This window comes from Caretta caretta, chromosome 1, assembly GCF_965140235.1.
Source record: "Caretta caretta isolate rCarCar2 chromosome 1, rCarCar1.hap1, whole genome shotgun sequence".
Classification (NCBI taxonomy): Eukaryota; Metazoa; Chordata; order Testudines; family Cheloniidae; genus Caretta; species Caretta caretta.
Genome location: NC_134206.1, coordinates 4347539 through 4419627, shown reverse-complemented (window position 1 = coordinate 4419627; position 72089 = coordinate 4347539). Strand labels below are relative to the sequence as shown.

At 44.5% G+C, this 72089-nt stretch overlaps 4 protein-coding genes and 1 pseudogene across 4 annotated transcripts; all 5 read left to right on the top strand.

The window, feature by feature from the left end:
* The first annotated feature begins 11023 nt into the window (after positions 1-11023).
* On the top strand, positions 11024-12011 carry LOC142072783 (olfactory receptor 52B2-like). The gene has a single exon (XM_075130843.1). The coding sequence runs from the start codon at positions 11024-11026 to the stop codon at positions 11960-11962; it is 939 nt and encodes a 312-aa protein (XP_074986944.1). The 3' UTR covers positions 11963-12011.
* A 13069-nt stretch (positions 12012-25080) lies between these two features.
* Positions 25081-25839, top strand: LOC125634664 (olfactory receptor 52E2-like). Its single transcript, XM_048846126.2, has one exon. It carries the CDS (start codon positions 25081-25083, stop codon positions 25837-25839), a length of 759 nt encoding a protein of 252 aa, XP_048702083.2.
* Positions 25840-34066: 8227 nt separating this feature from the next.
* Positions 34067-35005, top strand: LOC125635306 (olfactory receptor 52N2-like). Its single transcript, XM_048847238.1, has one exon. It carries the CDS (start codon positions 34067-34069, stop codon positions 35003-35005), a length of 939 nt encoding a protein of 312 aa, XP_048703195.1.
* Positions 35006-41411: 6406 nt separating this feature from the next.
* LOC125635841 (olfactory receptor 52H1-like) lies at positions 41412-42349 on the top strand (annotated as a pseudogene).
* A 15591-nt stretch (positions 42350-57940) lies between these two features.
* On the top strand, positions 57941-58912 carry LOC125636361 (olfactory receptor 52P1-like). Its single transcript, XM_048849758.2, has one exon. The coding sequence runs from the start codon at positions 57941-57943 to the stop codon at positions 58910-58912; it is 972 nt and encodes a 323-aa protein (XP_048705715.2).
* Positions 58913-72089: the final 13177 nt, after the last annotated feature.

Genomic DNA, 72089 nt, shown 5'->3' with positions numbered 1-72089 from the left:
AGAGGGTGAAGGAAAAGCCCTCTGACACCGGACGTCTGCTGTTTGTACTTGGGTGGCTTAGGTAAGCCCGCAGGTAGCTCAGTTTGGGTGTGTGGCACCATCTGCTGTCATTTTGGGAGATAGAGCATGAATCACCAGCAAAACAGTGTGAACAAGGGCCAGCCTTGCTGGGTGATTAGAGGGGTGCGGCAATTCCCATGCCTCCTACTACACCCTGGGGGTAACAACCCATCAAACTCATACCATTGGGAGCCCAAATTTGGCCCCCAGGGACCTGTTACACCGGCATGGGGGTGGGAGTGTAGACTGAAGAAAAAATCCAGATAAAGCAGTTATTTGATTAATTTACTACTGTGTTCTCACCCCAGCAGGGCACACATGCCTAAAAAAACACCCCATTGATTTTGGAAAGATCAACACGCTATTGAAATGTCATGCTTATCGATCCAGAGACTAGAAGATCGATTAGAACAGTTCACAGCTGATAGATACATATCCTCTTTAGACTGCACAAAGGGATACTGGGAAGCACCTTTGATCTCAGAATCCTGAGAGAAGGAAGCCTTTCCCATGCCCTTTGGATTGCATCAATTCAAGATCCTGTCATTTGGCCTCTACAGGGTGGCAATGAATTTCAGAGGCTAATGGACTGGATATTATAACTGCCTGGGCGATATAAAGTGGTACGCTGCTATGATGAATTGAAAACAGGCTTTGCTCCCGTATCTTGTGACAGCATTCCTACACATAGTGAAGGTGGCAGGACATTAAAGAGCCACAGAAATTGCTAGGCTGAAATGTCTGCAAGACTCAGTTTGCCCTGACCATCTGAGCCCCTGTTATCCACAAATTCTTTCTTCACTCCCAGAGGAAGCTCTCAGGCTGAAGTTCTCCGGGGTCTATTTTTTTAGCCTTCCCACTGCTCATGGAGCTGAGGGAATTGTTTGGGAGACCTAGCCAATCTGAGCATCTGCAGGGACGGTTCAGGGAAATGATAAATGATTATTTGGGAGTCCTGGCCAAGCAAGGCGTCTGCAGGGACCATACAGGGAAATGATAAAGGTCGCTTTCCAGCACCCTGAGTGTCAGAGATGTGAGATTCGTACACTGATTCTCAGGGCTCTGCCTTCCTATCGCTGTCAGTTTATTTCCTCTCTCTGCTGAGCAGGATTTTGGTGAGTTGCCTCTTTCTGCATTAGAGTTAGCGGTAAGGGCTCAGGAAGCATTTCAGGGTTCAAGTCAAGAACCATCTGGTCAGCAATTCAGCAGGACAGAGACTTGAACTCCTTAGTATTGTCAGTAACACCAAGGGATTTACATGGGAAAATTGGAACTACAAATGTTTTGGAAATAGTTTAGAAAAATATTTGTTTTTAAGATCAGTTCCTTGTTACTGTGTCTTTATATCTGTTTGAGGAACCTTTCTTTTTTGGGGTGCTGTAGTTTTTTTCTCTGATTTGCTCAAGTTTTCCAATTCAGTAACTTTACTACCCTATTAGGAAGTGCAGCCAAAACCTCTGCAGTGGTTATCTCTGTTACCAGAGGGTTAATCAAAGGAATTGGTCACACACTGGCCAGATTCTGCTCTCACATTCTGCCTTCAGTGGGTCACTCCAAATTGACACTGGCCTCCCTAAAAGCAAAATCAGGGCCCATGTGTTTTGGAATCCCCATCTCTCATATCGGGTCTCAGAATGCTGCATAAACTGGGGTGGAGGGGGGTCCTTCAGACTCTGTCAGCACCCTAACAGAATAGCGCTCTCTGTAGCAGGACCAGTGTCTTTAATTTCCTCAGCTCAGAGCTGAAAGATAAACAGGGGAAAGGGTGAAATTTTGGCCCATTGACATGACACTACATTCACATGTAGGGACTTAAATAAATGGTCTGATTTACAACAACTGTGATCCTCCAATGACTTCAACTGGAGGCGTCCTGTGGCCTCTATGGATGGGTTTGCTCGTTTGGACCAAAGAAGAACTGACAGGAGAGTTGCTCAAATCTCAAACCCACAGGGTTAGAGGTTCAGAACAACTAGAAGAACAATTCTTTTTGTGCGGGGGAGAGGGGTCTGCTCTCTCTGTACCCTGCATCTCTGGTTCTGGAGAAGATGAGAAGAACCAAAAGGCAGTAAAGAGAAAAGCATGTTTCTGTCTCAGAGGAAACCTGGCGGGGTTGAACATCTCACCGGGGGAGACCCAGGTCTCTGGGTGGAGAGAGAAACCAAGCAGCTACAACTTCTCCTGTAAATATACCTGGAATAATCCATCTAAACCACAGGAATTGTAAGTAGGCAAGGAAATGCTTTAGGTTATCTTTTCTTGTATCTTTTATTATTAGCCTGCAAAGTTACCTTCCATCCTGATTTTGGAATTGTGATTCTTTTTACTCTTTCCTTTATAATAAAGTTCTTCTTTTAAGAACCTGATTGATTTTAGTGTCCTGAAGACAAAGGATCTGCTTTGTACTCACATTGCTAAGGCAATTCATTGGTATATTATTCTCAAGCCTCCCCAGGCAAGGGGGTGAAGGGCCTTGGGGGATATTTTGGGGGAAGGGTGATTCCAAGTGACCCATCCCTGAATTTTTGCTTAAATCACTTGGTGGTGGGAGAAATACCATCCAAGGATGAGGAAAGGAATTTGTGCCTTGGGGAAGTTTTAACTGAAGCTGGTAGAATATAAGCTTAGAGGGCCTTTCATGTACCCCAGAGTTTAGAGTGTGTGTGGGGGGGGGCGGGGGGGACCCTGACAGAGTCCCTGAACCTTTTGGCTAAAAGCAGCTGTTTATTAATTTCCTTGGGTGACCCCTGGTTCTTGCATTAAGTGAAGGAGTAAAGAAGACTTCTGAATACACTTTCTCCATACCATTCACAATACATAAGATCTCTATCACATCCTGTCTGTTTCCAAGCTGAAAAGTCACAGTCTTTTAAATCTCTCCTCAGATGGAAACTGTTCCATACCCCTAATCATTTCCTTCTCTGTACCTTTTCCATTTCAAATATACCTTTTTTGAGATGAGGAGACCAGAACTGCATTCAGTATTCACCATGTGGGATTTACATAGTGGCATTATTGTATGTTCTGTCTTCTTATTTCTCACTTTCCTCGTGGTTTCCAGCATTCTATTAGCTTTTCTGATTGCTGTGGTATATTGAGCAGATGTTTTCAGAGACCAATCTACGATGACCCCCAGATCTCCTTCTTGAGTGTTAAGACCTGATTTAGACCCCATCATTTGGTATGTATATTTGGACTCATGTTTTCATAGAATCATAGAATCATAGAATATAAGGGTTGGAAGGGACCCCAGAAGGTCATCTAGTCCAACCCCCTGCTCAAAGCAGGACCAATTCCCAGTTAAATCATCCCAGCCAGGGCTTTGTCAAGCCTGACCTTAAAAACCTCTAAGGAAGGAGATTCTACCACCTCCCTAGGTAACGCATTCCAGGGTTTCACCACCCTCATAGTGAAAAAGTTTTTCCTAATATCCAATCTAAACCTCCCCCACTGTAACTTGAGACCATTACTCCTCGTTCTGTCATCTGATACCATTGAGAACAGTCTAGAGCCATCCTCTTTGGAACCCCCTTTCAGGTAGTTGAAAACAGCTATCAAATCCCCCCTCATTCTTCTCTTCTGCAGGCTAAACAATCCCAGCTCCCTCAGCCTCTCCTCATAACTCATATGTTCTAGACCCCTAATCATTTTTGTTGCCCTTCGCTGGACTCTCTCCAATTTATCCACATCCTTCTTGAAGTGTGGGGCCCAAAACTGGACACAGTACTCCAGATGAGGCCTCACCAATGTCGAATAGATGTTTTCTACCAATGTTTTCTACTGTGGTTTACTGCTATCATTTGAATCTTTTAAAAACCTAGAAGGGGATCTTCCTCAGACCCTCAATGTGACCCTGAATATCATATTCTTCATAGTTGTATGATTATGAACCTAAGAACATAAGAATGGCCATCCTGGGTCATACCGAAGATCCATATAGCCCTGTATCCTGTCTTCTGACAGTAGCCAGTGCCAGGTTCTCCAGAGGGAATGAACAGAACAGGTAATCAGCAAGTGACCCATTCCCTGTCACTCATTGCCAGCTTCTGGCAAACAGAATTTTTGAATTCCTCCATGAATTTATCTGGTTCTTTTTTGAACCCTGTTACGGTCTTGGCCTTCACAACATTCTCTGGCAAGGAGTTCCACAGGTTGACAGGGCACTTGGTGAGGAAATACTTCCTTTTATTTCTTTTAAACCTGCTGCCTATTCATTTCATTGGGTGACCCCTAGTTCTTGTGTTATGGGAAGTAGTAAACAACACTTCCTTATCTACTTTCTCTACACCAGTCATGATTTTATAGACCTCAATCATATCTCCCCTTAGCCATCTCTTTTCCAAGCGAAAGAGCCCTAGTCTTATTAATCTCTCTTCTATTTTACAAGTTAGGACTTGTCAGGTGTCATCTGAAAAGTTAGGATTTGCTGAAAATGATTTTCCTGTTGGAGTGAATGTGTCATTTTTGTATATGACGTGATGACTATTCACTATGCGCCTGTATTTCAAATGTAGTTACTTCTCAGGGACACCCATTAAGCAAAATGATTCCAGTCTAGAAAGCTGATGGTGAAAACCTATTCAGGGTAATTCACCATTAGGGGAAACAATTAGACATCGGACAGCTTATCTCTCACCTGGTGAGTCTTCCTGAGAATACTCCAAACAGTCTTTGGACCGAGGAGTGCATGCAAGGGCATGTGACCGAACCACAGGACACTGACACTGACATTTTGGGTACCTGTATTTATCCACAAAGTGAGCAGGGAATTCTTTTTGGAACGAAGGATTCCTGCCCTATGTTTAATCTACATAAGGTGGGGTGTGGCTGCATCTAGTGGTCTCACTCCTCACACAAGAGAACTGGAAACATCTGAGGAACAAAGACGGAACTGGGGGAAGTGCTGGTCCCAGGCCAAAAGGGATTTCTGACCTGTGAATGGGAACCTCCTGGAGCGCTTCTTGTATTCCCAGCCAGGGTGAGAAATTGTCGATTCATAGTCAATCTATCTAATACCTCAGGCTTAGTTTCAGTTTTCTTTATTTGCTATGTAACCTGCTTTGATCTCTTTGCTATCACGTATAAACATTTCAAATATATATTTCTGTAGTTCAGTTTCTTTTGTGATTTATCTAAACCACTCTGCCTATGAGCAAAGTTTCTGGGGAAAATCTCAGCTTTTTTAACACAGATTGTAGAATAGCCTTTCCACATCAAGGGGAGGGCGACATCTACCAATGAGCCGACAGTGTAGACCCCTCCAGAGTGCATAGTATTATGGGTTCATACTCCGTAGTAGAACTTGGGGAGCAAGGAAATTCGCTGATGTCCTCCATTTGTACTTGGGTTCCTTAGGTTAGCTCTCCGGTAGCTCCATTTGGGTGTGTATCGCCATCTACTTCTGTGTTGGGTGATAACAAGACCTGGAGAGACACGATCACCAGCAAAGCAGTGAGCAAAAGGGCCAGGCCAGCTGGGTGGTTAGAGGGGTGCATCAGTTCCCATGGCTGCCACACTGAACCCCAGGGTGACAACTAGTCACACTCATACCCTCCAGAGCCCAAATTAGTTCTCCTGGCACCTGTGACTCAAGCATGTTGGAGGGACTGCAGCCTAAACAAAAAATCCACATGTTGCAGTTATTTGATTCCTTTACCACAATGTGCTCACCCCAGCAGGGCACACCCACCTAAAATACCACCATTCTGAAATGGCTGCTGGGCATCAGATCAGGGAAACTCCATAGCTGTTCCCTCATAAAATGTGGGATACCATGTGCGATGAACTCCAGGTCATTTTGGCCGGGGGACTGGTGAAGGAATCACACAGTGAGTGGAGAAGTCCCTTTGTGTTAGTTCTAACCCAGGATAGCATAACCTCTTTCTGCATCGATTTCTGAATGATCAACACAGAATTGAATTTTGATGCTTATCCGATGCAGAGAGTAGAGCTATTTGAAGAGTTGGGACCTGCCAAATATATATATATATATCCATTTTAGATCTCACAAAGGGCTATTGGCAAGTATCTTTTATGCCAGATTCCTCAGTGAAGAACGCTTTTTCCACCCAGTGGACTTGCATCGGTTCATGATTAAGGCATTTGGCCTCCACAGTGTGGCAATGAATTTCAGAGGCTGATGGACTAGATAGTCCAACTTTACGGGGGATATGCAGTGGAACATCTCTCTAATTGATTGAAAATTATATTTGGTACCATACTTCTTGTGGCAGCATTCCCCCCCCCCCCATAGTGTGGATGGCAGTATATTACATGCCAGAATAAAAAGCCACCATCAATTGCTAGGCTGAACAGTCTGCACGACTCTGCTTGCCCTGTTAATCTGAGCCCTTGGTATCAGCGAATTATTTCTTCACTCCCAAGGGAAGCTCTCAAGCTGTAGTTCTCCAGAGTCTAATTTCTGCTCCTCCCACTGCTCATGGAGCCAAGGGAATTGACTGGAAGTCATGGCCAACCAGAGAGTCCGCAGGGACTGTACAGGGGAACCATAAAGGGCACTGTCCAGGATAGACAGTTTCAGACATGTTGGATTCATAGGCTGATTCTCAGGGCTCTGTGTTCCTGTCACGGTAAGGAGATTTCCAGTCTCTGCTGAGCAGTATTTTGATGAGTTGCTTGTTTCTGCATTAAAGTTATAGCTAAGGGCACAGGAAGGATTTCAGGGTTGAAGTCAAGAACCATCTGGGTAGGAATTCACCAGCACAAGGAACTTGAAGTGTTTATATTGTCAGAAAACACCAAGGATTTTCCTAGTAAACTTGGAACTACAAATGTTTTGGAAATAGTTTAGGTAAACATTTGTTTTTAAGAGCAGTTCTTTGTCTCGTTCTGTCTCCTTCTGTCTGTCTTTGTAGTTTCCTTTTTTGGGGGCTGTGTGGTTTTTCCTCTCATTCATTCAGCTCTTCCAATTCAGCAACTTGACTGCATTATTAGGAAGTGCAGCCAAACCTCTGCAGTGGGTATCTGTGTTACCAGAAGATTTACAACAAGAATGGGTGACACATTGGCCAGATTCGCCTCTTACATTCTGCCTTCAGTAGCTCACTCCAGACTGACGCTGGCCTCCCTGAGAGCTAAGTAAGAGCCCCAAAGAGTATTTTGCAAGCCCCATCTTTCACGTCTGGTCTCAGAGCGTCACATGAACTGGGGGTTCCTTCAGACTCGTACAGCACCCTAATAGAAGAGTGGTTTCTGTAGCAGGACCCGACACTCTGATTTTCACAGCTCGAAGCTGAAATTTAAACTCTTCCCATTGAGTTCAAGGGAAAAACTCCTAACAGGGTCAGGATTTCACCTTAAATCCACAGGTAGGGACTTAAATAAAGGACCTGATTTACACCAGCCATGAGAGTCCAGTGATTTCAACTGGAGTCATCCTGTCTCCTCTAAGGACGGGTGAGCTCTTTTGGACCAAAGAAGAACTGACAGGAGAGTTGCTGAAATCTCAGACTCATAGGCTTAAATGTTGAAAACAATTAGGATTATAATATTTTGGTCGGGGGGAAGAGGGGTCTGCTCCCTCTCTGCGCCAACACCTCTGGTTCTGGAGACGATGGGAAGCACTGAAAAAGTGGTGAAAATTAAAGCATGTTTCTGTCTTAGAGGCAGTGTTGGAAATATCATTGGGATAGCTCAAGGAATGCACAGTGTGTGTGTTTGTGTGTGCATGCGTGCAGATGCATGCACGAGGGGGGAGAGGGATGGGAGAGTGACACGCAGAATCCTGCTCTCAATGCACGGAGTTCTGAAACTTTGTGAAATAGGGAATGGACATCTTGCCTAATGCAGAGACGGAAGAGGCGTAACGAGGCCTCCTGGGGCAGGGGGTATGTGTGTATCTCAGATTGTAACATAACATGGACCACACACTTGCAGATTGATTCTGACACCTTTCCCATCCCTCCTCCGTGATCAGCCCCACTACAATCTTGTGAAAACATCAGCATTTGTCAGCATGAAAGGCAGTCTCTGGAAGGTATGTCTGGGTTTCTAACAGGCTGCAATACATTAAAACTTTGTGTTGTTTTGAGGAAGAGTTACTCACACTGGTTCCATTTAATCTGCACATCCTCTATCCCTCCCTCCTGCAGGCAACTCTGGGACATGTCAGGGACTAGATAAATACAGGTGCCATGTGCAGGAACCACTGGTAACTGCCTGAAAGAGTAGGTCACTGCGGCACAGACGTTAAACCGAGGATGTTCTGTGAGCACTTACTAGCCAGTTCTGTTAGTCATTCGTCTGGAGGGTTGTACGTACATTCTGCTGTGCAGAGATATTATGTGGTCAAATCATTCTTTTTCTCACCTAAATGTTCATCCATGCAGTGCCTCACAGGACACTTAAGGCTCATGAAATACACACCTGGTGTGACATTTCCAAGGCACATGAGAATTACTCCTCATCGGGAAAAATGTAACAGAGTCATGAATAGACAAAATGCCTTCAGTAAGCTCAGGCGTGAGCCTGCAGGCACCATCTTGATCATCTCAACTGTACAGAATAGGCCTGTAAAACACAGCCCTGAGAATTTCCCTGAAATTGTTGCTAGAGCAGATCTTTCAGAGAAAGATCCAACCTTGATTTAAAAATGCTCAGTGATGGAGAATCCACCGAGACCCTTGGTAAATTGTTCCAATGGTTATTTACTCTCACTCATAAAAAAGGTACATCTTATCTCCAGTCCCAATTTCTTTAACTTCAACTTCCAGCCAATCTTGTTCCACCTGTGTATGCAAAGTTGAAAAGCCTATTATTAAATATTGCTTCCCTGTGCAGGTATGTAAAGACGGTTATCAAGTCACCCCTTAACCATCTTTGTTACACTAAATAAATTGAGCTCTTTGAGTCTATGACTAGAAGGAAGGTTTTCTAATTTTCAGTAATTCCTGTGACTCTTCTCGGAAACTTCTTCAGTGCGTCAACATCCATGTTGAATTGTGGACGCCAGAACTGGGCACCATTTCACAGCAGGAGTGGTGCCAATGCCACACACAGAGGCAAAATAACGTTTTTACCCCTCATTGAGATTCCTCTCGCTACCATCCCAGGACCACATCGGCCACAGGGTCACCCTGGGAGAGCATCATGAACAGGCCGGACTATGAACAGGAGGTTGCCAGGCAACTCTCCAAAACCACATTCTACAGGCCACTGTCCTCTGATCCCACTGAAACTACGCCATCTGCTCAAGAAAGTCCCTGCAATAGCACAGAACAAATCTGAAGACACATAGCCGAAGAGCCCCAGCCAGGGGTATTCTATCTGCTGCCCAAGATCTATAAACCTGGAAATCCTGGACATCCCGTCATCTCAGGCATTGCTATACTTGCACCAGGATTGTCTGGCTATGTGGACTCTCTCCTCAGAATCTACGCTCCCAGCACTCCCAGCTATCTTTGAGAGACCACTGACTTCCTGAGGAAACTACAATGCATTGGTGATCTTCCTGAAAACACCATCCTGCTCACCATTGATGTAGAAGCCCTCTACACCAATATTCCACACAAGGATTGCCTACAAGCTGTCAGGAACAGTATCTCTGTCTCCTCGTTGGTCATATTGGTGAGGTGCCAGCGAGGTTATCCCATCCTGCAATTGTTGTATCATCTGCAAACTTCATCAATATCCAGGCATGAGAACGGATAGTAGCTGAGTTGGTGACTTACACTTGTCGGTTAACTTATAACTGCAACTTATAACTCAGACAAAGCTGTCTGTCAGCAAGGGTTCGTCTAGCCAAAAGAAACAGGGGAAGTAACAGAGATGTAGGCCTGTTGGCCTAAATAACAAAGACCCTTGCACCCTTTAGGCCCATTCTGTTCAGCACAAAGTCGTAGGCCAGAGTGATATTGACTTTTCCATGGTGGAGACTTGGCTCCTTTCCAACATAGGAATGGCAGAGTGAAATAAACCTATGGTCGATCTAATCCAGTGTCCTCCTTCTGACAGTGACAGCCTCAGGTACTGCAGAAGAAGGTGTAATAAACTTACCAGTCGGTGGATGCTGCGGGGGGGTGTGTGTGTGTGTGTGACTTAACCATCTAGAGGCTGTGACCCAAATGCCTAACAGCTAGAGATTGGCTTGTGACATAAAACATGTGGATGTATAGGCTTTCCAAAACATTTATATAGCTCTCACTATAGTCACTGGAAAGTCTCATTACCCACATAAATGTCCAAACTCTTGCTGATTCTTGCTTACCTCATGGACTCAACTACCTCTTCAGGTAAGGCGTTCCTCAGTCTATTTTGACACTGAGTGTAGAAAGCATTCTTTATTTACCTATTTTCATTTTGCCACATTTCCGTATTATTGAATGTCCACCAGATCTTCTTTTATAAGACAAGGGGGAACACATTCTTGATAATCTCTCTACCAGTCAGCCTATTATAGACTTTTCTCATGCCCACTCTTATTTATCTTCTTCGTAAAGTAACAAATCCAGCATTTTCAACCTCTCCCCTTATGAGAGTCGCCCTGAGCCCTTAATTATTCTCTTTGCCCTTTCCTGATGCCCTCTAGTTCTGCAATATCCGGTGTGAGAAGGGTGCCCAATCAGACACAGGGGAGTCCAGAGGAGGGTGAAACACTGAATGATTGATCTGATGACATTGTATTTTCTGTATGATTTCCCACCCCACTCCTCCTGGATTCCAAAGTTTTGCTGAGTTTCTTTCTGTGCTTGCACTGAGAGCAGGGTTTCAAATGGCTTGGTTAGCTCCATCTCAGGACTTCTCTGGACTTCACTATAACCAAAATAATCTTGTGTCATCTATAAATGTTGCCACCTCACTTCTCGCTCCCCTTTATAGACTGTTAATAACAATAAAATATTAACCCTACTCTTTGTTATAAAGTGTGTAACCCCCCTCTCTGTGCTTCTCTCTCTTCACAGGAACCTGGAGCATTTCTGAGCCTGATTGACACACTGAGAACTTCATGGCACCTTTCAACCTCACCCCCTCTAACCCTTCAACATTCATCCTAATGGGCATCCCTGGCCTGGAAGCTGCCCATGTCTGGATTTCCATCCCTTTCACAATGTTCTACATTCTTGGCCTGTGGGGAAATGTTATGCTTCTGTATGTTGTAAGCAAAGAGCAGACCCTGCAAAAGCCGATGTACCTGCTGCTCTGCATGCTGGCGCTATCAGACATCGCCACATCTACCGCCGTCGTGCCGAAGACACTGTGCATATTTTGGTTCAATTTCAAAGGCATTACTGTGGGAGGCTGCCTCACCCAGACTTTCTTCCTTTCCATGGTTTCTGTGATGCACTCAGCCATCCTTGTGACAATGGCCTTTGATCGCTATGTTGCCATATGTAACCCTCTGAGATATGCCACCATCCTCAGGAAAGGACGAATAGCTAAGCTAGGGCTTCTATGTTTGATCAAAGCTGTTCTCTTCATTCTGCCTATGACCCTGCTCCTGAGCAGGCTGCCATTCTGCGCCAACCGCGTTATCCCCCACACGTTCTGTGAACCTATAGCTTTGGTGAAGTTATCATGTGGGGACATCACACTCCACAGGACATATAGCTTGGTGATAATGTTTGTAGTCAGCGTGTTAGACCTGTCACTCATTGTCCTGTCCTATGGTCTGATCATCAGGGCCGTCCTCAGAATCTCCTCCAAGAAAGCCCACCAGAAAGCCCTCAATACCTGCACAGCCCACATCTGTGTGTTGCTGACTTATTATATTCCAGGCCTCTTTGTCAACCTAACACACCGTTTTGGTCAGGGTATTGCTTCCCACGTTCACATCATCTTGGCCAACCTCTATCTCCTCATCTCCCCCATGCTCAACCCTGTAATTTATGGGGTGAAATCCAAAGAGCTTCGTGACAAATTGGGCAAATACACCTGCAGAATGTGATCACCTGGGGCATGAAGGGTGCCCTGCCCCAGTTTGTCTGAGCTCAGCATTGTAGAGGTTCACAGTCTGAGAAGTTCCTCACACCTAATGTCTTATCACCACATCACCCAACAGGGCTCTCTCTGCTGCTGAGTTCCCTCTCTCTTGCCATCACCTCACCTCTTTCAGCATCTCCTTTTAGCCCCCAAACTCACACACCCTATCATGTGGCCTTTCCATAACTCTTAGACAACCAGAAGACACTACAGCTTTCTGATGCAATGTGGCTGTGGCTTACTCCCCGTGTGAAAAAGGTTCTTTATCAGTTTGATGAACAGAAACTCCAGTTTGAGACAGGCAAAGAGAATGCATCCGATGAAGTGGGCTGTTGCTCATGAAAGCTTATGCTCAAATAAATTTGTTCGTCTCTAAGGTGCACAAGTCCTCCTTTTCTCTGAATACGGACTAACACGGCTGCTACTCTAAAATCTAAAATGAATAAGCATCACATTGCCTGCACTTGGGACTTCTGGTCTTCTGCTCTCTCTCTCTGTGTGACAAGAATCAGGTGAGAGGGTGAAGGAAAAGCCCTCTGACACCGGACGTCTGCTGTTTGTACTTGGGTGGCTTAGGTAAGCCCGCAGGTAGCTCAGTTTGGGTGTGTGGCACCATCTGCTGTCATTTTGGGAGATAGAGCATGAATCACCAGCAAAACAGTGTGAACAAGGGCCAGCCTTGCTGGGTGATTAGAGGGGTGCGGCAATTCCCATGCCTCCTACTACACCCTGGGGGTAACAACCCATCAAACTCATACCATTGGGAGCCCAAATTTGGCCCCCAGGGACCTGTTACACCGGCATGGGGGTGGGAGTGTAGACTGAAGAAAAAATCCAGATAAAGCAGTTATTTGATTAATTTACTACTGTGTTCTCACCCCAGCAGGGCACACATGCCTAAAAAAACACCCCATTGATTTTGGAAAGATCAACACGCTATTGAAATGTCATGCTTATCGATCCAGAGACTAGAAGATCGATTAGAACAGTTCACAGCTGATAGATACATATCCTCTTTAGACTGCACAAAGGGATACTGGGAAGCACCTTTGATCTCAGAATCCTGAGAGAAGGAAGCCTTTCCCATGCCCTTTGGATTGCATCAATTCAAGATCCTGTCATTTGGCCTCTACAGGGTGGCAATGAATTTCAGAGGCTAATGGACTGGATATTATAACTGCCTGGGCGATATAAAGTGGTACGCTGCTATGATGAATTGAAAACAGGCTTTGCTCCCGTATCTTGTGACAGCATTCCTACACATAGTGAAGGTGGCAGGACATTAAAGAGCCACAGAAATTGCTAGGCTGAAATGTCTGCAAGACTCAGTTTGCCCTGACCATCTGAGCCCCTGTTATCCACAAATTCTTTCTTCACTCCCAGAGGAAGCTCTCAGGCTGAAGTTCTCCGGGGTCTATTTTTTTAGCCTTCCCACTGCTCATGGAGCTGAGGGAATTGTTTGGGAGACCTAGCCAATCTGAGCATCTGCAGGGACGGTTCAGGGAAATGATAAATGATTATTTGGGAGTCCTGGCCAAGCAAGGCGTCTGCAGGGACCATACAGGGAAATGATAAAGGTCGCTTTCCAGCACCCTGAGTGTCAGAGATGTGAGATTCGTACACTGATTCTCAGGGCTCTGCCTTCCTATCGCTGTCAGTTTATTTCCTCTCTCTGCTGAGCAGGATTTTGGTGAGTTGCCTCTTTCTGCATTAGAGTTAGCGGTAAGGGCTCAGGAAGCATTTCAGGGTTCAAGTCAAGAACCATCTGGTCAGCAATTCAGCAGGACAGAGACTTGAACTCCTTAGTATTGTCAGTAACACCAAGGGATTTACATGGGAAAATTGGAACTACAAATGTTTTGGAAATAGTTTAGAAAAATATTTGTTTTTAAGATCAGTTCCTTGTTACTGTGTCTTTATATCTGTTTGAGGAACCTTTCTTTTTTGGGGTGCTGTAGTTTTTTTCTCTGATTTGCTCAAGTTTTCCAATTCAGTAACTTTACTACCCTATTAGGAAGTGCAGCCAAAACCTCTGCAGTGGTTATCTCTGTTACCAGAGGGTTAATCAAAGGAATTGGTCACACACTGGCCAGATTCTGCTCTCACATTCTGCCTTCAGTGGGTCACTCCAAATTGACACTGGCCTCCCTAAAAGCAAAATCAGGGCCCATGTGTTTTGGAATCCCCATCTCTCATATCGGGTCTCAGAATGCTGCATAAACTGGGGTGGAGGGGGGTCCTTCAGACTCTGTCAGCACCCTAACAGAATAGCGCTCTCTGTAGCAGGACCAGTGTCTTTAATTTCCTCAGCTCAGAGCTGAAAGATAAACAGGGGAAAGGGTGAAATTTTGGCCCATTGACATGACACTACATTCACATGTAGGGACTTAAATAAATGGTCTGATTTACAACAACTGTGATCCTCCAATGACTTCAACTGGAGGCGTCCTGTGGCCTCTATGGATGGGTTTGCTCGTTTGGACCAAAGAAGAACTGACAGGAGAGTTGCTCAAATCTCAAACCCACAGGGTTAGAGGTTCAGAACAACTAGAAGAACAATTCTTTTTGTGCGGGGGAGAGGGGTCTGCTCTCTCTGTACCCTGCATCTCTGGTTCTGGAGAAGATGAGAAGAACCAAAAGGCAGTAAAGAGAAAAGCATGTTTCTGTCTCAGAGGAAACCTGGCGGGGTTGAACATCTCACCGGGGGAGACCCAGGTCTCTGGGTGGAGAGAGAAACCAAGCAGCTACAACTTCTCCTGTAAATATACCTGGAATAATCCATCTAAACCACAGGAATTGTAAGTAGGCAAGGAAATGCTTTAGGTTATCTTTTCTTGTATCTTTTATTATTAGCCTGCAAAGTTACCTTCCATCCTGATTTTGGAATTGTGATTCTTTTTACTCTTTCCTTTATAATAAAGTTCTTCTTTTAAGAACCTGATTGATTTTAGTGTCCTGAAGACAAAGGATCTGCTTTGTACTCACATTGCTAAGGCAATTCATTGGTATATTATTCTCAAGCCTCCCCAGGCAAGGGGGTGAAGGGCCTTGGGGGATATTTTGGGGGAAGGGTGATTCCAAGTGACCCATCCCTGAATTTTTGCTTAAATCACTTGGTGGTGGGAGAAATACCATCCAAGGATGAGGAAAGGAATTTGTGCCTTGGGGAAGTTTTAACTGAAGCTGGTAGAATATAAGCTTAGAGGGCCTTTCATGTACCCCAGAGTTTAGAGTGTGTGTGGGGGGGGGCGGGGGGGACCCTGACAGAGTCCCTGAACCTTTTGGCTAAAAGCAGCTGTTTATTAATTTCCTTGGGTGACCCCTGGTTCTTGCATTAAGTGAAGGAGTAAAGAAGACTTCTGAATACACTTTCTCCATACCATTCACAATACATAAGATCTCTATCACATCCTGTCTGTTTCCAAGCTGAAAAGTCACAGTCTTTTAAATCTCTCCTCAGATGGAAACTGTTCCATACCCCTAATCATTTCCTTCTCTGTACCTTTTCCATTTCAAATATACCTTTTTTGAGATGAGGAGACCAGAACTGCATTCAGTATTCACCATGTGGGATTTACATAGTGGCATTATTGTATGTTCTGTCTTCTTATTTCTCACTTTCCTCGTGGTTTCCAGCATTCTATTAGCTTTTCTGATTGCTGTGGTATATTGAGCAGATGTTTTCAGAGACCAATCTACGATGACCCCCAGATCTCCTTCTTGAGTGTTAAGACCTGATTTAGACCCCATCATTTGGTATGTATATTTGGACTCATGTTTTCATAGAATCATAGAATCATAGAATATAAGGGTTGGAAGGGACCCCAGAAGGTCATCTAGTCCAACCCCCTGCTCAAAGCAGGACCAATTCCCAGTTAAATCATCCCAGCCAGGGCTTTGTCAAGCCTGACCTTAAAAACCTCTAAGGAAGGAGATTCTACCACCTCCCTAGGTAACGCATTCCAGGGTTTCACCACCCTCATAGTGAAAAAGTTTTTCCTAATATCCAATCTAAACCTCCCCCACTGTAACTTGAGACCATTACTCCTCGTTCTGTCATCTGATACCATTGAGAACAGTCTAGAGCCATCCTCTTTGGAACCCCCTTTCAGGTAGTTGAAAACAGCTATCAAATCCCCCCTCATTCTTCTCTTCTGCAGGCTAAACAATCCCAGCTCCCTCAGCCTCTCCTCATAACTCATATGTTCTAGACCCCTAATCATTTTTGTTGCCCTTCGCTGGACTCTCTCCAATTTATCCACATCCTTCTTGAAGTGTGGGGCCCAAAACTGGACACAGTACTCCAGATGAGGCCTCACCAATGTCGAATAGATGTTTTCTACCAATGTTTTCTACTGTGGTTTACTGCTATCATTTGAATCTTTTAAAAACCTAGAAGGGGATCTTCCTCAGACCCTCAATGTGACCCTGAATATCATATTCTTCATAGTTGTATGATTATGAACCTAAGAACATAAGAATGGCCATCCTGGGTCATACCGAAGATCCATATAGCCCTGTATCCTGTCTTCTGACAGTAGCCAGTGCCAGGTTCTCCAGAGGGAATGAACAGAACAGGTAATCAGCAAGTGACCCATTCCCTGTCACTCATTGCCAGCTTCTGGCAAACAGAATTTTTGAATTCCTCCATGAATTTATCTGGTTCTTTTTTGAACCCTGTTACGGTCTTGGCCTTCACAACATTCTCTGGCAAGGAGTTCCACAGGTTGACAGGGCACTTGGTGAGGAAATACTTCCTTTTATTTCTTTTAAACCTGCTGCCTATTCATTTCATTGGGTGACCCCTAGTTCTTGTGTTATGGGAAGTAGTAAACAACACTTCCTTATCTACTTTCTCTACACCAGTCATGATTTTATAGACCTCAATCATATCTCCCCTTAGCCATCTCTTTTCCAAGCGAAAGAGCCCTAGTCTTATTAATCTCTCTTCTATTTTACAAGTTAGGACTTGTCAGGTGTCATCTGAAAAGTTAGGATTTGCTGAAAATGATTTTCCTGTTGGAGTGAATGTGTCATTTTTGTATATGACGTGATGACTATTCACTATGCGCCTGTATTTCAAATGTAGTTACTTCTCAGGGACACCCATTAAGCAAAATGATTCCAGTCTAGAAAGCTGATGGTGAAAACCTATTCAGGGTAATTCACCATTAGGGGAAACAATTAGACATCGGACAGCTTATCTCTCACCTGGTGAGTCTTCCTGAGAATACTCCAAACAGTCTTTGGACCGAGGAGTGCATGCAAGGGCATGTGACCGAACCACAGGACACTGACACTGACATTTTGGGTACCTGTATTTATCCACAAAGTGAGCAGGGAATTCTTTTTGGAACGAAGGATTCCTGCCCTATGTTTAATCTACATAAGGTGGGGTGTGGCTGCATCTAGTGGTCTCACTCCTCACACAAGAGAACTGGAAACATCTGAGGAACAAAGACGGAACTGGGGGAAGTGCTGGTCCCAGGCCAAAAGGGATTTCTGACCTGTGAATGGGAACCTCCTGGAGCGCTTCTTGTATTCCCAGCCAGGGTGAGAAATTGTCGATTCATAGTCAATCTATCTAATACCTCAGGCTTAGTTTCAGTTTTCTTTATTTGCTATGTAACCTGCTTTGATCTCTTTGCTATCACGTATAAACATTTCAAATATATATTTCTGTAGTTCAGTTTCTTTTGTGATTTATCTAAACCACTCTGCCTATGAGCAAAGTTTCTGGGGAAAATCTCAGCTTTTTTAACACAGATTGTAGAATAGCCTTTCCACATCAAGGGGAGGGCGACATCTACCAATGAGCCGACAGTGTAGACCCCTCCAGAGTGCATAGTATTATGGGTTCATACTCCGTAGTAGAACTTGGGGAGCAAGGAAATTCGCTGATGTCCTCCATTTGTACTTGGGTTCCTTAGGTTAGCTCTCCGGTAGCTCCATTTGGGTGTGTATCGCCATCTACTTCTGTGTTGGGTGATAACAAGACCTGGAGAGACACGATCACCAGCAAAGCAGTGAGCAAAAGGGCCAGGCCAGCTGGGTGGTTAGAGGGGTGCATCAGTTCCCATGGCTGCCACACTGAACCCCAGGGTGACAACTAGTCACACTCATACCCTCCAGAGCCCAAATTAGTTCTCCTGGCACCTGTGACTCAAGCATGTTGGAGGGACTGCAGCCTAAACAAAAAATCCACATGTTGCAGTTATTTGATTCCTTTACCACAATGTGCTCACCCCAGCAGGGCACACCCACCTAAAATACCACCATTCTGAAATGGCTGCTGGGCATCAGATCAGGGAAACTCCATAGCTGTTCCCTCATAAAATGTGGGATACCATGTGCGATGAACTCCAGGTCATTTTGGCCGGGGGACTGGTGAAGGAATCACACAGTGAGTGGAGAAGTCCCTTTGTGTTAGTTCTAACCCAGGATAGCATAACCTCTTTCTGCATCGATTTCTGAATGATCAACACAGAATTGAATTTTGATGCTTATCCGATGCAGAGAGTAGAGCTATTTGAAGAGTTGGGACCTGCCAAATATATATATATATATCCATTTTAGATCTCACAAAGGGCTATTGGCAAGTATCTTTTATGCCAGATTCCTCAGTGAAGAACGCTTTTTCCACCCAGTGGACTTGCATCGGTTCATGATTAAGGCATTTGGCCTCCACAGTGTGGCAATGAATTTCAGAGGCTGATGGACTAGATAGTCCAACTTTACGGGGGATATGCAGTGGAACATCTCTCTAATTGATTGAAAATTATATTTGGTACCATACTTCTTGTGGCAGCATTCCCCCCCCCCCCATAGTGTGGATGGCAGTATATTACATGCCAGAATAAAAAGCCACCATCAATTGCTAGGCTGAACAGTCTGCACGACTCTGCTTGCCCTGTTAATCTGAGCCCTTGGTATCAGCGAATTATTTCTTCACTCCCAAGGGAAGCTCTCAAGCTGTAGTTCTCCAGAGTCTAATTTCTGCTCCTCCCACTGCTCATGGAGCCAAGGGAATTGACTGGAAGTCATGGCCAACCAGAGAGTCCGCAGGGACTGTACAGGGGAACCATAAAGGGCACTGTCCAGGATAGACAGTTTCAGACATGTTGGATTCATAGGCTGATTCTCAGGGCTCTGTGTTCCTGTCACGGTAAGGAGATTTCCAGTCTCTGCTGAGCAGTATTTTGATGAGTTGCTTGTTTCTGCATTAAAGTTATAGCTAAGGGCACAGGAAGGATTTCAGGGTTGAAGTCAAGAACCATCTGGGTAGGAATTCACCAGCACAAGGAACTTGAAGTGTTTATATTGTCAGAAAACACCAAGGATTTTCCTAGTAAACTTGGAACTACAAATGTTTTGGAAATAGTTTAGGTAAACATTTGTTTTTAAGAGCAGTTCTTTGTCTCGTTCTGTCTCCTTCTGTCTGTCTTTGTAGTTTCCTTTTTTGGGGGCTGTGTGGTTTTTCCTCTCATTCATTCAGCTCTTCCAATTCAGCAACTTGACTGCATTATTAGGAAGTGCAGCCAAACCTCTGCAGTGGGTATCTGTGTTACCAGAAGATTTACAACAAGAATGGGTGACACATTGGCCAGATTCGCCTCTTACATTCTGCCTTCAGTAGCTCACTCCAGACTGACGCTGGCCTCCCTGAGAGCTAAGTAAGAGCCCCAAAGAGTATTTTGCAAGCCCCATCTTTCACGTCTGGTCTCAGAGCGTCACATGAACTGGGGGTTCCTTCAGACTCGTACAGCACCCTAATAGAAGAGTGGTTTCTGTAGCAGGACCCGACACTCTGATTTTCACAGCTCGAAGCTGAAATTTAAACTCTTCCCATTGAGTTCAAGGGAAAAACTCCTAACAGGGTCAGGATTTCACCTTAAATCCACAGGTAGGGACTTAAATAAAGGACCTGATTTACACCAGCCATGAGAGTCCAGTGATTTCAACTGGAGTCATCCTGTCTCCTCTAAGGACGGGTGAGCTCTTTTGGACCAAAGAAGAACTGACAGGAGAGTTGCTGAAATCTCAGACTCATAGGCTTAAATGTTGAAAACAATTAGGATTATAATATTTTGGTCGGGGGGAAGAGGGGTCTGCTCCCTCTCTGCGCCAACACCTCTGGTTCTGGAGAGGATGGGAAGCACCGAAAAAGTGGTGAAAATTAAAGCATGTTTCTGTCTTAGAGGCAGTGTTGGAAATATCATTGGGATAGCTCAAGGAATGCACAGTGTGTGTGTTTGTGTGTGCATGCGTGCAGATGCACGCACAAGGGGGGAGAGGGATGGGAGAGTGACACGCACCATCCTGCTCTCAATGCACGGAGTTCTGAAACTTTGTGAAATAGGGAATGGACATCTTGCCTAATGCAGAGACGGAAGAGGCGTAACGAGGCCTCCTGGGGCAGGGGGTATGTGTGTATCTCAGATTGTAACATAACATGGACCACACACTTGCAGATTGATTCTGACACCTTTCCCATCCCTCCTCCGTGATCAGCCCCACTACAATCTTGTGAAAACATCAGCATTTGTCAGCATGAAAGGCAGTCTCTGGAAGGTATGTCTGGGTTTCTAACAGGCTGCAATACATTAAAACTTTGTGTTGTTTTGAGGAAGAGTTACTCACACTGGTTCCATTTAATCTGCACATCCTCTATCCCTCCCTCCTGCAGGCAACTCTGGGACATGTCAGGGACTAGATAAATACAGGTGCCATGTGCAGGAACCACTGGTAACTGCCTGAAAGAGTAGGTCACTGCGGCACAGACGTTAAACCGAGGATGTTCTGTGAGCACTTACTAGCCAGTTCTGTTAGTCATTCGTCTGGAGGGTTGTACGTACATTCTGCTGTGCAGAGATATTATGTGGTCAAATCATTCTTTTTCTCACCTAAATGTTCATCCATGCAGTGCCTCACAGGACACTTAAGGCTCATGAAATACACACCTGGTGTGACATTTCCAAGGCACATGAGAATTACTCCTCATCGGGAAAAATGTAACAGAGTCATGAATAGACAAAATGCCTTCAGTAAGCTCAGGCGTGAGCCTGCAGGCACCATCTTGATCATCTCAACTGTACAGAATAGGCCTGTAAAACACAGCCCTGAGAATTTCCCTGAAATTGTTGCTAGAGCAGATCTTTCAGAGAAAGATCCAACCTTGATTTAAAAATGCTCAGTGATGGAGAATCCACCGAGACCCTTGGTAAATTGTTCCAATGGTTATTTACTCTCACTCATAAAAAAGGTACATCTTATCTCCAGTCCCAATTTCTTTAACTTCAACTTCCAGCCAATCTTGTTCCACCTGTGTATGCAAAGTTGAAAAGCCTATTATTAAATATTGCTTCCCTGTGCAGGTATGTAAAGACGGTTATCAAGTCACCCCTTAACCATCTTTGTTACACTAAATAAATTGAGCTCTTTGAGTCTATGACTAGAAGGAAGGTTTTCTAATTTTCAGTAATTCCTGTGACTCTTCTCGGAAACTTCTTCAGTGCGTCAACGTCCATCTTGAATTGTGGACGCCAGAACTGGGCACCATTTCACAGCAGGAGTGGTGCCAATGCCACACACAGAGGCAAAATAACATTTTTACCCCTCATTGAGATTCCTCTCACTTCCATCCCAGGACCACATCGGCCACAGGGTCACCCTGGGAGAGCATCATGAACAGGCCGGACTATGGATTATCTGGCTATGTGGACTCTCTCCTCAGACTCTAGGCTCCCAGCACTCCTAGCTACCTTTGAGACACCACCGCCGTCCTGAGGAAACTACAATCCATCGGTGATCTTCCTGAAAACACCATCCTGCTCACCATGGATGTGGAAGCCCTCTACACCAATATTCCACACAAGGATGGACTACAAGCCGTCAGGAACAGTATCCCTGAAGAGGCCATGTCACACCTGGTGGCTGAGCTTTGTGACTTTGTCCTCACCTACAACCATTTCCGATTTAGGGACAATTGATACCTTCAAGTCAGTGGCACTGCTGTGGGTACCCGCATGGCCCTACAGGATGGCAACATTTTTATGGCTGACCCAGATCAAATCTTCCTCAGCTCTCGTACCCTAGCACCTCTTCTCTACTTGTGGTACATTGATGACATCTTCATCATATGGACTCACAGCAAGGAGGCCCTTGAAGAATTCCACCAGGATGTCAACAATTTCCTCCCAACCATCAACATCAGCCTGGACCAGTCAACATAAGAGATCCACTTCCTGGACATTACAGTGCAAATAAGTGATGGCCACATAAATACCACCTAATACCAGAAACCTAGTGATGGCTATACTTACCTACATGCCTCCAGCTTCCATCCAGGACACATCGCATGATCCATTGTCTGCAGCCAAGCCCTTAGATACAACCGCATTTGCTCCAATCCATCCAAGAGAGACAAACACCTACACAGTCTTTATCAAGGACTCTTAAAACTACAATACCCACCTGAGGAAGTGAGGAAACAGATTCACAGAGCCAGCCAGGTACCCAGAAGTCACCTACTACTGGACAGGCCCAACAAGGAAAATAACAGAACACCACTGGCCATCACCTGCAGCCCCCAGCTAAAATCTCTCCAGCGCATCATCAACGATCTACAACCTATTCTGTAAAATGGTCCCTCACTCTCACAGACCTTGGGAGGCAGGCCAGTCATCACTTACAGACAGCCCCCCAACTTGAAGCAAATACTCACCAGCAACTACACACCACACCACAGAAACACTAACCCAGGAACCATTCCTGCAAAAAACCCCATTGCCAACTCTGTCTACCCTAGGGACATCATCATAGGACCCAAGCACAAAAGACACACCGTCAAGGGCTCATTCACTTGCGCATATACTAATGTGATATATGCCATCCTGTGCCAGCAATGCCCCTCTGCCAAGTACATTGGCCAAACCGGACAGTCTCTACATAAAAGAATAAATGGACAGAAATGAGACATCAGGAATGGTAACTTTAAAAGTGGCCATCCTTCAAGAAAAAAAAAAACTTCAAAAACAGACTTCAAAGAGAAACTGAAGATCTGCAATTCATTTGCAAACATAACACCATTAATTTGGGCTTGAATTGGGACTGGGAGTGGGCCACATCCACCCTGACTCTATTGGCCTTGTCAACACTGGTTCTCCACTTGTAAGGTAACTCCCTTCCTTTCATGTGTCAGGATATTTATGCCTGTATCTATAATTTCCACTCTGTGCATCTGATGAAGGGGGCTTTTTGCCCATGAAAGCTTATACCCAAATAAATCTGTTAGTCTTTAAGGTGCCACCTGACTCCTCATTGTTTTTGTGGATACAGACTAACACGGCTACTTCTCTGATACTGTTTAGCCAATTATCCCTTCATGCCCCAAATATTGTTCAATCCCACAAGAGTCCCCATCGTGTAAACTTCACCTACATTCTTTGTTCCTGGATGTATATATCTACAGGGCCATATTAGAACGTATATTTTTTGCTTTGACCTAGTTTACCAACCAATCCAGATTGCTCTGAATCAGTGACCTGACCTCTTCATTATTTACCATCCTCCAATTGTTGTATCATCTGCAAACTTCATCAATATCCAGACATGAGAATGGATAGTATCTGAGTTGGTGACTTACACTTGTCGGTTAACACCTGCAACTTATAACTCAGACAAAGCTGTCTGTCAGCAAGGGTGCGTCTCACCAAAAGAAACAGGGGAAGTAACAGAGATGCAGGCCTGTTGGCCTAAATAACAAAGACCCTTGCACCCTTTAGGCCCATTCTGTTCAGCACAAAGTCATAGGCCAGCATGATAATGACTGTTTCCATGGTGGACACTTGGCTCCTTTCCAACATAGGAATGGCACAGTGAAATAAACCTATGGTCGATCTAATCCAGTGTCCTCCTTCTGACAGTGACAGCTTCAGGTACTGCAGAAGAAGGTGTAATAAACTTACCAGTAGGTGGATGGGGGGGGGAGAGGGGGTGTGACTTAACTATCAATAGGCTGTGACCCTAATGCCTAACAGCTAGAGATTGGCTTGTGACCTGAAACATGTGGATGTATAGGCTTTCCAAAATATTTATTTAGCTCTCACTATTGTCACTGGAAAGTCTCATTATCCACGTAAATGTCCAAACTCTTGCTGATTCTTGCTTACCTCATGACCTCAACTACCTCTTCAGGTAAGGCGTTCCTCAGTCTATTTTGACACTGAGTGTAGAAAGCATTCTTTATTTATCTATTTTCATTTTGCCACATTTCCATAGAATTGAATGTCCACTTGATCTTCTTTTATAAGACAGGGAGAACGCATTCTTTATAATCTCTGTACCAGTCAGCATATTATAGACTTTATGCCCACTCTCATTCATCTTCTTCATAAAGTAACAAATCCAACATTTTCAACCTCTCCCCTGATGAGAGTTGCCCTGAGCTCTTAATTATTCTCTTTGCCCTTTCCTGATGCCCTCTAGTTCTGCAATATCCGGTGTGAGAAAGGTGCCCGATCAGACACAGGGGAGTCCAGAGGAGGGTGAAACACTGAATGATTGATCTGATGACATTGTATTTTCTGTATGATTTCCCACCCCACTCCTCCTGGATTCCAGAGTTTTGCTGAGTTTCTGACTGTGCTTGCACTGAGAGCAGGGTTTCACATGGCTTGGTTAGCTCCATCTCAGGACTTCTCTGGACTTCACTATAACCAAAATAGTCTTGTGTCGTCTGTAAATGTTACAACCTCACTTCTCTCTCCCCTTTATAGACTGTTAATAACAATAAAATATTTACCATACTCTTTGTTATAAAGTGTGTAACCCCCCTCTCTGTGCTTCTCTCTCTTCACAGGAACCTAGAGCATTTCTGAGCCTGATTGACACACTGAGAACTTCATGGCAACTTTCAACCTCACTGCCTCTAACACTTCAACATTCATCCTAATGGGCTTCCCTGGCCTGGAAGCTGCCTATGTCTGGATTTCCATCCCTTTCACAATGTTCTACATTCTTGGCCTGTGGGGAAATGTTATGCTTCTGTATGTTGTAAGCAAAGAGCAGACCCTGCAAAAGCCGATGTACCTGCTGCTCTGCATGCTGGCGCTAACAGACATCGCCACATCTACCGCCGTCGTGCTGAAGACATTGTTTATATTTTGGTTCAATTTCAAAGGCATTACTGTGGGTGGCTGCCTCACCCAGATTTTCTTCCTTTACATGGTTTCTGTTATGCACTCAGCCATCCTTGTGACAATGGCCTTTGATCGCTATGTTGCCATATGTAACCCTCTGAGATACGCCACCATCCTCAGGAAAGGACAAATAGCTAAGCTAGGGCTTCTATGTTTGATCAAAGCTGTTCTCTTCATTCTGCCTATGACCCTGCTCCTGAGCAGGCTGCCATTCTGCGCCAACCGCGTTATCCCCCACACGTTCTGTGAACCTATAGCTTTGATGAAGTTATCATGTGGGGACATCACACTCCACAGGACATATTGCTTGGTGATAGTGTTTGTGGTCAGCGTGTTAGACCTGTCACTCATTGTCCTGTCCTATTGTCTGATCATCAGGGCCATCCTCAGAATCTCCTCCAAGAAAGCCCACCAGAAAGCCCTCAATACCTGCACAGCCCACATCTGTGTGATGCTGACTTATTATACTCCAGGCCTCTTTGTCAACCTAGCACACCTTTTTGGTCAGAGTATTGCTTCCCACGTTCACATCATCTTGGTCAACCTCTATCTCCTCATCTCCCCCATGCTCAACCCTGTAATTTATGGGGTGAAATCCAAAGAGCTTCGTGACAAATTGGGCAAATACACCTGCAGAATGTGATCACCTGGGGCATGAAGGGTGCCCTGCCCCAGTTTGTCTGAACTCAGCATTGTAGAGGTTCACAGTCTGAGAAGTTCCTCACACCTAATGTCTTATCACCACATCACCCAACAGGGCTCTCTCTACTGCTGAGTTCCCTCTCTTTTGCCATCACCTCACCTCTTTCAGCATCTCCTCTTAGCCCCCAAACTCACACACCCTATCATGTGGCCTTTCCATAACTCTTGGACTACCAGAAGACACTACTGCTTTCTGATGCACTGTGGCTATGCTTACTCCCCGTGTGAAAAAGGTTCTTTATCAGTTTGGTGAACAGAAACTCCAATTTGAGACAGGCGAAGAGAAAAGTAAGAAACTACAATGCTGAACTTCTTTATCATTTGTACAGTGATCCAGTGAATGACATTTACGTGATATTTTTTTACTTCCAATCCGTCAGGAAACCTGGAGTATAAACCAAATAAAGGCTAACCGTAGCAAACTAATTCAACAGAAAATGTGGACACTGACTACCGTCACTGAATGCAATTAGACATAAATAATATAATAATGCTATTGTTTTTTCATTACAAATGTTTTGGGCGACTTTGGGACTATGTTTAATGCTGTTGGGACACTGGGAAACAAGGTTTTGTTGCGTCCGATTTATGGAACACATGCTTGCTGGATGCTAAAATGAATAAGCATCACATTACCTGCACTTGGCACTTCTGGTCTTCTACTCTCTCTGTATGTGACAAGAATCAGGTGAGAGGCTGAAGGAAAAGCTCTCTGACACCGGACGTCTGCTGTTTGTACTTGGGTGGCTTAGGTAAGCCCTCAGGTAGCTCAGTTTGGGTGTGTGGCACTATCTGCTGTCCTTTTCGGAGATAGAGCATGGATCACCAGCAAAACAGTGTGAACAAGGGCCAGCCCTGCTGGGTGATCAGAGGGGTGCAACAATCCCCATGGCTCCTACTTTGCCCTGGGGTAACAACCCATCAAACTCATACCATTCGGAGCCCAAATTAGCCCCCCAGGGACCTGTTACACAGGCATGGGGGAGGGACTGTAGACTGAACAAAAGATCCAGATAAAGCAGTTATTTGATTCCTTTTCTACTGTGTTATCACCCCAGTAGGGCATACCTGTTTAAAAAAAACACCCCATTGATTTTGGAAAGATCAACACGCTATTGAAATTTCATGCTTATCAATCCAGAGACTAGAAGATCGATTAGAACAGTTCAGAGCTGATAGATATATATCCTCTTTAGACTGCACAAAGGGATACTCGGAAGCACCATGATGTCAGAATCCTGAGAGAAGGAAGCCTTTTCCATGCCCTTCGGCTTGCATCAGTTCAACATCCTGTCATTTGGCCTCTACAGAGTGGCAATGAATTTCAGAGGCTAATGGACTGGATATTACAACTGCCTGGGTGATATAAAGTGGTACGCTGCTATGATCAATTGAAAACAGGCTTTGGTCCTATATCTTTTGGCAGCATTCCCACACATAGTGAAGGTGGCAGGACATTAAAAAGCCCTAGACATTGCTAGGCTGAAATGTCTGCAAGACACAGTTTGCCCTGACCATCTGAGCCCCTATTATCCGTAAATTCTTTCTTCCCTCCCAGGGGAAGCTCTCAGGCTGAAGTTCTCCGGGGTTTATTTTTTTTACTCTTCCCACTGCTCATGGAGCTGAGGGAATTATTTGGAAGTTCTGGCCAATCAAAGATTCTGCAGGGAGTCGTACAGGGAAATGATAAAGGTCACTGCCCAGCACGCTGAGTGTCAGGCTTTTGAGATTCATACACTGATTCTCAGGGCTCTGCCGCCCTGTCACTGTAAGTTTATTTCCTCTCTCTGCTGAGCAGGATTTGGGTGAGTTGCCTGTTTCTGCATTAAAGTTAGTGGTTAGGGCTCAGGAAGGGTTCAAGATTCATGTCACAATGCTTCTGGGCAGGAATTTACCAGTACAGTGACTTAAATTATTTAGCATTATCAGAAAGACCAAGTGATTTAGTAGGTAAAATTGGAAGTATAATTGTATTGGAAATAGTTTAGACAAATATTTGTTTTTAAGATCAGTTCCTCGTCTCTTACTGTGTCCTTCTATCTGTTTGAGTAGCTTTCTATTTTAGGGTGCTGTAGTTTTTTCTCTGATTTGCTCAAGTTTTCCAATTCAGCAACTACAGTACCCTGTTGGAAAGTGCAGACAAGGCCTCTGCAGTGGGTGTCTCTGTTAACACAAGAGTGGGTCACACCCTTGTCAGATTCTGCTTGCACATTCTGTGTTCAGTGGGTCACTCCAAATTGACACTGGCCTCCCTGAAAGCAAAATCAGGGCCCATGTCTATTGGAATCCATATCTTTCATACCTGGTCTCAGCAGGACACATAAACTTGGTGGTTCCTTCAGACACTTTCAACACCCTAAGAGAATAGCACTCTCTCCAGCCTGACCAGTATCTGTAATTTCCACAGTTCCGAGATGAAAGTTAAACAGGTAAAAGGGTGAAATTTTGGCCCATTGAGATATACCCTATATTCACAGGTAGGGACTTAAATAAATGACCTGATTTACAACAACCGTAATCCTCCAGTGACTTCAGCTGCAGACGTTCTGTGGCCTCTATGGATGGGTGAGCTCATTTGTACCAAAGAAGAACTGACAGGAGAGTTGCTCAAATCTTAAACCCACAGGCTTAGAGGATCAGAACAATTAGAAGAACAATTCTTTTTGTTGGGGGCAGAGAGGGGTTTGTTCTCTTCGTACCTCTGCATCTCTCTTTCTGGAGAGGAAGAGAAGAATCAAAAGGCAGTAAAGAGAAAAGCATGTTTCTGGCTCAGAAGAAACCAGGTGGGGTTGGAAATCTCACTGTGGCAGATCCAGGTCTGTGTGTGCGTATGGGGGGACGAGGACGTGCAGTATCCAGATCACAGTGGCACTGTAGCAGATTGTCTCTGACACCACCCCACATCTGGACTATCCTTCCTCCTGTTAGGATCCACACTACTGCCTCATAGTAACATCATCAATTGCTAACATGGAAAAGCAGCCTCAGGAAGGGGTGTCCGCGTTTCTAACGGGCTGCAGTACGTTAATGCTTTGTGTCATTTTGAAGAGGAGTGGCTCACACTGGCTCCTTTTAATCTTCCTGTCCTCTTTCCCTACCGCCAGGTCTGTCCCGCTCTCCTTCCCTGCACAGGCTGAGCTGCTGGTGGGGTTTCCTTTGTCTCCCAGAAAGGCAGTCCAGGCTGATCTCCCCCTTTTCCACAGTGCAGGCCGACACTGAGTTTAACCTTCGTCTGAGGAGCTATTTCTGTGAGCTGTCATTGTAGGGACTGGCACCTGGTTTTGGTCTTGGGTAAGGGGTATAACTGTGTGACAGGGCTGAAAGTTGTGGGGTGGGGAACCTACATGAACAAGTGGCCAGCACTGGGGGTTCTGGGGATGAAGCGGGGGGTACATGGGCAGGCGGGGAGCACTGAGGTTATGGGGCAAGGAGCAGGGTTTACATCGACAGGCAGGCTGAACTGGAGTTTGTGAGGGCATGGCGGGACCTTTCTTTGTCCGGAGTGTATTTTGGGGTGGGTGTCAGAGTCTCTTTCTCTTGCCAAACCACAGAACTGCAGTCCAGGTGTCACAAAGATTACTCAGCTTGCTTCCCCAATGGCTGTTGTTGAACGTTAATTACATAACTTCAATTGATCTTCCTACTGGTGAAGTGACTGATCTTTGTTCTTCAGTTGGATCAATCTCCCATCAGACTCTGATTCCACCCCCATCTGTATCTGCTTCCCCAGCTCCAATTCCAAGTGTGCCGATTTCAACAGCACGCTGGTGTTAAGGAAAAGTTAGCACATGTGACTCCATTTTGGTTTGGGGCCCACCATTGTTTAAATGCCAGCACATCATACACCAGGAGGAGTGATCCTTAGATACTGAATCCCTGTGAAAATCCTCCTCCTTGTCTCCAGCCTGCCTTGACTCCCAGTATCTGGTTTTTGTCAGTCTCTAACTCCCTGTTTCTTGGCCTTGATGTGAGGCCTCCCATCCTGATAATAAAGGTTACTGATGCATGGCTTTAGGACCATGTTGTGTAATTAACATACTGGTATAGCATGAGGAACGCACCAAGCAGGGATAGGTGGTAGATAAGACAAGGGTTTGTTTATTGGCTAAGGTTTCTGATGCACGAGGGCAACATGCTTTGCTAAAAAGTATATAACCTTTGTATAATCTGTATTCAGGGTCCCCTCCTGGCTAGCAGGGGGGCACCACGCTCCAGGGTAATAAACTTAGTGTCTTTTGGGAACTCTGCAGTTGTGGACTTTGTTTATGTGCCTCAGCCTAGATTCGAACTGTGCGTGACCTATCAGGTATAATTCTCAGCAGTTGTGTGCGTGTCCTACAAGGTGTAATTCGTAACACTGGTCACCAGTGTCTTCTCCATGCTCCCCAGCCCTCCTTGGCTCCCACAACCTCTGAGCCGCCCCATGCTCCCCACAACTTCTCCCCTGCTGGGGGTGAGGGGCCTCTAATCACACCTGTAGAGCTTCTCTTGTTACACCCATACTCACTGCAGGGTGCTTCAAAAACTGCCACACGGGAACAACTGGCAATTTGAGAAGTATCCACGTTACATAATGAGAGCGGTAACTATGGGAAATGTGAGGGCCTAGATCAATGCAGCTGTCATGTGCAGGAGCCCCTGAAGGCTGACTGAAAAAGTGCGCCACTTGGACAGAGACAGTAAAGAAAGGATGCTCTGGGACCATTTGCCAGCCACCCCTCTTAGTCATTAATAGCAAGGGTTGTACATTTATTCCTCAGTGCAGAGATTTTGTGGCTCAAGTCATAATTATTCTCACCTAAAACATTCATCCATGCAGTTCCTCATGGGATCCCACAGCCTCATCAAATATTCAACCAGCGTAACACTTCCAAGGCATTGCAGTCTAATGACCATTTGTCTGCATGGGGCTAAATTCAGCATGGTCACAAATAGGAAAAAATGCCTTCAGTAATTTCGGGCGCTAACTTGCAGGCAAAATGCCATCAGCTGACCTATGGGGACATGTTCATAGATTCCAAGGTGAGTAGGGACTATTGTGATCTTCTTGTCTGTATAATACAGGCCTGAGAATTTCCCCAAGATTATTCCTAGAGCAGATCTTGTAGAGAAACTTCCAAATTAGATTTAAACTTTCTCAGTGATGAAGAACCACCGAGAACCATAGTAAATTGTTCCAGTGGTTAATTACTCTCAAATGCGTGCCTTATTTCCAGTCAGAATTTCTTTAACTTCAACTTCCAGACATCGTATCATTTTACATTTCTGTATGTTAGGCTCAAAAGCCTATTATTAAATATTTGTTCCCAGTCCTGGTACTTGCAGACTGTTAGCAAATCATCCCAAAACCATCATTGTTGCACTAAATAGATTGAGATCTTTGAGTCTATCAGTATAAGACAGGTTTTCTAATCTTTTACTAATTCTTGTGATTCTTCTCTGAATCTTCTACAGTGTATCAACAGCCATCCTTAATAGTGGACAAGAGAACTGGACAGAGGATTCCAGCAGCTGTCACATGAGTGCCAAATACAGAGGTAAAATAACTTTGCTCCCTTACCTTGATACCCCCCTCTTTATCATCCCAGGATCACATGGGCTGTTTTGAGCACAGGGTCACACTGGGAGCTCATGTTTAGCTAATTATCCTTTTTCACCCCAAAATCTTCTTCAGAATCATTGTGTTTCTCAAGATAATCCCCAATCGTGTTAGCATCACCTACATTCTTTGTTCCTAGATTAATATATCAACATAGCTTTATTAGAACATGTATTATTTGCTTCGACCCAGTTGACAAACCAATCCAGATTGCTCTCAAACACTGAACTATCCTCTTCATTATTTACCATCCTCCAATTTTTTTTTTGTCATCGTCAAATCTCATCAATATTCGGGCATGAAAAGGGTAGGCAGATGAAAGTCTCTGCTTACATTTGTCAGTTATCACCTGCAAATTATGTCTCAGGCGAAGCTGGGTGCCTGCAAAAAAGTGTCTCACCAAAAGACACAAGGAAAGTAACAGATGTTCAGACCTGTATGTGACTGGTTGGACCACAGAAACCCCCTTGGGGCTGCTAACTGGTGTGCCAAGACTAATTCTGCTCCTGCTTTCCTGCCCTGCCAGCTTGGGACTTCAGTTCCCTGCCTGGTTTGAACCAGACCCGCTAGCCTGCTGCTACCCCAAACCCAGGTCTGAACCACGTCCCCTAACAGCTGTAGGCTAAACTGAAAGCAGCTTAAGAAGTGTACCTATCTTTGACCCTCAGATGCCCAAATCCCAATGGCGTCTAAACCCCAAATAAATCTGTTTTACTATGTCTAAAGTAGTAACAGACAGTACAAAGAGAATTACCAAGCAAAATAAAACAAAACACGCATGCCTATGCCTAATACAGATAAAATCTCACCCTCACAGATGTTTCAATAAGTTTCTTTCTCAGATTGGACGCCTTTCTAGACTGGGCGCAACCCTTTCCCCTGGTACAGTCCTTGTTCTAGCTCAGGTGGTAACTAGTGGATTTGTCATGACTGCAGCCCCCTTTTTTCTGTTCCACCCCCTTATATGGCTGTGGCACAAGGCTGGAATCTTTTTTCTCCCTGGGTCCCCACCCCTCCTTCTAAATGGAAAAGCACCAGGTTTAAGATGGATTTCAATACCAGGTGACATGGTCACATTTCCTGTGAGACCCCAAGCCTTCATTCCTCCCGGCCTGACTCACAGGAAGGCCTGCCTGCAAACAGAGCCATCAGTTGTCCTGGTTAATGGGAGCCATCAAGATTCCAAACCACCATTAATGGCCCACACTTTGCCTCATTACAATAGGCCCTCAGAGTTATATTTCACATTTCTAGTTGCAGATACAAGAGTGATACATTTATACAAATACAATGACCACACTCATTAGATTATAAACTTTGTAATGATACCTTACAAGAGACCTTTTGCATGAAGCATATTTTAGTTACCTTATATTCACACTCAGCATATTTTCATAAAATCATATAGAGTGCAATGTCACACTGTATCCCTAAATACTATGACCCTTGTGCCCTTCATGCCCATTCTGTTGAGCACAAGGTCATAGCCCAGCACGATAACGTCTGTTTCCATGGTGGACACTTGGCTCCTCGTGAACATAGATATGGTCTTGTGAGTCAGATCTATGGTCAATCAAGTCCAGTTTCTTGTCTCCAACAGTGACAGCCCCACGTACTGCAGAAGGTGTAAAAAACGCAGTAGTAGGTGGATTGGGTGGGATGAATTGACCATCAAGAGGCTGTGACCCTAATGCCTAACAACTAAAGATTCACTTTTGCTTTGAAACACATGGCTGTATAGGCTTTCAAAAATATTTATTTAGGTCTAACTATTGTCACTGGAAAGTCTCACTGTCCATGAAAATGTCCAAACTCTTCCTGCTTCTTACTTATCTCATATCCTCAACTACCTCTTGTAGTAAGGAGTTCCTCAGTCTGTTTAGGCACTGAGTGAAGAAAGCATTCTTTATCTATCTATTTTGATTTTGCCATATTTCAATTTAATTGAATGTCTACTTGATCTTGTTTTATGAGACAGGGAGACACATTCTCGCCCAGCTCTCTACCAGTCAGTATTTTATAGACTTTCCTCATGTTCCTTTTTATTCATCTCCTTTGTAAGGCAACAATCCAAGGCTTTACAACCTCTCTCCATATGCCAGTTTCCCCTGACCCTTGATCATTCTCGTTGCCCTTCCGAGAACCCCCTATTTCTGCAATATCCTGTGTGAGAAGGGTGCACAGTATGACACAGAGGAGTCCAGAGGAGGGTGAAACTTGACTGGCTGATCTCATGTGATTGTATTTTCTTTATGATTTCCCAATCCCACTCCTCCTGGATTCGAGTGTTTTGCTGAGTTTCTCTCCATGCTTGCACTGAAAGCAGGGTGTCACATGGCTTGGTTTGCTCCATCTGAGGACTTCTATAGACTTGAGTATAATCCGAATAATAATTATGTTATCTATAAATTTTGGCACCTCACTTCTCACCCCCCTTTCTTGACTATTAATAACTATAAAATATTTACCTTACTATTTCTTATAAAGTGTGTAACCCCCCTCACTGTGCTTCTCTCTCTTCACAGGCACCTTGAACATTTCTGAGCCCAATCGACATACTGAGAAATTCATGGCAGCTTTCAACCTCACGCCCTATGACCCTTCAACATTCATCTTAATGGGCATCCCTGGCCTGGAAGCTGCCCATGTCTGGGTTTCCATCCCTTTTGCAATGTTCTACGTTATTGGCCTCTTGGAAAATTTCATGCTTCTGTATGTTGTAAGCAAAGAGCTGACGCTGCAAAAGCCGATGTACCTGCTGCTCTGCATGCTGGCGCTGACAGAGATCACCACCTCTACGTCCGTTGTGCCAAAAGCACTGTGCATATTTTGGTTCAATTTGAAAACCATTACTGTGGCTGGCTGCCTCACTCAGTCGTTCTTCCTTCCCATGGTTACCGTTATGCACTCAACTATCCTCATGACAATGGCCTTTGATCGCTACGTTGCCATTTGTAACCCTCTGAGATACGCCACCATCCTCACTAAAGGACGAGTAGCTAAACTAGGGCTTCTAGGTTTGATCAAATCCATTCTCTTTGTTCTGCCTCTGCCCTTGCTCCTGACCAGGCTGCAATTCTGTGCGAACCGCATTGTCCCCCACACACACTGCGAACCTATAGCTGTGGCAAAGATATCATGTGGGGACATCACAGTGAACAGCATATATGGCTTGGTGATACTGTTTCTAGTCATCGGTCTAGACCTGACGCTCATTGCCCTGTCTTATGGTCTGATCCTCAAGGCCGTCCTCACAATCTCCTCCAACAGAGCCCACCATAAAGCCCTCAACACCTGCATAGCCCATGTCTGCGTGATGCTGACATATTATACTCCCAGCCTCTTCTACCACCTAACACAACGTTTTGTAAAGGACATTGCTCCACACGTTCACATCATCTTTGCTGACCTCTATCTTCTCATCCCTCCTATACTCAACCCTATCATTTATGGGGTCAAAACCAAAGAGCTTCGTGAGAAATTGGGCAAATACACCTGCAGATGGTGATCGCCTGGGCCACTGATTTTAAACCCTTGTGACAAGAGGGGAAAGGCTATCTCCTCCTTAATCAAGGGTGCTCTGTCTCAGTTTGGCTGAGCTCAGCATTGTGGAAGTTCAGTCTGAGAAGTTCCTCACACCAAACATCTTATCACTCCATCACCAAGCACAGCTCTCTCCATTGCTGAGTTCCCTCTCTCGGACCAACGGTTGACCTCTTTTTTTGTCACCGCCAGCACGCAACCCCCACACAGCCTGTCCCTCGGCCTTTCCGTGGCTCTGACACTACCAGGTAGCTTTTCCTTAGTCCCTGTGTGAACAAGGATCTTTATCAGTTTGATGAACAGAAGCTGCAATTTGAAGAGAAAAGTAAGAAACTAAAATGCTCAACTTCTTTATCAATTTTACCATAATCCGGTGACTGAAACATATCTGATTTTCTTTACTTCTAATCTTTCAGGAAACCTGGGGGATAAACCACAGACAGACTGTAACAAACTAATTCAATGCAAAATGTGGACATTGACTACCGTCACTGAATGGAATTAGAAGTAAACAATATAATTATGCGATTGCTGTTTTTTCATTACAAATGATTTGGGCTACTTCTGGGCTCTGTTTAATGCTACCATTTGCCATGTTTGGTTTGAATCACCTGCCGTCCATCAGTAGGCATGCAAGCACCAGTACTGGAGTTCTGATTTTGACTGAATTGTCGTCTCATAGGTGTGTTGCTAATGTGGACAAAATCCTGCTCAGGCTTGTAGCTTTTTTGTTTTTAATCAAATCTGTAGTAGGTATGTAACAAAAGCTTTCATTTATTATTTTATGTACAGAGAAATGTGTTAATATAAATAAGTTTGTTTCAAGAAATAGATTGGGCTACTTTCAGGTGAGTTTTTAAGTGACTTTGATCTACTAATGCAGTGGAAATCTGGCAATGCCAGCCAGATGCAGAAGTGCCAGAGAAGCAGGCCCTAAGGCAGAGCTCAGGGGCTATAGCTGGAGCTGACTAGAACTGGAAGATGGGGCAGCACAGACCAGATGTGCTAAAAGGAGCCAGGGCAGAGCTAGAGTGGGGAACTCCGGGGCCAGATCCAGTATAGTGGATGCCAACTATGGCGCAAGTAACACTGCACCCGAGAAAAATATGTAGCTGGGGAGAATAAGGTGGGGCAATGGAATGAGACCCCAGGACAGGGAAACGTGGCCTGACAGGAGGGTCTTGAAGGTCAGACACGGGGGGCGGTGACATGAACCCAAAGTGAGGGTGGATGCTTGGAAGAAGGGCCCTGCCACCTAATATCTTTGGGCTCTGATGCCTTTCTCTAGAGCTTGGGGGTGCCAGTTGCAGTATCTTGTGGATATCTTCATGATACAAACTCCCTGCCCTAGCCATCTTTAAAAGTGGAATAGCTCATGAGGTCACTTTATCAAAGATCTTCACTGAGCTACCATGGTAACACCCTGATAGGATGCACAGAGGCACAGCTATTGTCTCAGGCTCCCTGCAAACAACTGAATGCAAAAAGCATAATGATATAAATGGGGTATGTGAGTTGGGTGCTTGGCAGTCTAGGTACAATGCTATACCTGTACTATTTGGCTCAGGATGAGGCAAGTTCCTTTGCAAATAGAAGCACTAAAGACTTCAGAGGTTTTTCTTTTTTTAAATTGGAGCTGGGATTGTGGCACATGTGATAGGAAGAGGGCCTGAAACATAAGCCCTTGTAGCAGAGGCCTGGTGTGAGGCCTGCACCTATAAGACAAAGTTAAGTGTGAGCAAGAGGATCACTCTCAGAATCTGGCAAGAACAGGGCGGATATTGCAGAAAGACATGCTCCGAAGTAGTTACGTATAAGAAACCAATTCCAGAAAGCTGGTACGAGAACACCTCTTCAGAAAACACATTCCTCAATGAGAACAAGAACACTCTGTTCCACCTTGAGAATAGTGGATAGGGATGTTTTGATCAAACCAACATGTGAAAGGTAATGTGCGGTCCCTGGGTATGTCAGAGGGTGGCATCCTGGTACTTCAGAAGCAATATGTAACTTGTTTGTACTGGGGTATAAAAAGTATCTCAGAGGACGTGTCTTTGTCTTGCCTAAGAGTTGGTGGAGAGTCCTGACACTAACTGAGCCAGTCCATTGCAATGGGCATACGTGTATTAGTGTACCTGTACTGGTTGAGCCAGAATATTTAGGACCGCGCTTCATTGACAATAAATCTGAGCCAATTCCTTCTCTGCGAGCCAAGTCTGTAGATTTATCGGGAAGATCGGTCTGAGTTGGCTGTATGGCCTATCTGGCCAAAGTCAGTACAGCACAAAGAAAGAACATACACACGCAGCCAAACATCTGTCAAGAGCACACAACGTGTGCCTTCTAGACAATCGGTCCAGCTCACTGAAGCACATCGAATAAGCCCAACTGGAGTTTTGGTCTTCAGAACTTGGAATCAGTGTCCAACATGGCTCTTAACGTCATTAAAGCATCAGAACCTCGAAAAGGTGTGAAGTCGCTCCACAATTCCCACCTTTGTTCCTGTGTGTCTTGTCCTGAGCACTGGGAACCTCACAACATACCCCAGCCAAACGCACAATCCCCCCACAAAAGAGCCACACACATGCTGAGTGGGCAGAGGAAATTGTGCCAACAGGGACAGTTGCAGGCCAGAATTGGTGGAAGCCTCATTTCCACCTTATACCTAAAACCTTGCTAGCAACAAAAATTTCATCCATACAGTGGATGGGTCTGGAGTGGGTGCATGAAGGAGGCAGCCAGGCCTGTCACTGATGACCAGCGCTGGCAATTCACCTTGTGCAGTTTAGGCAGAGCTACCAAGGAGGGTGACCAAATTCCTTGCTCCATATTTTACTCCTCACAAGCAAGGAAACACCCCTTAAAGCACCAAAGAGAACTGAATAAGTATCACAGGGTCTCAGATTCTCAGCAGAGACTTTAGGGCTCTGAGTTACATCCCGCATTGTTAGATGTCTTTTCAGGATTTTTCTGAAAGCGATTCACAGAGTGAAACCTTGGAGCTATTGCATGTAAAACCCTGACAAAGAAATGTTAATAGATTCCCATTCAGTTTCAAGGATAGACTACCTCTAGACAGTAGAATAGTACCCTTGGGATCAGAGTGTCAGCTAGCTGTTATTAAATGGTGTCATAAATATAAAGGGGAGGGTAACCACCTTTCTGTATACAGTGCTATAAAATCCCTCCTGACCGGAGGCAAAGTCCTTTTACCTGTAAAGGGTTAAGAAGCTAAGGTAACCTGGCTGGCACCTGACCCCAAATGACCAATGAGGGGACAAGACACTTTCAGATCTGGAGGTGGGGAAAAGGCTTTTGTCTGTCTGTCCGTGTGATACCTTTGCTGGGATCAGATCAAGGATGCAAGCCCTCCAACTCCTGTAAAGTTAGGAAGTAATCTAGCTAGAAAGTGCTTTAGGTTTTCTTTATTTTGGCTTGTAAATTCGCTGTGCTGGAGGAAATGTGTATTCCGGTTTTAGTGTCTTTTTGTAACTTAAGGTTTTGCCTAGAGGGATTCTCTATGTTTTGAATCTGACTGCATGTAAGATTATTATGGGATACCGGGAGGAAGCACGAGCAGGAGAATGCAGAAGAGGAGGGCTCCTGCCTCATAGTAAGAAAGCAGGACAAATAGCAAGTTATCTCAAGTTCCGATACACAAATGCAAGAAGCCTGGGAAACAAGCATGAAGAACGGGAAAGGACAGGCAGGGCAGAAAAGGTGGGGGAGTTGCATTGTATATAAGAGAGCAATATGACTGCTCAGAGCTCTGGTATGAAACTGCAGAAAAACCTGAGAGTCTCTGGATTAAGTTTAGAAGCGTGAGCAACAAGGGTGATGTCCTGGTGGGAGTCTGCTATAGACCACGGACCAGGGGGATGAGGTGGATGAGGCTTTCTTCCGGCAACTCACAGAAGTTACTAGATCGCAAGCCCTGGTTCTCATGGGAGACTTCAATCACCCTGATATCTGCTGGAAGAGCAATACAGAGGTGCACAGACAATCCAGGAAGTTTTTGGAAAGGGTAGGGGACAATTTCCTGGTGCAAGTGCTGGAGAAACCAACTAGGGGCAGAGCTGTTCTTCAACTGCTGCTCACAAACTGGGAAGAATTAGTAGGGGAAGCAAAAGTGGATGGGAACCTGGGAGGCAGTGACCATGAGATTGTCGAGTTCAGGATCCTGACACAGGGAAGAAAGGAGAGCAGCAGAATATGGACCCTAGACTTCAGAAAAGCAGACTTTGACTCCCTCAGGGAACTGATGGGCAGGATCCCCTGGCAGAATAACATGAGGGAGGAGAGCTGGCTGTATTTTAAAGAATCCTTATTGAGGTTACAGGGACAAACCATCCCGATGTGTAGAAAAATAGGAAATATGGCAGGCGACCAGCTTGGCTTCACAGTGAAATCCTTGCTGATCTTAAACACAAAAAAGAAGCTTACAAGAAGTGGAAGATTGGACAAATGACCAGGAAAGAGTATAAAAATATTGCTCGGAAATGCAGGAGTGAAATCAGGAAGGCCAAATCACACCTGGAGATGCAGCTAGCACGAGACGTTAAGAATAACAAGAAGGGTTTCTTCAGGTATGTTAGCAACAAGAAGAAAGTCAAGGAAAGTGTGGGCCCCTTACTGAATGAGGGAAGCAATCTAGTGAGAGAGGATGTGGAAAAAGCTAATGTACTCAGTGCTTTCTTTGCCTCTGTCTTCGCGAACAAGGTCAGCTTCCAGACTGCTGCACAGGACAGCACAGAATGGGGAGGAGGCGACCAGCCCTCTGTGGAGAAAGAAGTGGTTCAGGACTATTCAGAAAAGCTGAAGGAGCACAAGTCCATGGGGCCGGATGTGTTGCATCCGAGAGTGCTAAAGGAGTTGGCGGATGTGATTGCAGAGCTATTGGCCATTATCTTTGAAAACTCATGGCCATTGGGGGAGGTCGCGGACGACTGGAAAAAGGCTAATGTAGTGCCCATCTTTAAAAAAGGGAAGAAGGAGGATCCAGGGAACTACAGGCCAGTCAGCCTCACCTCAGTCCCTGGAAAAATCACGGAGCAGGTCCTCAAGGAATCAAATCTGAAGCACTTAGAAGAGAGGAAAGTGATCAGGAACAGTCAGCGTGGATTCACCAAGGGCAAGTCATGCCTGACTAATCTAATCGCCTTCTATGATGAGATTACTGGTTCTGTGGATGAAGGGAAAGCAGTGGATGTATTGTTTCTTGACTTTAGCAAAGCTTTTGACAGGGTCTCCCACAGTATTCTTGTCAGCAAGTTAAGGAAGTATGGGCTGGATGAATGCACTATAGGGTGGGTAGAAAGCTGGCTAGATTGTCAGGCTCAACGGGTAGTGATCAATGGCTCCATGTCTAGTTGGCAGCCGGTATCAAGTGGAGTGCCCCAAGGGTCGGTCGTCGGGCCAGTTTTGTTCACTATCTTCATTAATGATCTGGAGGATGGCGTGGATTGCACCCTCAGCAAGGTTGCAGATGACACTAAACGGGGAGGAGAGGTAGATACACTGGAGGGTAGGGATAGGATACAGAGGGCCCTAGAGAAATTAGAGGATTGGGAAAAATAAATCTGATGAGGTTCAACAAGGACATGTGCAGAGTCCTGAACTTAGGACGGAAAAATCCAATGCACCGCTACAGACTAGGGGTCGAATGGCTAGGCAGCAGTTCTGCAGAAATGGACCTAGGGGTGACAGTGGATGAGAAGCTGGATATGAGTCAGCAGTGTGCCCTTGTTGCCAAGAAGGCCAATGGCATTTTGGGATGTATAAGTAGGGGCATAGCGAGCAGATCGAGGGACGTGATCGGTCCCCTCTATTCGACATTGGTGAGGCCTCATCTGGAGTACTGTGTCCAGTTTTGGGCCCCACACTACAAGAAGGATGTGGATAAATTGGAGAGAGTCCAGTGAAGGGCAACAAAAATGATTAGGGGTCTAGAACACATGACTTATGAGGAAAGGCTGAGGGAGCTGGGATTGTTTAGCCTGCAGAAGAGAAGAATGAGGGGGGATTTGATAGCTTCTTTCAACTACCTGAAAGGGGGTTCCAAAGAGGATGGCTCTAGACTGTTCTCAATGGTAGCAGATGAAAGAACGAGGAGTAATGGTCTCAAGTTGCAGTGGGGGAGGTTTAGATTGGATATTAGGAAAAACTTTTTCACTGTGAGGGTGGTGAAACACTGGAATGCGTTACCTAGGGAGGTGGTAGAATCTCCTTCCTTAGAGGTTTTTAAGGTCAGGCTTGACAAAGCCCTGGCTGGGATGATTTAACTGGGAATTGGTCCTGCTTCGAGCAGGGGGTTGGACTAGATGACCTTCTGGGGTCCCTTCCAACCCTGATATTCTATGATTCTATGATTCATGGCAGCTTTCAGCCTCACCCCCTCTGACCCTTCATCATTCATCCTAATGGTCATTCCTGGCCTGGAATCTGCTCATGTGTGGATTTCCATCCCTTTCACAATGATCTTCATTATTGGCCTTTTGGAAAATTTCATGCTTCTGTATGTTGTAAGCAAAGAGCATACCCTACACAAGCCAATGTACCTACTGCTATGCATGCTGGCACTCACAGATATCACCACGTCTACCTCTGTTGTGCCAAAAGCACTGTGCATATTTTGGTACGATTTGAAAACCATTACTGTGCGTGGCTGCCTCACCCAATCTTTCTTCCTTCACTCGGTTACTGTTATGCACTCAACCATCCTCATGACAATGGCCTTCGATCGCTACATTGCCATCTGTAACCCTCTGAGATACACCACCATCCTCACCAAAGGACAAGTTGATAAACTAGGACTTCTAGGTTTGATCAAATCTGTTCTCTTGTTCTGCCTCTGCTCCTGCTCCTGAGCAGGCTGCCATTCTGTTCCAATCGCATTATTCCCCACACACGCTGTGAACCCATAGCTGTGGCGAAGATATAGTGTGGGGACGTCAGAGTGAACAGCATATATGGATTGGTGTTACTGTTTCTAGTCATCGGGTTAGACCTGACTCTTATTGCCCTGTCCTATGGTCTCATCATAAAGGCCGTCCTCAGAATCTCCTCCAACCAAGCCCACCAAAAAGCCCTCAACACCTGCACAGCCCACATCTCTGTGGTGCTGATGTATTATACTCCCAGCCTTTTCTCCCACCTAACACACCGTTTTGGTCAGGACATTGCTCTGCATGTTCACATCATCTTTGCTGACCTCTATCTCCTCATCCCTCCCATGCTCAACCCTATCATTTATGGGATCAGATCCAAAGAGCTTAGTGACAAAGTGGGCAAATACATCTGCAGAAAATGATCACCATGGGTCATTGAAAGATTGAAATCTTTGTGACAAGAATTAGAAAGTATATGTCCTCATTAATCCAGAGTGCTCTGTCCATGTTTGGCTGAGCTCAGCGTTGTGGGAAATGGGACATGAACCCAATATGAGGGTGGATGATGGGGAAAAGGGCCCTGCAACCTAAAGTCTGTGGGCTCTGCTGCCCTTCTGTAGCACTTGGGGGATGCCACTTGCCGTATCTTGTGAATATCTTCATTATACAAATTCCCCCCTCCCCCCGTGCCATCTTTACAAGTGGAATAACCCACAAGGTCATTGTTTCAATGATCTTCACTGGGTCTCCTTGGTAACACTCCAATAGGATGCACAGAGGCCCAGCAACTGTGTCAGTCTCCCTGGAAACAACTGAAGGACAAAGGCAGAAATGATGGAAGCTGTGGCATGCGTGTTAGGTCCTGGTCAGTCAAGGTACAATGCTATACCTGTTCTACTAAGCTCATGATGAGGCAAATTCCCATGCAAATAGAAGCACTAAAGATTTTACAGCCATTTTTTTTTCAATATTAGCTGGGCTTTTGGTGCCTTTGGTAGGTAGAGGGCCTGAAACAGAAGCCCTTGTACCAGAGGCCTAGTGTGGTGCCTGAGGCCTGGGCTAAAATAATCAAAACTTTGCAACTATAAAGCAAAGTTAAGTGTGAGCAAGAGGCAGGCTCACAGAATCTGGCAAGAACAGGGCTGATATTGCAAAACACACATTCCTAAATAGTGCTAGGCACAAGAATATAGACACAAACACATTCCAGAAAGGTGGTACTAGAACACCCCAATACCAAACACATTCCTCAAAGAGAACAGGAACATGCTGATCCATCTTAAGGATAAGGTTAGGGATAACAGCATTATGGGTAGAGATGTTTTGATTGAACCGACATGTACAAGGTAATGTGCGGTCCCTGGATATGTCAGCGGGTGGCACCTAATACTTCAGAGGGTGGCATCCTGATACATCAGGAGCAACATGTAACTTGTTTGTACTGGGATATAAATATGTATCTCAGAGGACGTGTCTTTGTCTGGCTTTGGGGATAATGGAAAGCCCTGCCATGAACTGAGTTAGTCCATTGCAATGGTCATATATGTGTTCTTAACAATTTAGCAGGACATTAGGACCCACCTGATTGTCAATAAACCTGAGCAAATTCCTTCTCTATGAGCCGAGTCTGTGGATTTATTGGGTAGTTCGGTGGGAGCTGGCTGTATGACCTATCTGGCCAGAGTCGTACAGCACACAGAGAGAAGATACACACACAGCCAAACATCTGTCAACAGCACAAAACATGTAACTTCTAGACAATCAGTCCAGCTCACTGAGGCACATCAAATGGGCCCAATTGGAATTTTGGTCTTCAGAACTTGGAATCAGTGTCCAGGATGAACATGGCTCACAACCTTATCAAGGCATCAGAACGTCAACAAGGCATCAAATCCCTCCACAACTACCACCTTTGAGCCCATGCGTCTTGTCCTCATCATTGGGAACCTCCAAACCCACGATCACACCACCCCACCTCCCGAAGTCACGCACTTGCTCTGCGGGAAGAGGAAATTATGCCAAGAGGGGCTGCTTCAGGCCAGAATTGGGGCAAGTGTCATTTCCACATTATACCTAAAACCCTGCTAGCAAGGAAGGTTTCATCCATACAATGGATGGGTCTTGAGTGGGTGCATGAAGGAGGCAGCCAGGACTGTCACTGATGACCAGAACTGGCAATTCACCTTGCGCAGTTTAGGCAGAGCTACCAAGGAGGGTGCCCAAATGCCTTGTCCATATTTTACTCCTCATAAGCAAATACATACCCATTAAAGCATCAGAGAGACTTGGAGAAGCACCACAGGATCTCAGATTCCCAGCAGAGAATGTAAGCCTCTGAGTTGGATCCCGAATTGTTAGAACAGAGCTTGGTGATTTTTCATAGCACTTGGACCATCCACATCCCATCTCAGGAGGATGCTGTGCTGGACGACTATACTGGATGCGGGATTCTGAGGCAATATTATGTATAACTCTCTTACGCTCCCACATGTCCTGCACCTCAGCTTCATTCTTTGCTGGAGCCCAGGACAGAGCTCTGTCTTTTCAGAATTTTTCAGAAAGCATTTCACACAGTGAAACCTTGGGGATATTGTATGTAAAACCCTGACAAACAGATGTTAATAGTTCCCAGTCAGTCTCAAGGAGAGTTTACCGTACATCCATTGATGGAGCTTCTCTACATCTTAGGAAGGAAGGAAGGATGGATGATGGTCAAATACAAGTAGGATCCGATGAGAGACAGTCAAATGAAAAAGAGTACCATAGTGAATGACAATGAAAATGGGGTAGGTTCAGAAGCTTAAATAGAAAAAGAACAAGTTAAAAATTACTTAGATATGTTAAAAGAAAAGGAGTACTTGTGGCACCTTAGAGACTAACCAATTTATTTGAGCATGAGCTTTCGTGAGCCGAAAACTCATGCTCAAATAAATTGGTTAGTCTCTAAGGTGCCACAAGTACTCCTTTTCTTTTTGCGAATACAGACTAACATGGCTGTTCCTCTGAAACCTTAGATATGTTAGATGTCTTCAAGTCACCAGGGCCTGATGAAATGTATCCTAGAATACTCAAGGATCTGACTGAGGAGATATCTGAGCCATTAGTGATTATGTTTGAAAAGTCATGGATGATGGGGGAGATTTCAGAAGACTGGAAAAGGGAAAATGTATTGTCCATCTATGAGAAGAGAAATAAGGACTACCTATTGATTTACAGACCAGTCAAGAACAAATTATGTCAAACCAAACTTATAGCTTTCTTTGACAGGGTAAGAATCCTTGTGGATAGTGGGGAAGTGGTAGATGTCATATATCTAGACTTTAGTAAGGCTTTGATACAATCTCACATTACCTTCTACACTCTTTGGGGATTTTTAGGGAGGGGATGGGGTGTTCCCTAGCTCATGGTTTTCTGTCATGTTAGATCACAATTCCTTCAGAGGTACAGCTCACTTACTTACTAGATCAGCTGTCAGATTCACCAATGTCATCAGATGTCACCAATGTGGTGCTCTGCTCTGTTAAATGTTGCTAACCATTTGCCTGTATGCATGTGCTCCCTCTGTGTGCTGCCCTAACTCTGCACAGATAGCTGGCACAGAAGACCCTGAGATAACCCCCAATGATAAAGGTATGAAGGCACCCGGCCAGGTTTATTGCCAAATAAAGCACAGAAGTAGCACCTGGCAGACTCTACAAAGATACTAACAATGTGAGCCTTCTGACAATGGACTCAGCTCAATCAGTGGCGGGACATTCCCCTGCCCCTTAGGCTGGACAAAGTTGGTCCCTCAGAGGTGCATCTTTATACACAGATAAAAAAAAGTTACACATCACCTCTGACATATCAGGATGCCACCTTTTGATGTACCAAAGTGCCACCCATTACCTTGTACTTGTTGGTTCGATCAAAATATCCCTATCCATCATGCTGTATTCCTGACTTCATCCTTAGGATAGGTCAGTATGTTCTTGTTATCCATGGGGAGTGTGCTGGTATTGAGATGTTCTGGGACCACTGTGGAATGTGTTTACATGACTTGTGCCTCTTAGGTATGTGTGTTTCTGCAACATCAGCCCTATCCTTGCCAGATTCTGTGGGCAGGGCCTGCCACTTGCTCACAGCTTAACTTTCCTTTATATTAGCAAAGTTGTGGCTACTTTAGTCCAATCCTTAGGCCTCTGATACAAGGGCTTATGTTTCAGGCTCTCTTCCTACTACAGTAGGAATACAGGGCAAAAAAGATGATTCTGCAGAGGACACTTCCAGCCAGGTCAGTGGGCTGTCCAGAATGCATTCACCTTGGTAGTGGATATCCTGGCCCACAACCCAGTTTTATTCAGGAACTATTAGCAGACAGACAAACAGTCGTGCCAAAGGTTAAGATTTTGTCACATTTATTTTTAGTAAAAGTCACAGACAGGTCACTGGCAATAAATAAAAATGCATGGAAGTGCATGACCTATCTGTCATTTCTACTAAAAGTAATGGGGGTGGTGGAATGACAGGGGGATTATAAAAGCCCAGTCTGGACAATGAGAGCCTGAGATTCTCTTTCTGAAGGGGGAAGGTACAATCATACCTGCTCCAGTGGCTAATAGCTCCGTGGCCCTCAACACAGCCTCTGCATCTCAGAGTTCCAGAGCCCCTGATGCAGTCCCAGTGTCAGAGAGCTCTGGGACCCGCCATGGCAACTCGGAGCTATGGGTCCCTCCACCGCCCATGGTCGCTGAAAATCACTGGGGCCTTGATCACTAATGGCAGCTGAGAACTCATGGGCCCCCATGCCCCACGACTCAGGGCAGAAATGGAAAATGTCACTAAAGTCTTTCAAAGTCATGGAATCCATAACATCCATGACAAAATTTTATCCTACATCATGCCTGTGAACAACTCACTGTGGTGAATGGGGAAGTGGTGGAAACCCAGGAACTGAGGCAGTAGCCACACTTCGGGCAGGAAGCACAACAGTAGCTGACTTGCTCCAGACAGTGAAGTTGTACACCCCTTGGGCTAAGAATATAAGCTAGCTGTTAAGTGCTGAAGGCTGAAATGTCATTGCCTCGGTAACGTTCTTCAGGCTGCTCAGTGCTTCTGTCTTTTTGGAGCCCCACTGACATCACTATTAGCAGATAAGGAAACCTGCTAATACAGGAAACCTCAATGTTACTCAGAATGAAAGACCACAGTCGTGGTGCATTGACAAAGGCACCCAGCCAGATTTATTGCCCTCTAAGCATAGTGCTAGTGCCCTGGCTATGAGCCAAATGAGCAAATGAGCTGATGGAATTCTTCTACGGGATGGTAATACCCCAAGAAATCCTTATTCACCAAGAACCTAACTTCACTTTACAACGAATGAAAGAACTGTGCGATCTACTGAGGGTAACGACATTAAGAACTGAAGGGTTGGTAGAGCGATTGCAGAGAACTTTGATGGTGGCATTAAAGAAGTTTATAGCCTCAAATTCCAAATGCTGGGAGCAAATTTAGCTCCACCTCATTTTTTCTATTAGTAAGATGCTCTCTTTGAACAGCTGGGAAGCAGCCTCGAGGCTTTCTAGACTTGCTTGGAGAAAAAATGGAAAAGCAAAGACCCCTGACATTGAACACATTCCAGTACATTCTTCAGTTAAGAAATGGCCTCAAGACTTTGTGGGTGTTTTCTAGAAGAATTTTGCTAAATGCATAACAGGTGTCAGAGAAGGCCTATAACAAAGGGGTCCAGCTGCGAGTGTTCAGACTGGTGATTGAGTGTTATAGTTACTACCAAGTTTGCTGTTCATATGAATGGTTCAATGGCAGAGACCCTTGGAGGTAGTGAGGCGTGTGGGCCCTGCTGACTATAAGGTCCAGCACAGAGAGAAGAAAAAGGAAACTCAGATGAGAATATAAGAATGACCATACTGCATCAGACCAATGATCCATATAGTCCAGTATCCTGTTTTCTGACAGGGACCATTGCTGGGTACTTCAGAGGGAAAGAACAGAACAGGGCCATTATTGAGGGATCCCTCTCCTGTCATCCAGTCCCAATATGTGGCAGTCAGAGGCTGGGTGGCATGCCTGAACATTTTGGCTAAAACCACCTGCTAATTAATTTCCTTGGGTGATCCCTGGTTCTTGAATTAAGTGAAGGAGTAAACAAGACTTATGAATTCACTTTCTCCACACCATTCACAATTTATAAGATGTCTATCATATCCCCTCTTTTCCAAGCTGAAAAGTCCCAATTTTCTCAACCTCTCCTCAGGTGGCAGCTGTTCCATACTGCTATTCATTTTTGTTGCCCTTCTTTGTATATTTTCCGTTTCAAATATATCTTTTTTGGAATGAGGAGACCAGAACGGCATTCCGTATTCACTGTGTGGGATTTACAAAGTCGCATTATTGTTTGTTCTGTCTTCTTATCTGTTACTTTCCTAGTGGTTCCCAGCATTCTAATGGCTTTTTTGACTATTGCAACTTATCTGATTGAGCAGATGTTTTCAGAAAACAATATAGAACACCCCCAGATTTAATTTAGACCTCATCATTTGGTATGTATATTTGGAATAATGTTTTTTAATGTGGTTTACTGCTATCATTTGAATCTTTTAAAAGCCTTGAAGGGGATCCTCTTCATAACCTCAATGTGACACTGAACACCATATTTTTTATACTTGAATGATTAGGATATAATTATGACATAATTATCATACATTATGTATGAGATATATCTTCTCACATGTAATCTGAAAAGTTATGATTCACTGAAAATGATTATCCTATTTGTGTGCTTGTGTCATTTTTGTTTATGATGTGATGAATATTAACTATGTGTCTGTATTTCAAATGTAATTACATCTCAGAGACACCCTGTTAAGTGTCCTTCCCCACTCTGAACTTTAGGGTACAGATGTGGGGACCTGCATGAAAGACCCCCTAAGCTTATTTTTACCAGCTTTGGTTAAAAACTTTACCAGCCATTAAACAAAAGGAAATTTAAAGCATTTTTAGCTAGATTACTTACTAACTAACAGGGGTTGTGAGGTTGCATTCCTGATCTGTTCCCGGCAAAAGCATCAGCCAGACAGGCAGACCCTTTGTTCCCGCCCCCTCCAGATTTGAAAGTATCTTGTTCTCTTATTGGTCATTTTGGGTCAGGTGCCAGCTAGGTTAGCTTAGCTTCTTAACCCTTTACAGGTGAAAGGGTTTTGCTTCTGGCCAGGAGGGATTTTATAGCACTGCATAAAGAAAGGTGGTTACTCTTCCCTTTATATTTATGACACACCCATTAATCAAAATGCTTCCACTCTAGACAGCTGGTGGTGAAGATCCTATTCAGGGCAATGCACCATTTGAGGAAACAATTGGCCATAGGAGAAGCTTATCTCCCACTTGGTGAGTCTTCCAGAGAATACTACAGACGGTCTTTGGATAATGCCTGCTATGACCCAGGAGCACATGCAAGGGCATGTGATCAGACCACATGACACTGAACTCCATTTTGAGTACCTGTATTTTTCCACAAAGTGACCTGGGAACTGTTTTTGGAACAAAGGATTCCTGCCATATGTTAAATCTATGTAAGCTGGGATGTGACTGAATCTAGTGGTGTCTTCGTCACTCTCCTCAAGAGAACTGGGGACAGCTGAGGAACAAAGACTGAACTGGAGGAAGTGCTGGTCCCAGGCCAAAAGGTTTGTGTATGGAGACTTCTAACTTGTGTATGGAGACTTCATAGGACGCGTTGCTTCTTGTATCACCAACCAGGGTGAGAAATTGCTGAATCTAATACCTCAGGCTTAATTTGCAGTTTTGTTTATTTGCAATGTAACCTCTTTGATCTCTTTGCTATCACTTATAATCATTTCATATATATATATATATATATATATATATATATATATATATATATATCTGTAGTTAAATTTCTTTTTTGATTTATCTAAACCAATGTGCCCTTGAGTGAAATTTCTGGGGAAAATCTCAGCTTATTTAACACAGGCTGTTGAATATCCTTCCCACATCGAGGAGAGGATAAAAACTACCAATTAGCTTACAATGTACAGACACCTCCAGAGTGCAAAACAGTATTATGGGTTTATACTCCAGGAGGAGGTGTGAACTTGGGGAGCGTGGAAATTGGCTGATGTCCTCCATTTGTACTTGGGTTGATTAGGTGAGCTCTCTGTAGCTCCATTAGGGTGTGTGGTGCCATCTATCATTGTGTTGTGTGATAACAAGACCTGGAGAGACACAATGACCAGCAAAGCAGTGTGAAAAGGGGCCAGCCCAGCTGGGTGGTTAGAGGGGTGCATCAGTTCCCGCAGCTCCCAGACTGTACCCTGGGGTGACAACCAGTCACACTCATACCCTCCAGAGCCCAAATTAGTTCCCCCGGCACCTGTGACTCAAGCATGGGGGAGGGACTGCAGCCTAAAGAAGAGATCCAGATGTGGCAGTTAATTGATTCCTTTACCACTATGTTCTCACCTTACCTGGGCACACCCACCTAAAATACCACTATACTGAAATGGCTGCTGGGGATCAGATCAGGGAAACTCTGTAGCTGTTCCTCATAAAATGTGGGATACCATGTAACATGAACTCCATGTCACTTTGGCCCCAGAACTGGCGAAGGAATCACACAGTGAGTGGAGAAGTCACATTGTGTTAGCTCTGATTCAGGATAGCATAACCTGTTTCTGCATCAATCTCTTAAAGATCAACACAGAATTGAAATTTGATGCTTTTCTGATACAGAGATTAGAACTATTTGAAGAGTTGGGACCTGCCAAATATATATCCACTGTAGATCTTACAAAAGGATATTGGCAAATACCTTTTGTTAGGGGCTTATTCCTTCACCCGCTTACTTCCCTGGTCCTTTTCACATGAACAGAGAGCAACAATACCCGAAGTCCAAAGGTGCAAACAATTCAATGTTTATTGGGGTGAACTTCCAGCAAGCATGATTCCAGTTTCGTTCCTTAGTGTCCCCCTTTCCAGCTCTGACACTACAGAGCCTTATCTGTATCCCTGTTGCCATTCCTGCCCTTAGCAAAACATGATTCCAATTTCCCCACCCTAATTCCTTGTTCCTATTCCCCCCTTTAGCAAAACATGGTTCCAATTCTCCACCCCCATTCCCTGTTCCCATTCCCCCCACCACTTCCTGATTGACTGCAGACTATATACTAAAACTTGAGGTCTGCTTAGCTATACCTTAACCAATCATTTTTCTGAAATTTAACTAACCAATTCTAACATATTGTAACATGATTATTTAACCAATTATATCCCACCATCTTAATTAGTTTAGACCCAGCAAAATTAATTATACAGCAGGCAGAAACAATCACAGAACCAGACAGAGATTATACAGACAAACAATGGCAAAGTGGGAACTATAATGACAAAACAATACAGAAGTGAGGATTTCACATCCCAGCTATGGATAAGTGAGTTCTTTCCAGACAGGATGCTATCAAACTAAGTTTCCTTTTACATTTTCTGCACTTCCCTTTCTCTGGAGGCAATAGGCACTATCAGGACAGGATTGTATCCTAACAGCCCCATAGCACCTTCTTTCAATGTGACTAGTTTGGAATGTGAGGAGGTGACCGGTCGCTTCCCAGCTTATGGCTGCCTCTGCTGCTTAGCCAGAGATCTTAGCCCAAGAACAGGGCCTCAGACTGTCACAGTGAGAGAAGGCCCTTACACCGGCAGACAGTGATTTTGATTCTTTCTTTTATACCTCTAGAACTAGCTAAGTGACAAGAATACACTTAAATTCTTAGAGTACAGGCCTTTACAGACACCTTTTATCCAGATTTCTGGGTGAAGAAAGCCTTTTCCACAGAGTGGGCTCGCATCAGTTCTGGATCAATTATTTGGCCTCCACACTGTGGCAATGAATTTCAGAGGCTAATGGACTGGGTATTACAACTTCATGTGTGATATGCAGTGGTACATTGCTATGATTAAATGAAAATGATGTTTGGTCCCATATCTTGTGGCAGCATTCCTACCCATAGTGCAGATGGCAGTAAATTACACAGAGAAAATATAGGCCACCATCAATTGCGAGGCTTAAGAGTCTGGAAGACTGTGTTTGCCTTAAAATCTGATCCCTTGGTATCGTCAAATTATTTCTTCACTCCCAGGGGAAGCTCTCAAGCTGTAGTTCTCCAGGGTCTATTTTCTGCTTCTTCTGCTGCTCATGGAGACGAGGGAATTGTCTGGGAATCCTGGCCAACCAGAGAATCTGCAGGGACTGTACAGAAGAATCATAAAGGTCACTATCCAGCATAGACAGTTTCAAACATGCGAGATTCTTATGATGATTCCCAGGGTGAAATGTTCCTGTCACAGTAAGGAGATTTCCACTCTCTGTTGAGCGGGATTTTGGTGAGTAGATTTATTCTGCATTAAAGTTATAGTTAAGGTTACATGAAGGGTTCCAGAGTTCAAATCAAGAACCATTTAAACAGGAATTCACCAGCACAAGCATCTTGCAGTGTTTAGTATTGTCAGAAACACCAAGGGGGTTTCCTGATAAGCTTGGAACTACAAATGTTTTGAAAATAGTTTATACAAATGTTTGTTTCTAAGATCAATTCCTCGTCTCTTACTGTGTCCTTCTATCTGTTTGTGTAGCTTCCTCTTTGGGGCTGTGTGGTTTTTCCTCTGGTTTGCTCAAGTCTTCCAATTCAGGAACTTGACTGCACTATTAGGAAGTACAGCCAAACCTCTGCAGTTGCTATCTGTGTTACCAGAGGATTCACAACAAGAATGGGCTGCACAATGGGCAGATTCTGAGAGCTATATGTGGGCCCCTGTGTGTTTTGAAATCCCCTCTTTCATTCCTAGTCTCAGAACACCACATGAACTGGGAGTTTCCTTCAGACTCTTTCAGCAACTCAGCAGAATTGTGCTCTCTGTGGCAGGACCCCAAGCCATGATTTCCACAGCTCGGAGTTGAAAGTTAAACACTAAAGGTGAAACTGGTTTCACTGAGTTCAATGGAAAAACTCCCCACAGAGCCAGGAGCACACCCTAAATCCACATTTAGCAACTTAAATAAATGGCCTGATTTATCCTGAACATGAGCCTCCAGTGATTTCAACTGGAGTCATCCTGTGCCCTCTAAGGATGGGTGAGCTCGTTTGGACCAAAGAAGAACTGACAGGAGAGTTGCCAAAATCTCAAACTCATAGCTTTAGAGGTTCAGAACAATTAGGATTATGATTTTTTTGCAGGGGGAAGACAACAAGCACCCAAAAGCAGTGAAAATAAAAGCATGTTTCTGTCTTAGAGGCAGAGTTGGAAATATCACCTGGGTAGTTCAAGCAATGCACAGTGTGTGGAGGGTCGGGAGGGAGGGGAGAGAGACATGCGGTATTCAGATCACATTGGCACTGAGTTCTGAAGCTTTGTGAAATAGGGAATAGACATCCTGCCTGATGCAGAGACCAAAGAAGCGTAACGAGACCTTCTGGGTAGGGTGTGTGTGCATGTCTCAGATTGTAACATAACATGGACCTCACTGCTCCAGATTGATTCTGACACTTTCCCCTATCCAGACAATCCCTCCTCCCATGAGCAGCCCCACTACAATCTCGTAGAAACATCATCAATTGCCAGCACAGAAAAGCAGCCTCAGAAAGGTATACCCGGGTTTTTAATGGGCTGCAGTATGTTAAAGCTTTGTATCTTTTTGAAGAAGAATCATAGAATCATAGAACTGGGAGGGACCTTGAGAGGTCATCTAGTCCAATCCCCTGCACTCATGTCAGGACCAGCAACATTTAGACCATTCCTGGCAGGTCTTTGTCTAACCTGCTCTTAAAAATCTCTAATGATGGGGATTCCACAACCTCCCTAGGCAATTTATTCCAGTGCCTAACCACCCTGACAGTTCACAAGTTTTTTTCCTAATGCCCAACCTAAACCTCCCTTGCTGCAATTTAAACCCATTACTTCTTGTCCTATCATCAGAGGTTAAGGAGAATAATTTTCCTCCCTGCTCGTTATAACAGCCTTTAGGTATTTGAAAACTGTTATCATGTCCCCTCTCAGTCTTCTCTTCCCCAGACTAAACAAACGCAGTTCTTTCAATCTTCCCTCATAGGTCATGTTTTCTAGAACTTTAATAATTTTTGTTGCTCCTCTCTGGACCTTCTCCAGTTTGTCCACATCTTTCCTGAAATGTGGTGCCCAGAACTGGACACAATACTCCAGCTGAGGCCTAATCAGCGCGGAGTACAATGGAAGAATTACTTCTTGTGAGTTGCTCACAACATTCCTGCTAATACATTCTGTATGTGTATGTGTACATTCTGGCTCCTTTTAGTCTCAGCGTCCTCTCTCCCTCCCACCAAGTTTTGCCCTTTCTCATACACTGCACAGACTGAGCAGAAACTGTTGCTGGGGTTCCCTTCACCTCTGGAGATGCAGTTCAGGCTGATCTCCCCCTTTTCCCTGGTGCAGGCAGACACTGAGTTTAACCTAGTCTGAAGAGGTATTTCTGTGAACAGTTGCTGTGCGATCTGGAATCTGGTTTTCATCCTGGGTGAGGGGTCTCATTGTGTGGCAGGGCTGGAAGTTTTGAGAAGTGGGGACCTACATGGGCAAGTGGACAGCACTGGGAGTTGTGGGCCAGGGAGCAGGGTGTACTCAGGCAGACAGGAAGTGTTGGGATTGTGGGGGCAAGTACAGGCTGTACAGAGACACGCAAACAGCACTGGGGTTGTGGGGGCACTCAGTGGCATGTACATGGATAGGTGGGCAGTGCTGCTGAAATTAAATTATTCTTGTTTATTGCTAGTCCAAGGCCAGCGCTGGGACCTTTCCTGGCACTGAGTGCATTTGGGGGATCTCAGGATCTCTTTACCCTGGAAAGCCACAGAACTGCAGCCTGCGTGTCACAAGCTTTACTCAGTTTTGTTTCTATTTTTTTTATTGTTGTTGTTGTTGTTATGTGACTTCGGGCATTTCACCGGTGGAAAGATGGGTCATATAAGATGCCATTGGAGAAGTTAATATTTTCTGAATATGATTATCCTATTTGTGTGCATGTATCATTTTTTGTATCTGAAGTTATGAATATTGAGTATGTATTTGTATTTCAAATGTATTTACACCTGGGTAACGTCCATTACGCAAGATATTTTCAGTCTAGATAGCTGGTTGGGAAGGGTCTATCCAGGGCAATGAGCCATTGGGGAAAACAATAGGCCTCAGGAAAAATGTATCTCCCACCTGGTGAGCCTTCCTGAGAAAGCTTCAGACAGCCTATGACTACTGTAATCCATGATTCTACAAGGGCTTCTGACAGTGCCCACATAAAACTGGACTTTATCTTAGGTTAGGGTCTCAGGACTGTTACCACAAATTGGTGTGAAAACCAAGTTTTGAAACGAAGGGTTACTTTCATATGCTAATGGTATATAAGGCAGGGAGTGACATCATCACTAGCTCTTCACTCCCAACACAAGAGGACTCCTGGAAACACCTGAGGAACAAAGAGTGAACTTGGGGAAGTGCTGGATACAGGTTAATGAGATTTCTAGCCTGTGTATGGAAACCTGAGAAACCCAAGCTTCAAAGTAAATGAATATTAATAGAATCGTGGAATCACAGAACTAGAAGGGACCTCGAGACCTCATCAAGTCAAGTCCCTGAACTCATTGCAGGTCCAAGCACCATCTAGACCATCCCTGACAGGTCTTTGTCTAACCTGCTCTTAAAAATCTCTAATGAGGGAGATTCCACAACCTCCCTAAGCAATTTATTCCAGTGCCTAACCACCCTGACAGTTAGCAAGTTTTTCCTAATGTCCAACCTAAACCTCCCTTGCTGTAATTTAAGCCCATTCCTTCTTGTCCTATCCTCAGAGGTTAAGGAGAATATTCTGTCTCCCTCCTCCTTGTAACAACCCGTTAGGTACTTACAAATTGTTATCATACCCCTCTCAGTCTTCTCTTCTCCAGACTAAACAAACACAGTTCTTTCAATCTTCCCTCATAGGTCATGTTTTTTAGACCTTTAATCGTGGTTGTTGCTCTTCTCTGGACTTTCTCCAATGTGTCCATATCGTTCCTGAAATGTGGTGGCCAGAACTGCACACAATACTCCAACTGAGGGCTAATCAGCATGGAGTAGAGTGGAAGAAATACTTCTTGTGTCTTGCTTTCCTGCTAATACATTCCAGAATGATATTGGCTTTTCTTGCAATAGCATTACACTGTTGACTCATATTTAACTTTTGGTCCACTAAGACTCCTAGATCCCTTTCCACAGTACTCCTTCCTAGGCAGTCATTTCCCATTTTGTATGTGCACAACTGAGTGTTCTTTACTAAGTGGAGTACTTTGCATTTCTCTTTATTGAATCTCGTTCTATTTACGTCAGATCATTTCTCCAGTTTCTCCAGATGATTTTGAATTTTCATCCTATGCTCCAAACCACTTGCAAGCTCTCCCAGCTTGGTATCATCAGCAAATCTTATAAGTGTACTCTCTATACCATTGTCTAAATCATTGATGAAGACATTGAAAAGAACTGGACCCAGAACTGATCCCTACGGAACTCCACTTGATATGCGCTTTCAGAATGGTTGTGAACCGTTGATAACTGCTCTCTGTGAACGGTTATCCAATCAGTTAGGCACCCAACTTATAGTCCCTACATCTAGGTTGTATTTCCCTAGTTGCTTAATGAGAAGGTCATATGAGACTGTATCAAAAGCCTTACTAAAGTCTAGATATACCACATCCACCACTTTCCCCCTATCCACAAGGCTTGTTACCCTGTCAAAGAAAGCTATCAGGCTGGTTTGACATGATCTGTTCTTGACAAATCCATGCTATCAATTATCACCTTATTATCTTCTAGATGTTTGCAAATTGATTCCTTAATTATTTGCTCCATTACCTTACCTGGTACAGAAGTTAAACTGAGTAGTCTGAATTTCTCTGGGTTGCACTTATTTCCCTTTTTGTAGATAAGAACTATATGTGCCCTTTTCCAGTCTTCTGGAATCTCTCCCATCTTCCATGACTTTTCAGAGATGATAGCTAATGGTTCAGAAATCTCCTCAGAGAATCTGACACACTGCTTTTATCATTAATCAAGTTGAGAAATAGCTAATTCATAGTCAGTGAAGCTAGTGTGTTTGTTGTTGTTTATTTGCTACATAATCAACTTTGATCTGTGTGCTATACCTTATAATCACTTAAAATCTATCTTTTGAAGTTAATAAACTTGTTTTATATTTTAATCTAAACCCAGGGTGCCTTTAGGTGAAGGCGTTAACAAAAGTGTGCATTGTCCTCCCCACACTGAAGAAGGGGCGAACCGGGTAAGAAATTCTTACTGGTCAGAGTCTGGACCAGGGCAGGACAGTAAAGCTCTGGGGTTCTAGGCTCGGGAGCTGGTGGTTATCTTGGCTGTAGTCTCTCTATTGTTGGTTCATGCAATGGCTGGTCAGGGAGCCTTCATATAATTGCAGCTGTGTGTGTCCCTGCCTGTGGGAATGTTGGTGGAGGTGCAGGACTGGGAGATGGTCTGCAACTTGTCCCAGCAACACAATGAGGGAGGGAGCCCAGGCTGGTGAATCAGTGGGCTCAGTGGTTCTCCAGTTCCAGGTGGAACCTTGCAGAGAACACATCACACTTTGCTCCTCAGCTGCTTCATTCTGCTGTCATATTCTGACCCCCTGTTCATACTCCCTTTCCCCATCCTAGGCTGCCCCCATTCCAACTCGAGAGCTGCCATCATACAACCCATTCACCTGGCATGGTTAACTCCCTCTCAGGATTTTTCTGGACTAGACTATGACCTAAATTTTCTGTTGCCCTCTGTACCTCTTGCCATCTCATTGTTCAACAACCTTTCTAGATTTTAATAACTATAAAATATTTACCATGCTATTGATTATTAATTGTGTAACCCCCTTCCTGTTCTACTTTCCCTTCAAGGGCACCTTTAGCATTTCTGAGCCCAATCAATACCTCAACCACCTCATGGACATTTTCAACCTCACCGCCTCTGACCCTTCAACATTCATCCTAATGGGCATCTCTGGCCTGGAACCTGCCCATGTCTGGATTTCCATCCCTTTTGCTACGTTCTACATTATTGGTCTGTTGGGAAATTTCATGGTTCTCTTTGTTGTAGGTAAAGAGGAGACCCTGCATAAGCCAATGTACCTGTTGCTCTGCATGCTGGCACTCACAGAAATTGGAACATCTACTTCCATCATGCCAAAGGCACTGTATATATTTTGGTTCAATTTGAAAGGCATTACTGTGGGAGGCTGCCTCACCCAGATGTTCTTCCTTCATGCGGGTAGTATGATGCACTCAGCTGTCCTCTTGACAATGGCCTTTGATCGCTATGTTGCCATATGTAACCCTCTGAGATACACCACCATCCTCACCAATTCACAAATAGCTAAGCTAGGTCTAGTGGGTTTGTTGAGAGCTGTTCTCTTCATTCTGCCCCTGCCCCTGCTCCTGAGTAGGCTCCCATTCTGTGCCAACCATGTTATCCCCCATACATACTGTGATCATATGGCTGTGGCAAAGATGTCATGTGGAGACATCACAATCAACAGGACATACGGCTTTGTGACAGCGTTTGTAGTCATGGGGTTAGACCTGATGCTCATTGCCCTGTCCTACATTCTGATCATCAGGGCCGTCCTCAGAATCTCCTCCAAGACAGACTACCAGAAAGCCCTCAACACATGCACAGCTCACCTCTGTGTGATGCTGATGTCTTATCCTGTAGGCCTCTTCTCCACAATGATACACAGGATTGGTGAAGGCATCGCTCCTCACGTTCACATAATCTTGGCAAACCTCTATCCCCTCATCCCCCTCATGCTCAACCCTATCGTTTATGGGGTCAAAAACAAAGAGCTTCGTGGCAAAGTGGGCAAATACATCTACAGAATGTGCTCACATTGGGACCCTGACTTTAAATGTGCGTGAAAAGAAGGGGAAAGATATCTCCTTGATAATCAAGGGTGCTCTTCCCAATTTGGTTGAGCTCAGCATTGTGGATGTTTAGAGCTTAAGAAAGTCCATCACCAAGCATTGTGTTCTGAGTTGCTGAATTCCCTCTCTGACCATCCCCGAATCTCTTTCAATGTCACCCATCAGCCTCCACATTCACACACTGTTACTGAGCCTTTCAGTCACTTCCAGACCACCAGAAGATACTGCAGTTTACTTAAACAAGGTGGCTTTCCATAAGAATCTCCAAAATCCTGGGCCCAGCTGTGCTGGGGTTTCAAGGACTCTGCTGCACAGGAGAGTGGAGGGGTGTCCTTGAGCTCAGGTGGACCTCTGGGTAAAGGGACTAGGAGTGGGGACTCAGACCCTTTCACTAGCTAATTCCCCTGGGGTAGTGCAGAAGCTAGGAAAGAAGCAAGACACAGTAGTTCCCCACTTTTATTAGGGAAGTGGGACAAACTGAAAGGCTTGATTTCAATGACATGTAAAGAGATGTGTAACTTGTGACATCTTCATATAAATGATAAATGCTGATGTATGTAACTTTGGGGAGCGCACTTTCAGCATAAGGTGCACAAGCTGGCTTCCCAGAGACTGATATTGTGTAAAATCTTTTCCCAGTACTATTTTATTATGAGGCTAGAGGAGTAAACCGGACATTGTTTATTTGGCCTTTTGAACATATTTCATAACAAATGAAAGCTTGGTGAAGCAACTGAGTACACAATTCATCACCAACCAGAATGAATTAATTCTTCCTCTCTGATTTTGGTATTTAAACACAATGAAGGCGTCCCTAGAAATAATTCTCCTGAGCCAAAATGCTGAAAAAGTTTCAGAGTCTTCAGTATTAAAGAAATTAATGGAATATTTTAGTTTTGTTTTTCTCATTGTGCTCCAGAGAAAGATTCCGGAAACGATAAATGCTGTTTCAAAACTGCCAGAATCCAAAGACACAGACCCATGCAAAGCAGCAATATTACTTCCCAAAACCTCTAAACTTGTAGCTACATTTCAAATTGAGTTCAAAGAAGCAAAATGCTCAGCAAGGAAATTATCAGGAAAACGGGGCAGACAATTCAAGTCTGAAGAGAGGTGCTTGAGAAAGGCAAAAACGCAAGGGAGCAGCTCATTTTGTGCCAGAGAGGAGAGCAGACCTGCTACCAGCAGCTCCAGGAGAGATGAACTGAGGGAAGGCAGAATCTCCCTCTGAACAACTGCCCAAAGATCCCTCTCTGAGGGAAGGGAGAGCCTGCTGCAGGGACAACCTAAAAGGGAAGCACTAATCTCTCATATGAATGCTGGACTTGACTGATCTCCCTTTTTTTTTTTTTTCCTGTTTGGACTACCCCAGGAGGGGAGAGCCCTTGGACTGAGCTGGCCCTAGGAGGTTGGGTCATACCCCACACTGAGTCAACAGTGTGCCCCTGCTGCCAAGAAGGCCAATGGCATTTTGGGCTGTATAAGCAGGGGCATTGCCAGCAGATCGAGGGACGTGATCGTTCCCCTCTATTCGACATTGGTGAGGCCTCATCTGGAATACTGAGTCCAGTTTTGGGCCCCACACTACAAGAAGGATGTGAAAAAATTGGAAAGCATCCAGTGGAGGGCAACAAAAATGATTAGGGGACTGGAACACATGATTTATGAGGAGAGGCTGAGGGAACTGGGATTGTTTAGTCTGCAGAAGAGAAGAATGAGGGGGGATTTGATAGCTGCTTTCAGCTACCTGAAAGGGGGTTCCAAAGAGGTTGGATTTAGACTGTTCTCAGAGGTAGCAGATGACAGAACGAGGAGTAATGGTCTCAAGTTGCAATGGGGGAGGTCTAGGTTGGATATTAGGAAACACTTTTTCACTAGGAGGGTGGTGAAACACTGGAATGCATTACCTAGGGAGGTGGTGGAATCTCCTTCCTTTGAAGTTTTTAAGGTGAGGCTTGACAAAGCCATAGCTGAGATGATTTAGTTGGGGATTGGTCCTGCGTTGAGCAGGGGGATGGACTAGATGACCTCTTGAGGTACCTTCCAACCTTGATATTCTATGATTCTATGATACCCCAGAAGGAGGCCGTTGTTGCCGAAGAGGAAGGGAGAATGACCTCACTATATGCAGCCAGCAGAAAGTGCCATGGGGTGAGCACCCTTCACGCTACCTTTCTCCAGACAGAGACCTTGGGACATGCATTGGGATGTGGTAGGAAGTGGCCCAGGATTACATCGGCAGTGGGTATAATAAGCCAGGGGAGGATAAACTTCCCTGTGGTGCTGCTGCCGACCCACTGCCTTTGAGAGATGGAAACCCATGGCCTGAAACATGCTCCATCTCTTCCTGTCCCTGATCCGCCCCTCCACCGAGGCCCCCGCTGCTTCTCACTGAATCATTCCTCTCCTTCCTCAAGAGGAACCCAAAGCCCAGTACTTGTTGAGTCTCTCCCTCCTCCACCCCCCTGTTTCCCCAGTCACCATTGTGTTCACTGAATCTCGACTCCCTCCTCCTCTTCTCTACCCCCTCCTATGTGCCCTCCCGGATCACTGACTCTCCTCTCCTCCACCCGCTTCTCCACAGTCCCTCACTGAGTACTTCCATTCCTCCATCTCCCTCCCTGCCTCTCACTGGGTCCTTCCACTCCTCCACCTCCTTCCCTGACGCTCACTAAGTCCTTCCACTCCTCCACCTCCCTCCCTGCCACTCACTAAGTCATTCCACTCTTCCACCTCCCTGTCTGCCACTCTCTGTGTCCCTCCTATCCTCCACTCTCCTGTTCCTCCCCACCCACCATGGCACTCGGTGAGCCCAATGCCTTTCTCCCCTCCACCCTCTCCTCTGTGTTCTCCCCCAAACTTCTCCTCCCTGAGTCCATACTCCCCTCCACTCCCCCTCCCCTATGCCCCTTGCCCACAACCTGCTGAGTCCCTCCTCAGCTATGCCCTGACCCCACCCGAAGTCTAGCCAGTGAAATACAGAACGACATTTAACAGTGGGCCCTGGCCTCCTGTCCCCCATTCCAGCCCCCTTAGCTGAGTTGATCCAGCATGAGCAGGCAGAGCAGTGGGAGGAGTTACACAGCTGGGCCAGGTATAGGAGCCAGACATCAACCAAAGAACAGAGGCATGCAAATGCCATAGGTGACTAAGTGGCACAAAGTTCAAAGAAGAAGAGAAAGAGAACTAGGAACATTAGAATAAACAAAGTTATGTCTCGGTGTTTCGCATTTACATTGGAATATTACAAGATATTTTCATTTTTAGAGTACATTGAGTAGTCAGAGGCTGTTTTCTGACTTCCTTGCAGACAGTTTTCCAGTGGTTTGAGAGACTCTGCATTCACCGAACACAGAGTTAGAACTGGAAAATACAGGGAAAAAGTTTCAGAAATACATACAGTCTGTCATACACAATCAATATTCTGAAAGGTAGAATTCTTTTCAAAAGATCTAAAGAATGGACTCTGTCGTGGCACAGGTGTAAAATTCTCACAAGATGGCATTAAATGAAAACAGAGACTATGATGCAAGAATCACCAAGGTACAGCTTTACCTGGCTAACCAAGGAATTGCATTACAAGGGCAGGATGAGAGAGAAGTATCAGCAAACTGTGGAAACTTTCTGGAATTAAGCAATTTGTTTTCATAATATGAGGAATCATTAAAAGAAAACAGTAACAAAAACAAACAAAAAAAACCCAGAGTGAGTTCTCTCAATCTTACAAGCCAGTCAACTCAAAACAAGTTTTTACAAATAGCTGCTGATATTGTGAAAAGCAGACTAGTTCTAAAAGTTCAGGGGAATGGGTTTTGTAGTTTTCTTTTTGAAGAAGAAGAATGCAATTTTAGAGTTGAAGAAATGACAGTCTCTCTTCAGAGACTCAGAAACTCTGGAAAGAAAGGAACAATTCCTAGGATTTCTTGATTGTTCTGAATGAGGGTGTTAGGATATAGATATTCAGGCCTGCCTGTAAAGGCCTGTACTTTAAGAATTTAGGTGTATTCTTATCACTTGGCTAGTTAGAGGTATAAAAGAAAGAATCAAAATCACTGTCTGCCAATGTAAGGTCCTTCTCTTACTGTGACAGTCTGGGGCCCTGTTCTTAGGCTCAGGCCTTTGGCTAAGCAGCAGAGGCAGCCATAAGCTGGGAAGCGAACGGTCACATCCTCACATTCCAAACTAGTCACATTGAAATAAGGTGCTATGGGGCTGTTAGGCACTATCAGGACAGGATTGTATGCCTATCAGCTCCAGAGAAAGGGAAGTGCCTAGAAAATGTAAAAGAAAACTTAGTTTGATAGCATCCTGTCCCGGCAAGAACTCACTTATCAATACTGGGATGTGAAATCCTCACTTCTGTATTGTCTTGCCATTATAGTTCCCACTTTGCTGTTGTTTGTCTGTATAATCTCTGTCTGGTTCTGTGATTGTTCCTGTTTGCTGTATAATTAATTTTGCTGGGTGTAAACTAATTAAGGTGGTGGGATATAATTGGTTACATAATCATGTTACAATATGTTAGGATTGGTTAGTTAAATTTTAGTAGAATGATTGGTTAATGTATAGCTAAGAATATTACTATATAAATTAGGGGCAAACAGGAAGTAAGTTGGGATTCGGAAATAAGGAAAAGGAATTTGTATTTAAGCTTGCTGGAAGTTCACCCCAATAAACATCGAATTGTTTGCACCTTCGGACTCCGGGTATTGTTGCTCTCTGTTCATGTGAGAAGGACCAGGGAAGTGGGAGAGTGAAGGAATAAGCTCTCTAACAGAGGGGATGCTGGTGACATCTATCATAATATTAAGCAGTTCTTACAAGAATCTGGGACTGCAAACTTGCTGGTAGTAGCGCAGTGTTATGATGGGGCCGCTGTCATGGCAGGTCCTGTAAGTGGAGTACAGCAAAAAATGCTGCAAGGTCACCCCACTGCCACATATGTGTGTATATGTGCATATACATATACACACACACTGTGCAGCTCATAAATTAAATTAGTTGAGGCCCGCAAAGTACACTGGACAGAAAAAGGCTCTTTTACCCTCTAGAGGGCTTGTTTACCTTCTTTTCACAGCCTGGCGCACACCATGCTTACTTAGAGGGCCAGAAGATGCTTGGAGTGAAACTGGAATTGTCTAGTTTAAGTGACAGAAGATGGGTATGCAGATGGAACAATGCATCTGCTGTAAAAAAAACTCCATGAGAGCACTTCTCCGCCGTTCGTTGGTACTGTCAGAGCGTCCCTTTATTGAAGCATTTGGTTTGTTAAAGAATGGGCAGAAAATAGTTTTGGCTGCATGCTTCATGGGTTTTTACTATGTTTTTAGTATGATTCACAAAACACACAAACCTCCGCAGACACGAGACTTGACGCTTTCTCAGGACTGCAGTGTACAGCAGGGAACTGTCACAGCATTAGAGAGAATTCGAACCAGCACTCATTGAAATCTGGAAGGAAGCAGAAAAGTTCTGTTAGCATCAAGAAGAAGGTCAGGGAAAGTTGGGACTCTTATTGAATGGGGGAGGCAACCTTGTGACAGATGATATTAATTAATGTTTGTTTCCTCGGTCATCACAGACAAGATCAACTCCCAGACTGTTGCCCTAGGCAACACAGTATGGGGAGGACGATTTAGAAAAGCGGACATGCACAAGTCCATCGGTCCACATCTAAAGCATCCGAGGGTGCTGAGGAAGTTGGCTGATGTAATTGCAGAGCCATTATCTTTGAATATTCATGGCAATTGGCTGAGGTCCCGGACGACTGGAAAAAGGCAAATGTAGTGCTCATTTTTTTAAAAGGGAAGAAGAAGAATTGGGGGATCTACAAACCTGTCAGCCTCACCTCAGTCATTGGAAAAATCATGGAGCAGGTCCTCAAGGAATCCATTTTGAAGTAGTTGGAGGAGAGGAAGGTGATCAGGGACAGTCAAAATGGATTCACCGAGGGCAAGTCATGTCTGACCAACCTCATTGCCTTTTATGATGAGATAACTGGCTCTGTGGATATGGGGAAAGCAGTGAACGTGATACATCTTGACTTTAGCAAAGCTTTTGAGATGGTCTCCCACAATATCCTTACCAGCTAGTTAAAAAAGTATGGATTAGATGAATGGACATAAGATGAACAGAAAGCTGTCTAGATCATCAGGCTCAATGGGTGCTGATCAATGCCTTGATGCCTAGATGATGGGATGGATTTTGCCCTCAGCAAGTTCGCAGATGTCACTAAGCTGAGGAGAGAGTTAGATCCACTGGAGGGTAGGGATAGGGTCCAGAGTGACCTAGACAAGTTGGAGGATTGGACCAAAAGAAAGCTGATAAAGTTCAACAAGGATAAGTGCAGAATCCTGCACTTAGGATGGAAGAATCCCATGCACTGCTGTAGGCTGGGGACAGACTGGCTAAGCAGCAGTTCTGCAGAAAAAATATCTGGGGATTACAGTGGATGAGAAGCTGGATATGAGTCAGCAGTGTGCCCTTGTTGCCAAGACGGCTAAGGACATATTGGGCTATATTAGTAGGACCATTGCCAGCAGATGAAGGAACTGTGCCCCTCTATTTGGCACTGGTGAGGCCACATCTGGAGTACTTGGCCCCCCACTGCAGAAGGGATGTGGACAAATTGGAGAGAGCCCAGCAGAGGGCAATGGAAATAATTAGGTGGATGGGGCTGTGATGTTGCACCCCATAATGCTTCATAGAAATATGCTTATGAGTGTAAATATGACATAATTGGAATATGTTTTATTCCAGATATGCCATGTAACATATCTTTGCAAGGTTATGATCTACTGAATATATTCATCCTATTTGTATCCATGCATCAGTTTTATACCTGAAGTTATGAGCATTTTGGGCCCCACACTGCAAGAAGGATGTGGAAAAATTGGAAAATGTCCAGTAGAGGGCAGCAAAAATGATTAGGGGACTGGAACACATGACGTATGAGGAGAGACTGAAGGGGTCGGTCCTGGGGCCAGTTTTGTTCAATATCTTCATAAATGATCTGGAGGATGGTGTGGATTGCACTCTCAGCAAATTTGTGGATGATACTAAACTGGGAGGAGTGGTAGATACACTGGAGGGCAGGGATAGGATACAGAGGGACCTAGACAAATTGGAGAATTGGGCCAAAAGAAATCTGATGAGGTTCAATAAGGATAAGTGCAGGGTCCTGCACTTAGGACGGAAGAACCCAATGCACAGCTACAGATTAGGGACCGAATGGCTAGGCAGCAGTTCTGTGGAAAAGGACCTAGGGGTGACAGTGGACGAGAAGCTGGATATGAGTCAGCATTGTGCCCTTGTTGCCAAGAAGGCCAATGGCATTTTGGGATGTATAAGTAGGGGCATAGCAAGCAGATGGAGGGATGTGATCGTTCCCCTCTATTCGACATTGGTGAGGCCTCATCTGGAGTACAGTGTCCAGTTTTGGGCCCCACACTACAAGAAGGATGTGGATAAATTGGAAAGAGTCCAGCGAAGGGCAACAAAAATGATTAGGGTTCTGGAACACATGACTTATGAGGAGAGGCTGAGGGAGCTGGGATTGTTTAGCCTGCAGAAGAGAAGAATGAGGGGGGATCTGATAGCTGCTTTCAAATACCTGTGAGGTGGTTCCAGAGAGGATGGTTCTAGACTATTCTCAGTGGTAGAAGAGGACAGAACGAGGAGTAATGGTCTCAAGTTGCAGTGGGGGAGGTTTAGATTGGATATTAGGAAAAACTTTTTCACTAGGAGGGTGGTGAAACACTGGAATGCGTTGCCTAGGGAGGTGGTGGAATCTCCTTCCTTAGAAGTTTTTAAGGTCAGGCTTGACAAAGCCCTGGCTGGGATGATTTAATTGGGGATTGGTCCTGTTTTGAGCAGGGGGTTGGACTAGATGACCTCCTGAGGTCCCTTCCAACCCTGATAGGTCAAAACTTCCCCAAGGTACAAAATATTCCACCCTTTGTCCTTGGATTGGCCGCTACCACCACCAAACAAATACTGGTTACTGGAGAAGAGCTGTTTGGAAACGTCTTTCCCCCCAAATACTTCCCAAAACCTTGCACCCCACTTCCTGGACAAGGTTTGGTAAAAAGCCTCACCAATTTGCATAGGTGACCACAGACTGAAACCCTTGGATCTGAGAACAATGAAAAAGCATTCAGTTTTCTTACAAGAAGACTTTTAATAGAAATAGGAGTAAATAGAAGTAAAGAAATCCCCTCTGTAAAATCAGGATAGTAGATACCTTACAGGGTAATTAGATTCAAAACAGAGAGAATCCCTCTCGGCAAAACCTTAAGTTACAAAAAAAGATACACAGACAGAAATAGTTATTATATTCAGCACAATTCTTTTCTCAGCCATTTAAAGAAATCATAATCTAACGCCTACCTAGCTAGATTACTTACTAAAAGTTCTAAGACTCCATTCCTGGTCTATCCCCGACAAAAAGCAGCATATAGACAGACAGAGACCCTTTGTTTCTCTCCCTCCTTCCAGCTTTTGAAAGTATCGTGTCTCCTCATTGGTCATTTTGGTCAGGTGCCAGTGAGATAACCTTTAGCTTCTTAACCCTTTATAGGTGAGAGGATTTTTCCTCTGGCCAGGAGGGATTTTAAAGGGGTTTACCCTTCCCTTTATATTTATTACAGTGTGGTCCACTTTATGTTACAGTCTGAGACACCCCCTGCCACGGTAGGCCTCATTACGCCTCTTTGCTCTGTGCATGAGGCAGGATGTCCATTCCCTATTTCACCCAGTTTCAGGACTCCGCACAACTGTGATCTGGGTGCTGCACATTCCCCACCCACGCGCGCACACACACACACACACACACAGAGTGTGCATTCCTGGACTCTCCCCATTGAGATTTCCAACACCGTCTGGTTTCCTATAAACCATACACATGCTGTTCTTTTTACTTCCTTCTGGGGCTTCTTGTTCTCTCCAGATGCAGAGATGCTGGGGTACAAGGAGACCAGACCCGTCTCCCTCCCTGAAAAAAAAATGTTATCCTAAGAGTTCTAAACCTCCAAGCCCCTGAGTCAGATATTTCAGCAACTCTCCTGTCAGTTCTTCTTTAGTGCAAATGAGCTCACCCGTCCTTAGAGGCCACGAGACAACTGCAGTTGAAGTCGTTGGAGAGTCATGGCCACTGTAAATCAGGCCATTTATTTACATCCCCACATGTAGACTCAGGTTGAACTCCGGACCGTGTTGACAGCTGATCTCAATGGGACCAAGATTTCACCCTCAATGTTTAACTTTCAGCTCTGAGCTGTGAAATCATGGCTTCAGGTCCTGCTACAGAGAGCACTTCTCTGTTAGGGTGCTGAAAGTGTCTGAAGTAAACCCTCAGTTTTTGTGACATTCTGAAACCAGAAATGAAAGACAGGGATTCCAAAACACCCGGGTCCTGATTTTGCTTTCTGGGATGTTAGTGTCAATCTGGAGTGACCCACTGAAGGCAGAATGTGAGAGCAGAATCTGGCCAGTGTGTGACCCATTCTTGTTGTGAACCCTCTGGTAACACAGATACCCGCTGCAGAGGGTTTGGCTACACTTTCTAACAGGGCAGTAAAGTTGCTGAATTGGAAAACTTGACTGAACCAGAGGAAAAGCCACATAAAACCAAAAAAGGAAGCTACTGAGACACCTAGAAGGACACAGTCAGACACATAAGAACAAAAGAACATAAGAATGACCATACTGGGTCAGACCAAAGGTCCATCCAGCCCAGTATCCTGTGTACTGACCGTGGCCAATGCCAGGTGCCCCAGAGGGAGTGACCCTAACAGGTAACGATCATGTGATCTCTCTCCTGCCATCCATCACCACCCTCTGACAAACAGAGGCTAGGGACACCATTCCTTACCCATCCTGGCTAATAGCCATTAATGGACTTAACCTCCATTAATTTGTTAAGTTCTCTTTTAAACCCTGTTAGAGTCCTAGCCTTCACAACCTCCTCAGGCAAGGAGTTCCACAGGTTGACTGTGCGCTGAATGAAGAAGACCTTCTTTTTATTTGTTTTAAACCTGCTGTCCATTAATTTCAATTGGTGGCCCCTAGTTTTTATATTATGGGAACAAGTAAAATAACTTTTCCTTATTCACTTTCTCCACACCACTCATGATTGTATATACCTTTATCATATCTCCCCTTAGTCTCCTTTTTTCCTAGTGGAAAAGTCCTAGCCTCTTTAATCTCTCCTCATATGAGACCCGTTCCAAACCCCTAATCTTTTTTAAAAAAGAACAGGAGTACTTGTGGCATTAACAAATCATTTTAGTTGCCCTTCTCTGAACCTTTTCTAATGCCAGTATATCTTTTTTGAGATGAGGAGACCACATCTGTACACAGTATTCAAGATGTGAGCATACCATGAATTTATAAAAGGGCAATAAGATATTCTCTGACTTATTCTCTAACCCTTTCTTAATGATTCTTAACATCCAGTTTGCTTTTTTGATTGCCACTGCATACTGCATGGACATCTTCAGAGAACAATGAATCCAAGATCTTTTTCCTGATTAGCTGTAGCGAAATTAGCCCTCATCATATTATATGTATAGTTGGGGTTATTTTTTTCCAATGTGCATTACTTTAAATTTATCCACATTAAATTTTATTTGCCATTTTGTTGCCCAAATCACTTGGTTTTGTGAGATCTTTTTGAAGTTCTTCACAGTTTGCTTTGGTCTTAACTGTCTTGAGCAGTTTAGTATCATCTGCAAACTTTGCCACCTCACTGTTTACACCTTTCTCCAGATCATTTATGAATAATTTGAATAGGATTGGTCCCAGGACTGACCCTTGGGAACACCACCGGTTAGCCCTCTCCATTCTAAAAATTTACCATTTATTCCTACCCTTTGTTCCCTGTCTTTTAACCAGTTCTCAATCCATGATTGATCTAAGAGCCTTTGGTGAGTGACCTTGACAAAGACTTTATGGAAATCTAAGTACACTATGTTCACTGGATCCCCCTTGTCCACATGTTTGTTGACCCCTTCACAGAACTGTAATAGATTAGTAAGATGTGATTTCCCTTTACAGAAACTATGCTGACTTTTGCCCAACAATTTATGTTCATCTATGTGTCTGACAATTTTATTCTTTACTATTGTTTCAACTAATTTGCCCGGCACTGACGTTAGACTTACCGGTCTGTAATTGCCAGGATCACCTCTAGAGCCCTTCTTAAATATTGGCATTACATTAGCTATCTTCCAGTCATTGGGTACAGAAGCTGATTTAAAGGACAGGTTACAAACCATAGCTCATAGTTCTGCAATTTCACATTTGAGTTCTTTCAGAACTCTTGGGTGAATGCCATCTGGTCCCGGTGACTTGTTACTGTTAAGTTTATCAATTAATTCCCATACCAATTCAATTAATTCCAAGACAAGGAACTGATCTTAAAAACAAATATTTATCTAAATAATTTCTAGAACATTTCTAGTTCCAGGTAAATCCTTTTTTACATTTCACCAGGTAAATCCTTTGGTGTTTCTGACAATGCTAAACAGTTCGAGTTGCCGTGCTGGTGAATTCCTGCCCAAATGGTTCTTGACTTGAACCCTGTATCCTTCCTGAGCCCTTAGCACTAACTTTAATGCAGAAACAGCCAACTCACCAAAACCCTGCTCAGCAGAAAGAGGAAATATCCTTATTGAGACAGGAAGGCAGAGCCCTGAGACTCAATGTATAAATCTCACGTCTGACACTCGCCATACAGGACAGCAACATTTATGATTCCCCTGAACAGTCCCTACAGACTCTCAGGTTGGAAGGCCTCCCAGACAATTCCCTAAGCTCCATGAGCAGTGGGACAAACAGAAAATAGACCCTGGAAAACTTCAGCTTGAGAGCCTCCCCCGGGAGTGAAGAAATGATTCACTGACACAGGGGGCTCAGATTGTAAGGACCAACTGAGTCTTGCAGACTGTTCAGCCTAGCAGTTGACGATGTTTTCCTTTCTGTATAGGAATCTGCACTATGTGTGGGAATGCTGTCAGAAGATACGGGACCAAAAACCATTTTCAATCACTCGTAGCAGCACACCACTGAATACTGCCCATGCAGTTGTAATATCCAGTCCATTAGCCTCCGAAAATTGATAGCCACTCTAAGTACTTGAAAAAAGGCTTTCTTCACCCAGGATTGTGGAATCAAAGATATTTTCCAGTATTCCTTCATGAGGTCTAAAGTGGATATATATATCTGGCAGCTCAAACTGTTCCAATAATGCATCCACTCTCTGCATCGGGAAAGCATCACATTTCAATAATGTGTTGATTTTTCTGAAATCGATGCAGAAACGGGTTGTGCTATCCTGCGTCGGAAGTAGTACCGTGGGAATTCTCCTCTTATTGTGTGAATCCTTTACCATTCCCAGAGCCAAAATGACCTGGAGTTCATCTCACATGGTATTCCACTTTTCAGGAGGGAACAGCCACAGAATTTAAAGAATGTGTTGCTCAGTGACCATTTCAGTTTGGTGGTATTTTTAGTAGGTGTGCCCCACTGATAACACAGGGATAAAGGAATCAAGCAATTGCTATATCTTCATCTTTTATTCAGGCTACAGTCCCTCCCCCATGATTGTGTTACAGGTGCCCTGGGGCCTAATTTGGGCTCCAGAGAGTATGAGTGTGATAGATTATGACCCCTGGGGTACAGTCTGGGAACCATAAGAAGTGTGGTGCCTCTCTAACCACCCAGCTGGGCTGGCCCTTTTCCACACTGCTTTGCTGGTGATTCAGCCTCTCTAGGCCCTGTTATCACCCAAGTACAAACATTAGATATCAGCTAATTTCCCAGCTCCCCAGGCTCAACCCCTCCCCTCCCCCACCCCCACACACTGGAATATAAACCAAAATTATACCTTCCTGCTCAGGGATCTGTATAATGTAAGCTCATTCAAAGAGTTTGCCCTCTCCTCGACGTGGAAAGGACGTCTATGTTAACCAAGAAACTAGTGAGGAAAATAGAAAGGAGTATAAACATTGGCAAATGAAGTGTAAACATGTATTTAGGAAGGCCAAGACAGAATGTCAAAGACTCAAAAAGTAATAGCACAAAAATTAAGTACATCAGAAGCAGGAAGCCAGCTAAACAATCTGTGCGGCCCCAGGCAATCAAGCTGCTAAAGGAGCACTCAAGGATGATA

What these genes read in the sequence shown, in the direction of transcription:
- LOC142072783 (XM_075130843.1), top strand. Translation starts at nt 11,024, where the DNA reads ATGGCACCTTTCAACCTCACCCCCTCTAACCCTTCAACATTCATCCTA.
- LOC125634664 (XM_048846126.2), top strand. Translation starts at nt 25,081, where the DNA reads ATGTACCTGCTGCTCTGCATGCTGGCGCTAACAGACATCGCCACATCT.
- LOC125635306 (XM_048847238.1), top strand. Translation starts at nt 34,067, where the DNA reads ATGGCAGCTTTCAACCTCACGCCCTATGACCCTTCAACATTCATCTTA.
- LOC125636361 (XM_048849758.2), top strand. Translation starts at nt 57,941, where the DNA reads ATGGACATTTTCAACCTCACCGCCTCTGACCCTTCAACATTCATCCTA.